We start from the raw sequence: 69,286 nt of genomic DNA, 5'->3' as shown, positions 1-69,286 counted from the left end.
TCCCATTGCCACGGCTACAGGAGTCTTTTGTCTCAAACAGGGATTCATATACAAATATGCACACAGTCTCACTTCAGCATGCCTCCTGGTCGTCCTGGGTCACAGCACCGGTCCGTATCGTATCCATGGCGATCCACGCTTTTTTCTGAAGTGTTTTATGTTTTTTTCCTTTTTTTTGCAGTTTTTTTTTTTCTTTCGTTTTTTTTACATTTTGTCAACAAGGTGCTTGTTTACATAAACATGTAGCACAACAGAGCACATAGCCACAAGAGAGAGACGCTGTGCCTGTGGTACTAGTATTACCCGCATCAATTTTATAGAGAAAGAGAGAAAAAGAGAGAGAGAAACCGTGGAAGGAAAGCGGGGGAAGGGAGGGTAAGACAGTAGAGGGATGGGAGGGTAAGACAGAGGGAGAAAGAAGGGGACAAGATTGAGAAAGAGCTATATACACTTTAGTTTTCAGTATCTCTCCTCACAAGCACTGATTCATATCAACGAGATCATTCTTCTGAGGTATGACATGGCCCCCCCCCACCTTCACCTCCTCTGGGGTAAACATTATGATTCGCTTGCTGCTATGGCACTGGCCGACCACTAGGGGGCCCTGGCGAGGGGAGAAGGCTGCAACTCGTTCTCTCTGATTATCACCGAGAGGCTTAACATCATTGGCACTCGGAATAATATATTGTGATGTTAAACCTCTGTGTTTTGGCCACTAGAACGAAGAGGCCTACTCCCTGCGCTTACAACATTGACATTACACACTGACAATAGCATTACCGTTATTATTATCATTATTATTATCATTCATATTATTAGTCCAGTAACTTCCCAGTTTGATTGTTTCTCTTTGTAACCTGAAAATACCCGCTCAGTTGGCTACAGTCTCCAGCTCTGTGGAGATGGGATTAGACTTTGTCCAAATAAAGATTTAAGAGACCACAGAGGATAAACTGTTTCGTACCAGTCCTGTCCTTCTCAGATTAGGAGTGTGTGTGTGTGTGTGTGTGTGTGTGTGTGTGTGTGTGCAGGGGGATCTGTGATAGATGAAGCTACAGGGGCTCCTGCCATCCCTCAGTGGTGTGCTATCATAAACGACCACCAGAGAGCACTCTTGCTCTTGCATAGAAGCTACCAGAACACTGCAGAGAAATCACACCCTTGGGGAGATGTGTCAGATCACACACACACACACATGCTCGCACAGACAAACAAACACATTCAGGGAAAGGTTTGTATTGTGTTTGAAGGTGACTGTTCTGGGACGGAGAGGACTGAGTCAACAGGAATGGTCTTGTTACACACACTAGGTCTGTGTAGTCAGCTCCATCACCATTGTCTTATCTTGGGGTGTATGTATGTTACCAGCTGGTAAAATACTTGAGCTTCTGGACCCATCCGAAGCAATTTTATGCCTTTAGGCTACTGTAGCTGTTACAAATTGACCCAGAAAGGGATCTTTTCTCTTAGAAGGACCATCGTGAACTGACGTTCTCATTGTCACTTTCTGGATTTTCTTTGGTTTGCAGCCAAATGATTTTAGGTGAAGGTTTACAGTCACCTATAATCCTACACCAATCTCAAACCTGTTAGATATTCTTTGGTTTTAACATAAAGGTGGCAGGGAAATACACGTAAAGGATCATGGGATCATATTCGTCACAAAAACGAAAAACATTTTTGTGTCAGAACAGTGGATGGGCAAACCTGATTCAGACAACCAACTTCCGGCCTGTTTCCAGACCAGAACGAGGTGAATCAGGAGTGTTGGGCGCTGGGCTCGAGTAAAAAAAAAAATCTCCCCAAAAAACGTCGCGATATATACCTCCGGGTTTGAAGCCTCTAGTTTAGGCCCAAACAGTCCCGCGCTTAGGCCTTGGAGAAGATGGTTGACGAGGATGAGGTGCCCGGTTGTGCAGGGGAAGAGGAATTTGCGTTGTTGTTGTTATTGTTGTTGCTATTTCCATGACCGTGCGCGTGATTATGGCCGTGCACACTCCCGTGCCCGTGCTCACTCCCTGCACCCTCGGGGCCCCAGCGGTCGTGGCAGCGGCGGCGCGCGTTCATGAAGAAGTTGGAGACCGTGGAGAGCTCGAGACCCAGCTGCTGGGAGATGGTGATCTGCATCTCTTTGGAGGGTCGCCGGTTTTCCCGGAAGATTGCGGCCAGTGTGCGGCGCTGCAGGTCGGTAAAGACCAATCGCTGTTTCTTGGGAAGCATGTTTCTCTCCCGTCCCTGGTCCTGTTCCTTTCGTTTACATGCTAGAAAAAGAAAGAGACGGAGAGAGAGAGAGAGAGAGAGAGAGAGATGGAGGGGGGGGGAGGGAGAGAGAAATACATCAGTTCACTGTACTAGTATCCGTCCTGACTGTGTCCGAAAGAGTAAAAAATGCGTGGATTGGTGCGTGTGAGTGAGACAGTGGGGCCTACAGTCTAAAAAAAGACAACTTCGCTTTATCAGAAGAGCATTACGTTTAGAGAACTGATAAGTGAGTGTTACTTGATGCATGATTTATCTAGAGCCAGTGCACGCCTGTGCGTTACGATACTGGTTTAAACGGTCAAGCAGATTTGAGGTGGAGCCGGCTCGCTAAAACACGGGTCGCGAGGTGCCGTGATTCTGTGCTCTACATCGAGGCCTAGGTAGAGTTGGTGGAGAGAGTGTGCAGTTCTGCTGCCCTAAAAGCTGCAATGATCGATTTTCCGCGGTTTTCTCCTGAACACGTGGTCCAGTAATCAGGGCTCCCTTCCCCACCCAATCGATCCTCATCGATCCGCGAGCCCGCGGTGTGTGAGTGTGTATGCGAGAGAAAGAGAGAGTGTGTATCTGTCTGTGTGTGTGTGTGTGTGTGTGTATATATACGGTGTGTGTATGTGTGTGGAATTGCTGGAGCGCGCGCTTGTGTGTCACGGTAGGGAGTATCACACAAGCGCGAGCACCTGACAGACAGCTGGAGAAGAAATTGTTTATCCGCGGGAACAAAAGAGGTGTATTGAGATAGACTGTCAGAGCGCTGTGGATGTGGACATGGAAAGAGACAAAGGAATGCCTCTCTTACAACACGGCTCTAGTGCATTCTAACAACCTTACTTGTGTGTATGTATGTGTGCGTGCGTGCGTGTGTGTGTGTGTGTGTGTGTGGTGTTTGTGTGTGAGAGGGAGGGAGGGGGTTGGTCTGATGATTGAAGGATAGGGTCTGGCTGTGATGTGAAGGTGGTATATGGAAATGATTGATGACTTTACAGCTGGTTTAGACAACAGCAGTAAACAGATTTGACTGAGTGAGGAAGATCGATAGAAGTATGTGTGTGTGTGCATGTGTGTGTGTGTGTGTGTGCATGTGTGCATGTGTGTGTGTGTGTGTGTGTGCATGTGTGTGTGTGTGTGTGTGTGCGTGTGTGTATGTGCAGGAGGGGGCAGGGGTGTGTGTAATGTTTGACTGTGTTTTGTAAGATAATAACCTCAAAAGAGAGAGAGAGTGTGTGTGTGTGTGTGTGCGGGCCAGAGGGTAGACCAGTGTCTCTGTGTGTGGTTCCAGCCAAGCACCGCCTCCCTCCGGGGTTCCTTGAAACAGTCTCTGTATCTAAACCACAGATACACCTGAATCACATCTCATGTGTTACACTTTATCCCTACTAGGCTTTTGCCACTCATCTAATGAAGTGATGGCTTAACCTATTGACCTCTCACGTCTCCTTCTTACCCTTCTCTTCTCTGTCTCTCTGTCACACACACACACTATGTCTCTCACATACATTTAGAAGCACACTTTCTCACACACTCCCACATACTTTACCCACACTCTCACACACACATTTTCACACAGTGTTTCTTTATCTCTCCCTCTCTCTCTCCCCCTTCTCCCTGCCTCTCCCTCCTCCCTCTCTCTCTCTCTCTCTCTCTCTCTCCCTCTCTCCCTCTCTCTCTCAGTGCTTCTCCATCCTTTCCAGTCTTCTTCATCCATTCTCCCTCCTTGTTGTTCTCCATTGTTTTAATTTGCCCTCAGATTGATAGTCCCCATATCGATTGATCCGCGCTTCAGAACCATTTCATGGAACGTTTATTCAATTGGTCGTGGCCGGGCCATGCCAGGGCCCCTAAGTGACGCCCACGGACCAAACTCAATACTCTCTAATGTAATGACTAAATGCTAGCGCTAATATAGTGATAATTTAATACGTAATGCTTGTTTTGAAACAACTCATGCCAACGGCCATTTTACAACGCCAACACCATTCTGGTTCTCCTCCATCAGCTGAGATGCAACGCGGAACGCGGAACGTGGAACGTGGAACTCTGCTCAGCTGGACTGGGATGCTCTGCACGGCTGCAGGAACGCCAGGATGTGTTCTCACACAGAGTTGGTTGGAAGGTAGGTGATAGATAGATAGATAGATAGATAGATAGATAGATAGATAGATAGATAGATAGATAGATAGATAGATAGATAGACTGATGGATGGATGGATATGTAGAGGAGAAACAAGCATTTCTGTGATCATACTCCACTGACACTTTATTCCCCCTCAGGATCAGCAGTTTCCTCTCACATCTCCACCAACGCCTCGAGACGAAGACTGAAGGCCCCCTGATCCCAGACCAGCACCACTGCACCACGGCGTCCTCCACAAGCACGGCCCCCGGCCCAAACCAGACGCGGCATCGCAACCGAGACCCTAGCTCTATCCAGGATCAATACACATCTACAGATAATCAATACAGGTCCATTCTGTTTCCCCACAGTCTCCTGTTAAGACCTCCTCCAAGTGAGAGGCCTCTGGGGAGAGAGAGGAGGGCCCTTCTTGTTAAAGCACCCTCTGTTGACCTGAGGGCTGGGGCCTAAGCCAGCCCGCTGACACCTCTCTGGTCCCTAACAGGTCAGCTTCGAGGACGAGGACAAGAGGGGACAAAATCGCGGAGGAGGCGTTCGAATGCTGATCAGCCTTTCACGGGCCCGTGTGAAAGGCCTGTTTTTTTGTTGTCTTGAAGCCATGTTTGATGTTAGAAGTAGCCGGTGTTCTGTGATGTGTGGTAAACATCCTGACCTGAGCTGTGTCGAAAAGAGTTCCCTCCCTAATTCCATTTGTTTGATAAGTCTCTATTACAATGTAATTACAAATCAATTATCACCATATTACAGAGTAATTACATGTCAAGACAATGTCATTAACGCAGTAATCACAGCCGGATTACACACGTGGAGAGAGTTTGGTATTTACACTTAAATATTTGGACTGTGTGTCTGTGTGTGTCTGTGTGTTTGTGCAAGTGTGTGTGTGTGTGTGTGTGTGTGAGTGTGCATTTTTGCATGCCTGTGTCGCGTGTGTGTGTGTGTTCGACAGGGTGGCAGGTGCACTGGCTTAGCGATTGCACGGTTTCTTAGCTGTGGTGTGTTTGCATGACAGGACCGAGCCAGGTCACTAAGACTAGGTGGGCTGGCCCAGGACTCTGCACAGCCTGGAGCATGCAGCCGTCCTCTCCCAAGTAGAGTTCAGAACCATCAGATAGCTAGAGGGTTTAGCTTAGAGAAGGTTATATTCTGTAATAGAAAATATATATTATTTTTTATATCTCGACACATATGGTAACATCAAATATGACTGATACAGTTGGAGGATATCAGTCTGTGATTTAGATCACAAAACATGTGGAACTTCAAACTGTATATTTCAACATATGCAGTATGTTGACATGAGGTGTTTAACTAAAAGCCAAATGGAATGACAGTTATTCAGGGAGAGAAGACTCAATTCTTCCATTCCAGCGTGATGTAGCTCAGCGTTCACCAGCACAGATTCAAATGAAAACACGGATGCAACAGAACGCGAGCGTCTCTGTCATTATGGACGTGGATTTATGTAAACGTTATATTATATTTATATTTTGTCCTGTTGTCGGATTTGTAGCCTATACACTGTAGTAGCTTTTAAATGTATAAATAACTAAACTTATTTTGTTTTTTTGATTTGGGAGTTGCGCCTTAGTCTGTAGATTTTTGTTTCCTAGTAGGCTAAGGACATTTTGTGTGTGGCAGGGAGGTGATTTTAACAGCATTGAGAGCAGTTCTGTTGTGAGTCCTGTCAAGGTACATTCAAGCATGCAAAGTGCATGCTGTGATACAGGTGAACTTCTGCGTGGTGGGAGGGATGAGGAGAAGGAGGGGGGGGGCTGCATGTGAGATTGATAACTAACCGCACCGTGCTGCTAGCCGGTGGGCCGGAGACCGACGCCGGGACCGACGGACGTGATCGCGCTTTGCGTGCGGTGAGACGGGCCTTCTCCCGCACCGGCCGGACTACTGCAGGCGAGAAACAGGCACGTCAATCACTCTGTCTGGGATGCACGGTCATTGATTATATTGATCATAGTCTTTTCATTGCTGTGAAATCAACGCTCAGGTTCCCACAAAGACAAGGCAAAGCTGTGGCGGAACCGCTCCTTCAATGTACAATAAACTGCAAAAATTGACTGCAGATTGATTATTTGATGACATTTCGTTTATTTGCCGACGCAAATCCAGTGCTTTCTTATCTAGGACAAGCATGCAAGCGGCAATTATCTGGTCGCTTGTTAAACACATTGAGGTTGGCTTATGCGTCAGGCTTTGTGTTTATGCTTTGTGTCTTGTCTGAAGAACGACCTTCATACTTTATATATAATGACAATGGTGTTTTTTTTTCTTTAGTCTAAGAGCTTATACTGTAAATGTAAACGTTAAATTCGTATGAGTTTTCTGTCCTTCAAGTAGGCTAAATACGTGGGACAGCGGAGGAGGCTGTAAAATACAACATCAAATAGGGCCTGTACATAGCCTAGGCCTTTATGAAATATGAAAGACGATCATCTGCATTTGATTTTTTTAGATAATAATTATAAGGATCAAATAAATGAAAATAGGTATTATGTAGCCTATTCAGCATACTGAAAATGCAATTGATAGGTTATTTTCATTCGACCGGCTGAAAGCTAGCTTTGAACAAATCTTGCTCATTTGATTGCTCATTGAAGATTTAGTAGGCCTAAATGTTTGTTATTTGATACTGAAAACGTTTGTCGAATTATTCTAAATTAAAGGGTAACGAATTCCATACAATTTAGTAACATTGCTAAGTAAATAGAGAAAAACAATTAATTAATTCGTCTTTGCATTTACAAATAAAAAAAGAAGCATTCAGACGATTTGTCTAGACAAATATTCGAATTATCAACCACAAGCCTTTAATGGATTGTATGGAATAAGACGATCGAGACAGAAAGAAAGAACACGGGCGTGCACACACAAACACATAGCCCAACACTCACGCTAAATGGGCCATTGCAGTTCATGGTTACAAAGAGCTGACAGAGTAAGGGAACCTGTAAGTTCATTCTGATTGTAACCGTTGACATAAAAACCCACAGACGTTCCCCAGTGGTAACGTTATCCGCAGTCTCTGTGAACCACAGACAGCGACTCGTGGTCTGCACGTGTTGTGGGGCATCTGTGAAGTCCTTTGTGACAGTGCTTCTAAGACATGCAGGCCCACACTAACAGAGTTTGATTTGATTTCAGGTAGACTATACACCCACACTGTACAGACGATTTTCGTAGCAACGTGAAGGATTCTTGTCTGCATTGTAATTTCACTTGTTTTTCAGTAATTTCAGTAAATTCACTCAATTTTTTGAATTATGTGTGTGAATTTAAGAAATATGCCGGTTATTTCTTCACAACATTTTATCGAAACAACTTGACTTTGACTTGAGATGTTTAGAACAAACGTTTAGTGCATATGTTTTCCCATGCATCTAACTTGCTGTTCTATGCTATGCCATGGTCAACAAGCAGCTTTTTTTATTATTATTATACGGTTAAAATATGCTGCGCTTGAACTTAATGAGTGATTTAATTTGTTTTTACAAATGTTGTGTTATGTAGCCTATGCGGCATGATGTGATGGTTGACTGTGTTGCTCAGCACTGAGGAAACTCCTGACGACCACATGTTTGCACTGTAGTAAGAAGAGACTATCATTGATGAGGAGAGGTAAGGAAAGGAGGAGGATGGAGACGAAGAGGGGGAGGAGGTGAGGATAAGAGGGAGGAGAGAGAGAAGGATTTGCTTTGCTGGTTGGTGCAGAGCCAAAGCTGAAGGGAGGGAGGGAGGGAGGGAGGGAGGGAGGGAGGGAGGGAGGGAGGGAGGGAGGGAGGGAGGGAGGGAGGGAGGGAGGGAGGGAGGGAGGGAGGGAGGGAGGGAGGGAGGGAGGGAGGGAGAGCAGAGGAGAGGAAATCGATACCGATTCAGAGCGAGTCAGATAAGCCTGAACAATGTATAGTGCAGACACACTCTATAACCCAATCACACAAGCACGCATACACACATACTCTCTCTCGCTCTCCTTTTCTCTCTCACACACACGTATGCAAAACCACACACTCTCTTTTTTACACACATCAGCATGCATGTATTCAAACACACTCAATTTCACATACACAGACACACACACTCTTACTCTAATTCTCTCGCTCGCTCTCTCTCTCACACACACACACACACATACACACTATCTCACTCTCTTTCTCACACACACAACAGCATCCATTCATCCAAACATACAAGCACTCTCACTCCATTTCTCACACTCACCCACACACAAACACACACACAGGCAGTGAAATGTGCTTGCGTGCCACCATAAAGATGCATTACATAGACCATAAACCATAGCAACCTTTAAAATCCAATGACATCACAAGCCCGGACTGCTTTGAGGTTTTGCTGACATGGGCAGAAAGGGGAACATTACCAGCTAGCTCCCAGGCCCACACAGTCAACACACTCACATAACCAGCCTCTAAAAAGGTCTTTGTCTGCAGATCGCTTCGTGAATACAGCAGATTCCTGTTATACTCTGCTGCCTCTTGGAGGAAGAAAAAAAAAAAAGATCGTAAAAATCTCACAAGCTTCCAGGTTTTCTGAGGCGTCCATTGTTGAGGGCTACATTATCCCTGCCGCGTATTATCACCTGTTCCATCACGCCTCGCCCAATCATTGATCTGGTTAATGGCAGCTCCTGCCATCTATGAGTTTCTGGTGTCAGTCTTGTGGTGTGGATGTTGTCCCTACAGAGTGTTACCGGCTGACGATTGTGTTGAGGGTTGTGATATCTGTGCTGTTTCTGTTAACCACACATCTGGCTCTGGTTACCACAGTACAGGGGCTCACACACCCCCTGGCCTCCCTCCAGCCTCCCCCATCTCTCTCTCTCCTGTATACAGGTCCTCTCAGCCTACCTCCAGCCTCCCCTATCTCTCTCTCTTCCTCTGCCCTACCCATCTGTCCCTTCTTCCTCACACAAACCTCCTCTCAGCCTCCTTCCTACAGCCTCCCCCTCATCTCCCTCTACCTCTCGTACTTATCAATTATTAAAGTCCCTATCGATCCTCACACCCGCCTGCTCTATCTAGCTGTTCACACAAAGCCCAAACTCGCCGACACGCGATCAATAGCACCTCCCTACCTCTGGGTTCTCTCCTCGCTATTTCTACACCACCCAAGTTTGTGGGTTTGTTTACATTCAGTTGTGGTGGTGTCATTTCCTTATTTACCCTTCCGGAAGTTCCTAATGAAATTCTGCCGTGAGAACGGAATGATGTAGGTTTAGACTTAATCCAATGAATGAAGTGATGCTCCTCTAAATCATTCAATGCATCTGTCGATGGTGCAGCTGTAGGTGTGTATGACAGATCCCGCATGACACACAGCGTACAGTAAACCAACACAAGGATCCGCAAGAAGTGAGGAAACACAGGGGTGGTATGACAGATAAACAAGGCCTGTATATAACGCACACAGTCGCTCCCTCAAAACACTGGGCTGCATGTCTTGTGTTTAGGAAGCAATATGAAAACACAATGTGTGCCTTCGTGTTCCTGATGGTGTCCTTGCTGGTCACCAGTAGGACCATGGAGGTTCTGTTCCCGTGTGACTCTAGACTTTGTGGCAGCTGTTATGTCAGAGGGTGAAGGAGCTGTGAATAGATCTCTCTTCGCCCTAAGAACAGATCACTGGTCAGTTAATCCACATCCTCTTTGACCACACGCATCACAGACTCACCATCTGCACTGATCTGAGACCTGCCCTCACGTCAGCACAGATTCTTTACAGTGCATATACTTACAGCAGGACCAAAGCACATTTAGATAGATACAAACAGACAGATATATCGAAAGCATTCGAAAACACGTTTTACGTCGTTCAACTCTCTGGGTCTTCTATTCTTTAACGGAACAAAAGCAAAAATCAAGTTTGCTATTTGCTGATTGCAAATACTTTGCCCATACTCGAACCAGGGATATTAATACTCCGAACTACCAGCCTGTACTCTAAAACCCAGCATATTCACATTGACAAACAACCAGTATTGATGGATTGATCATTAAATCACGGGCAGAATGAGAATCCCGTCTCCATGTTAACCTTCAGCCCTGCTGGGGGGGGGGGGGGGGGGGTTGGAACTCTGACTTCATAAAGCTGGAATCCCTAAATGCCTTTGTCCTTTCCTTTGTTTTCCCCCTGATCCTCAGCCAATCAACAGCCAGCGGCCAGAGGGCCGTCACAATGCATGATGGGTGATATTTTGGTGATGTGCCACAAAGATGAAGGAGGAGAAAAAAGGAGTTGGGAGGGAGGGAGGGAGAATGAAAGGAGGGAGATGGAAAGAGAAGGGTGAGGGTGGAAGGAAGAGAGAAAGAGAGAGAGAGAGAGAGAGAGAGAGAGGGAGAGATGGAGGAAGAGAGAAACAGGGAGAGAGGGAGAGATGGAGGAAGAGAGAGACAGGGAGAGAGGGAGAGATGGAGGGAGAAAGAGAAGAATCCGAGAGGGAGAAAGAGAGGAAAGAGAGTGGGGGTTGGGTAAAGGAAGCAGCATTATTGATCTCTGATGTGCAAAGCCAGGCAAACAGAAAAAGGACAGAGCTACACCATTAATGACACTCACGAATTGACTCCAATGGGGTTCTACTATCTATCTTTTTATCTTAAAACATTTATATTTGTCTACCTTCACATTTTTCTATCTATAAATGTTTCTTTGTCAATCTATCTCTTCATCCATCTATCTTTCTATCCATCTTCATTTTCTACATCTATCTATCTTTCTATCATATGCCCATACATCACATAACACCATTCCATCAAAAGAAGCAATAATGATGCAGAAATGTTGATGAAAGCAGAATGGTGATACTCATACACAACAGTAAGATGCAGAAACCATCAGTCTGGCAGTAGGGGTCACAACCTTTAAACACAATGACCTTGTATGGTGACAATACAAGCTGTCCCTAAAGTCATGTTAGCATGTCAGTGTTTAGAGAAAACTGTATGTGTGGTGTGAGCATGTGTGTGTTTGTGTGCTTGTGTGTGTGTGTGTATGGGTGTGTGTAAGTGTGTGTGTGTGTGTGTGTGTGTGTGTATGGGTGTATGTGTGTGTGTATGTGTGTGTGTATGGGTGTATGTGTGTGTGTATGGGTGTGTGTATGGGTGTGTGTATGGGTGTGTGTGTGTGTGTGTGTGTGTGTGTGTGTGTGTGTGTGTGTGTGTGTGTGTGTGTGTGTGTGTGTGTGTGTGTGTAAGTGTGTGTAAGTGTGTGTGTGTGTGTGTGTGTGTATGTAAAAGGGAGAGCATGTATTGTCCTTGAGTCTTTAAAGGAAAATGATTTATAGTTTGAGGGAGTCCTCCACCTTGGCAACCTTAACGCTGGGATTTCGTTAATGGCTTTGATTACACTTATGGGCCTGTATTTGGTCAAGGACATACACGCGTTTCGCTTTTCATAACCAATATTGGACTAAATCAAACTTACATTTCAACAAATGTAATGAGAACGTCAGGCTTTTCAATAAGTCTAACGAATCAGAGAAATCACTGCTCTGTCTAAATTTAGCGCTCTCACTACAAAGCGGGCTAAATGAAAAGGCGAAGCGGCCGTGTGGTTATAGCGTCTTTCAGCTCCAATACGGGCATCGATCCGTGTGCCACATTTAAAAGGGAGAGTGGGAACTGGCCTATTGATCAGTTAGCCAGGGGTCACGCGCCCCGCTGACGCGCTCCTCTCCCCTCCCCTCCGGTGCAACTAGTTGTCCAAAGCTAGTAGGCTAAACACGTCTGCACGAGCTTGGCAGGGCCTAGGGTTCGCTGCATGTGTAGGTTGCTTTTTACAGCTTTCGTGTCCTACCGTAATTTCGTGACGGAAGCACAAATCACTATGAGGTACCTGCTTCAATTATGGACGCTTGATTATAAGAGGCTGGCACGACTAGAAACTATACCAGTTTGTGATTGTTTGTGATTATCTGATGTGTCGTGGATGTATCACCAGTCTACGGGGTGGGCCCGTGAAGCCTGCGCACGGTCCTTGATTCTAGAACCTTCACCTCACACCCCCTGTGTGAGAGACAGTGATCTCTCGCGCCCACCGCTCAGTCTCTCACGCAGTCACGTTTCTGGCGATAGCTAGACAATGCGTCATGTAACAGATTGTGGAAACACGGAAGAAAACTATAGCTTTAACCGTTGGCTGAAAGCTCAGGCGGTTGATGCTATACGCTTCCCGTTGTGTGCGGTTACATGCGCTCTCCGTGGTGCTGAATGTCAGCCCATAATCTCTGGGGATCTGAATGTTCTCTGCGCAACTTTTTTGAGATTCGTTTTAAGATATAGACTACATTTTATGTCAAATGTAAAGCCTAGAGTTAACGCCTTCGTTTATGTGAAGGAGCACGTCAATTTTCCAAAGTTTTGATTTAATCAATATCAACCCCGCATCAACAAAACGTTAGTTTGTGAGTTTGTACCACAGGTTACTGTGATAGCCCACGTCACGTAGGAAAGTGAGGGGAGCAAGTGGATCTTACCCGCCAGGCGGAGAGCGGACATCCGTTGAAACTCCGGTTCTTGAAGCCACTTCCACATTCTCCGGAAGGTTTCCCGGCCGGACTTCAGTTTACTCCAGGGCTTGGGGTTCCGTAGCAGGTCCGAGAGGGTTCCTTGGGACCGGCACAAGATTCTCTGGGCAAATATCGCCTGGGGAATCGAGTAGCGCTTCAGTTCAGCCGTTATCCTCTGAGCTACTTCCTTCGTGTTGATCTCCTCCGCCTGGACCCCAGCTCCCCCTCCTTGACCGGCCCCGTGGCCGTGCCTCTCCCGGTCTCCCAGCATCACCGCTCCGTTGGACTGGGAGTGCAGGTGGCTGTGCGGGTGGTGATGCATCCCGTTGAGGTTGGTGATCATGCCGTGGCCATGGCCTCCCAAACTCCTGGCCAGGTGTTCCTGGTCGCTTCTAGACAACATGGAGGCGTGGGACTCGAACCCGGACACCGGAGAGAGCATCTTGGCGTCGCTGGAGAGGTGAGGGTTGGGACCGTACGCTGACAGCGACTGCTGGGAGTTGTGCAAAGAACCGAGGCCGTTGGAGAGCGGGGAGAGGGAGCCATGGCCCATCCCGGACACGGACATCTCTTTGGGGTAATGACTGTAGAGATTTCCCATGGACGCAAGCCCACGGTGGTCGTCCCTCATCAACGTGAAGCTGCCGCTGACGTTCCCCGCAGATAGCCGCTGGTGGGCGGCTGCATGGTGGTGGGAGTGTGGGTGTGGGTGATGGAACTTGTCGGAGACCGTGGATATAGGAGGTAAGTGTTGGAGAGGAGTGAGTGTAGTATACGTGTTGCTCAGACCCATACCGGACTCACACATACTGATAGCCGGGTGCAGGTGACCGGACAGCGAAGGGTCTGTTCGGTAGTCCCCTCCCGAGCCCTCTAAGATCGAAGCCATGCTGGAAACCATCGCTGACCGCGCGCCGTGGCCGTGCGGGACCAGGTTCCGGTGAGAAGAGGACGGCGGTGGTCGCGCGTGCGAGGAGCTCATGAGATCTCCCGCCTGTGAGTGCGAAGAGACACCGTGAAGGTTGCCAAGATTTTCCATTGTGAGTTCCATTGCTGAAAGAATATATCTTCCCCCTTAGCCCACCCTCCCCGCCCGCTCCCTCCTGTTCTCTCTCTCTCCTTTCTCTCTCTTCTCTCTCTCTTTCTCTCTCGACTTTCACCCACTCTCTCTCACACACACTGAGGCGCGCACTCACTCTTCTTTCCTCGCGCCCACCTGGAGCAATAATATTACCAAACGATTTCAAAACCAATCCATTGATTAGAGTTCTGCTCAGTCAATCCAGCATGGGTTTTGCAGATCATTTCTGAGGGTCCGGTTGTAGGTAAACAACGTGTATCTCCTCGCCCACGCGCGGCAGCATGCAACCAGCCTGAGTGTCCAGCAGTGTATAAGAGCTCTTGGGCTATATCTCATCCCTTGTCCAACAGCGCTTCCACTGAAAACTGGCCGAGCCGCGAGTCAGTGTAGCTTCACGTGCCCGCGCATCCGTGTATTTAAAAAGCTGTACCGCGGGCACGAGCTCGGGTTCCTTGTTGGATTTACTTTCGTCACCACATTTACTTGGTCCTATATTCTACCATGCTGTGTGCACGCGCGCGCGTGCATAGACAACAGACAGACAGACAGACAGACAGACAGACAGACAGACAGACAGACAGACAGATAGACAGATAGATAGATAGACAGATAAATAGATAGATAAATAGATGAATAGATAGATAGATGGATAGATAGAGACGTATGGAAAAAGACAGTGTTTTGAAATGTAATTTTAACTATATTTTCTTACACTGCAATTTTTTTAATTTTTTTTACTTGGCCTGTCCATAATTTAAAGAATGATGTATTTTATTAACATTCTTGATGCTCGTGCTACTCATTTAGATAAAAAATGTGTTTTCCCACGCAGTGAATGGTTTAGCATTTATGCGCTTAGTGATAAACCTGGTCGATGTATTGATTGACAGAGATTAATGACGAGACCCGACCTGGTTAGGGAGTGGGGGTGAAGGAGTTCAGGAAGTTAGGATCCTTACGTTCCTTCTGGGAGGAAAAGAAAGATCTCCACTTTCAGGCGTTTCGTCTTGGAACGTACCTCAAAAAGGACACCAAGCATCAAGTAAAAAAGTTCCACCCAGTTAATTCCGCGTGAGTCTGTACTGCCTGTGAATGGTAAATACTTCACGTACAAAATAAAGAGAAAAATCTCTAGGCCTCAATTCACACATCCGTAGGATGCAGGATGGGCTTATTGATTATCGAAAGACGTTACATTTCCAGTACTGAGGCGTAAAATACAGTCTACTAGGCTGTTTGTTGTTTATACTGCTTGAATGGGTTAAATAATACAAATAAGTAATGGAGCGTGTTGGACAATAATAACAAAATTCTATAGGTCAAATATTCGTTGTCACTCTATGCAAAAATAAAGTTTAATCATCAGTTTGGTAATCGTTGATGGTATAAACATTTTGTGTATTTATAAAGTCGGTTTAGAACAATGACAGGCCTGTTTATGACACCAAAGGCCCTATATGTGGGTCTAGGCTATATCCGGAATATGTGGGCCTGTAGAGTATAGTAAACCTGACTTATTGGTTAGACTCGGAGAGGATATATATAACGTTAGACTACTGTCCATCTATTGATGCCCATCGCTAATTGAAATGCATTAGTCTACAGTTGGGCTGCGGAAAAACAGTGAGCTCGCCAGCTGCTGCAGTGAGCCACACATGCAATTGGCTTCTTATAGCGGCATTGTGATGGATGTTACCAACCCTTCGTCTATTTCAGCTTAGGTTTGTTTGCAGTGTGTGTGTGTGTGTGTGTGTGTGTGTGTGTGTGTGTGGATCCTTTTTGGATAAAAAAAAACTACCAAACTTTAATCTGAAACAGAATGATGGCATCAAAGTTTTAATTCTTGAGATTTGGTTTTGTGGATCAATCAAGTATCGAACTCAGCGAAAGGACACAAAATGAACGAGGTTAAATAGTTTGTCTCGTATTGACCAGTCCACGGAGAACTACGAAAGGTTAGAACTAAGGCTAACCTTGGTTTTCAGACCTTTGGGACTTCTCGAACAGACATTTGGGCTGCTCTGCGCGTTGGAAAACTCCTTCCAGCTTTGGATTTGTATTCCAAACGGTCTGTCCAAACCTAAACGTATCGGTCCTTCTTGGGTCTCTTCAAAAACGAAATCACAAGTTTCAGAAATTAAATGCTGTATGTTTAGTCATCAATTTAGCCTTTGTTGCCTACATTTAGCCTATCCCAACTGTTCAGAATTACGTAAATTAATCACCTGACAAATTCAAATTTTTGGGTATACCCCCCCAAAATTCTTGTATACAGGAAATATGTATAGGCAATTTTTTATCTGACCAAATGAAATTAAAATGATGGCTTACTCAAATGAAAAAGCAGTTCAATTAAATACATTTTTTAAAGCTGCAGTTTTGACAGATAACATGCACCTGTTGTCAGGCGTGCCCGCGTGAATTATGTCGTATAGGCCTATTACCACGATACTTCTAATATTTTTGTTAAGACTATTAGGTCTATACATAGCATATTCAAAAAGAGAAATATTATGATGAAAGTATGATAAACTGTTTATTGAAAGTTTCTCTAAAAAATTACCAATAGCCTGGCTACTTATTTGTTCAACAATGATAGATTCACCCTGTCGATTTATAGACGTGTGACTTAGCCTATTCACTTCCGTATCCGTCCATTTCCCATGTCTCACTATGCCTGAAAATTATTCTAAAGCAAGCTTCAGCACGGATACACGTAATACGGACTTGTAGAGTTTTAATTCGGCTTTCACGCAGTGAATTACATAATGTCCATATATAGGCCTATAAGTAGGCCTAAGTTTCTTTGGTTATGTTTTGTTGTGGAGAGACTTCAACAAATTGTTATTTTTCCACAAGGATGGAGTCACGCACAAGTGGAGCGTTGAGCTGAGGGCGTATGTCAATCTGCTTTCGATAGAATCGCCAATCAATAGCCTATCCTGTGAACAGAAATCCAAAGGCTGATAAATTGATCTTTTTTAGGTAAACAAGTAATGACGTATCTGAATAATTGCTGATATCCTGAAAAACATTTATATTAAACCTTTAGTCCTAAAGGAACTCGGGAGTTGTGCAATAGGTCTACTTACAGTAATAGAAACTTCTAAATGAAGGGTAACTGTTTTTAACACAGTCAAATTCACGTATGTAACAATTCATTCTTAAATAAAGAAAATGATATTTATCTAGTCACATAAAAAAAAACTGAATTAATAAACCATATCATTTTTAAATGCTTGCCGATGACTCTGCACAGAGTCTGTCTATAATCACAGGCTAAGTTATTTCCATACATTTCGACATGACTTTTTGATTTGAGGTATTACACTCAAGCCTATTTTTTTTTCAATTTGCATATATAGGTTAGGCCGATATATTGTAGGCAATATATATTTTTTGATTTTAAATTCACTGTGTTGAAATCGTAATGTATTTGACCAGTATACAGTATTAAAGCCTATACATCATTCGTTTGATTTCATAATAAATGTTCTTATTTTTATTTATTTTTAATCCAAAAGGCTACCGACAAATACCATAATGTTCCGATTTAGTCTGAATCAGCAAGGTCACCCGTATAGGCCGCAATGCTGATCGCCTCTACATATATGCTAAATGCATAAATAATAGCTTTCCACAAAATAATGACAAAGTCCAAGGAACATTTAGGTGGAAATAACTAATATGAGTTTGTAGTTATAATTAAATAAACCGACAGTATTTCGTTGAATGCTGTGTCGATGGTTCTTCTAATAGACAGTTCCCTTTAGTGACAAATCTCATGTTCTCACCGCGATATTCACTTTTGTTGTCTTTTTACTTCGTCAGCAGTTCAGACCATTCTGCTGCCTCTCTATATAATTAGATGTCAGCTGATAATCATAGAATATAATATATAATATAATTACTATTATGATTGCCTACTTTTTTATTGGTGTTTTCTATTTTACTGTTCTATAGTATACTCATATTTGTGTATATTCTTAACATTTTGATCAATCCCCAAAATAGATGAAAACATGCAGATAATTGTGCATTAACAACCAGACAATTTTCGGAGATTTTTTTAAATCTACATGTTTTCACAGTTCCAAGTTGAAGGGTGTTTTAGCGACATGGTCCTGTGTGTTTTCCGGCTGCAGCATGTACCCTACACATGTTTTAACCATCTGCTATGACGTTAGACATACCACGACATGTCATCCATTCCCTGCATCCGTGTATTAACTCTCTATTGATTTATTGATCCACAGAATTGTATAGGAGGATTCATCTTCTGCAAGTAAGGGCGTGACTGAGCAGCAAAATATTTTACCGGAAATTGTTCTAATAGCTTGCTTGACTTAGTAATGTGGGTATTTATGTTTTTTACAGCATTTTGTTTGTACTCTAGATTTGTGGGCCTTTTGGACATTCACTGGTGTCAGTTCCTTAAAGCTTAGTTTCAACACAACCTCTTCGCTCCTCTCAGTTGCAGCGTAAGGAAAACTCACTGTGTGTGTGTGGTTGTGTGTGTGTGGTTGTGGCTAAAGCACTTTACCATGACTTTCTTAGTAGTTACTTAGTAGTAACTATTTGTCTTGATGCCTTATGAATCTGCAACACTGTGATGTCTTGTTTTTAATAACAAATTGCAGAATCTTTTATTCACACCCCTGGGTACTCAAAGAAACCTTGACCTTTACTTATTTACATTATTTGTCTTCAACCACAACCGGACAACTAATTTTGTAAAAACAATATATTAGTAGTCTTGTCTTTACTTACAGATTATTTATTACAGATATTATATAACATATGATAATTATTTTTATAATAATTTTTCCCAAGAAGAGGCCAATAATTGAGCATAGCAACAGTTTAAAAAACACATTAGGGGCCAATTTTGTATTTCCAGTGTGAACATTCCAGAACAAACCCATTTGGCTCCATTGGAACCTGAAAAGGTTGTTGATCTAGAACCTACTGATACAAACAGTTCTATAAGGCACGTATCATTTAAGTGTATGAACACAGTTTACAATACCTGTTACACGCCTCCTTATAGAGGACATTATTTCTACTCACGCCGTCCGAGGCCTGATGTGAATTCGCAGAGATCAAACTCACACGGCGTTGCATAGCCAACCACTGGAGCCTGGTTGCTTAGTAACAGAGGAGCAATGTATTGAGACAGAATAGGCGATCAATTCTGCAGGGGTGGTGTGTGTGTCTGAGTGTGTGTGTGTGTGTGTGTATATACACTTGTTCTTATGTGGATATTCGCTTCGTTGTGTGATATTTATGCATGTTTGCATTTGAAGCTCATGTAATGTGTATTATTAATTATCAAGGGAGGGAAAGGGATGTGTATGTGTGTATGTGTGTATGTGTGTATGTGTGTATGTGTGTATGTGTGTATGTGTATATGACACAAGAGAGACACACAGAGTTGATGATGAACGATAAATACTACATTCTTTACAACATAAACATTTGTATAAATTCAAATATTGTAAATATAAAGTGACAGATTCAAGATGTACACTTGACAAATGTTTAACTTTTCAACATATCTCAAAAGGCCAAATCAGACATGGCCCTGACAGCATGGACTGGACCTGCAGAAGACTCTAATCGGGATGAAGGAATGGAAATTCTGACTTTCAAATACTTTCTAACTCATCTATATCTACAACCTCATCTTACTTCCTGTCTATCTATTCTAAATCTCCGACCTTGTCTTCCTGTTTCTTCTACATGTACAACCTCGTCTTCCTGTCTAACCATTCTAAATCTACAAACTCATATCACTTCCTGTCTTACTATTCTACATATACAACCTCACATTACTTCCTGTCTTACTATTCTACATCTACAACCTCACATTACTTCCTGTCTTACTATTCTACATCTACAACCTCACATTACTTCCTGTCTAACTATTCTACATCTACTAACTCATATTACTTCCTGTCTAACTATTATACATCTACAACCACACATTACTTCCTGTCTAACTATTATACATCTACAACCACACATTACTTCCTGTCTAACTATTATACATCTACAAACTCATCTGTACTTTGTCTCTGCAGGCCACAGGTTCCCGTTCCTGTCCTTGTTTCCTGTGGGGTTGGCCATGCCTGTCTGGTACAAGGGGGAGGTGGGAGAGCTTTGTCTCCTCCATACAGAAGCTCCTTCCCAGGCAGTGGAACACCTGCTTCTCCCAGGCACTCAGGGTCCCAAAGGGGGTTGGATTCGTGGAGCACCACGACGCACCACCCTCAAGCTGTTTATAAACACCTCCCCCCCCCCCCCCCCCCCCCACAGTTGTTTATATCCAAATGTAATATGAATTTAAAGGGCTAATCAATCGTGCAAACAAACAAAACTAAAATGTCAGTTGGGACGTTTGTATGGGTGTTTACAGTTCTGGCAGTTTGCCTCTGGTTTCAACGCAAGGCGACTGTTCCTGGCTGTGTTCTCACCCCTCTCCCTCAACCAGAGCCTGAGAAATATGCCTGTTTCATACACTCTATTGATTCAGCCTGGGAACAAAGACTGACAGAGAGGAATGGATGGAGGGAGGGAGGGAGGGAGGGAGGGAAGGAGGGAGGGAGGGAGGGAGGGAGGGAGGGAGGGAGGGAGGGAGGGAGGGAGGGAGGGAGGGAGGGAGGGAGGGAGGGAGGGAGGGAGGGAGGGAGGGAGGGAGGGAGGGAGGGAGGGAGGGAGGGAGGGAGGGAGGGAGGGAGGGAGGGAGGGAGGGAGGGATGATGAAGAGATATGAAGAATGTTCTCCATTTGTACGATTTTCTTTTTTGGGGGGTGGGGGGCACAATTTATGGGGATGATCCATGAGGATTGTCCATGCGCTGGAATATTCAACATGCCGTAAATCAAACGGAGTGTTATGCAGATGCTGGGCCCCAGTTGGCTGGAGCTTTTAGCAATATAATAAACACCAACCCAAGGCAAGAAGTGACATTTGTAAACATTTTACATAAAAAAATCTCAAGCCCTGAAGTTGTCATATTTTTGTTTGGAATGTCGAAATAAAGGTTGATGGATAACGATAGAGAGAAATTGAAGAGAAAGAGAGAGAGAGAGAGGGGGGGGGTAGAAGGGACAGCGAGAAAGAGATGGGGTGACAACAGGGGGGATGGAGAGAGATGGAGCCACAGAGCGATGGAAGAGAGAGAGAAATGGAAGATGGATCAGAGAGAGAGATAGAAGATGGAAGAGAGAGATGGAAGAGAGAGAAAGAGAGAAGGCTGGAGGGGAAAGAGAGTTGGGCTGGTGTTAAGGTGATTAGTCTGGTGGGCTGGCGATAGAGAGAGTTGATCAATAAGCTATCGACCCCTTCAGGGGAGTGTCAGGGGGATAGTGGGAAAGAAAGAGAGGAGGGGGCCATGGGTTGACTTTTAAAAATCCTTTACTCTGCAGATGACAAATAACATGCTGGATGGGAAGGGACCAGGAAAACACCTCTATTTCTATTCATTCTGGAGCTTAATTGCCTACAAACCTCTCTGACACACATGCATACATGCAGATACACACACACACACACACAGTCTACCCACACATACAACACAGAGGTACACACAAGCACGCCCACACAATCCCTCACACCCATAACACACACACACACACACACACACAGAGAAACACACACTCTATGGTCCATGTTCCCAGAAGTGACAGCTGAGCAGGCCAGTGAAGGGAGCTTGTATTGAGCTTCATGCAGTGCAGCTGCTTAACAGACCACAGCCTCACAGAATTTCTGTAGACTCCAATACCAAGTCCAATATCTCTCAGCCCTCACAAAGGACTCACTTTATAACACAGGTGGTGCCCGATCCGTCTTTGCATTAGTGTGTGGCTGACTTAAACTGAAGAAAGGTGCATTTAGTGAACAGGAAAGTTATCGAATGTAACCTAACCGCACATTTGAGCTGAGGTAAGGAGGAAAGCACGTTTTCTCTAACGATCCAGTCTCCTTCAAGTGCTAAAGTTATTAAAACTACCTTGCACTTTATTAATTATGGTAGATGGTGAAATAGAGCAGTGATGATACATAGAATGATGATCTGTCCTGTGCCAATATGTGCACACAAACACACACACACACACACACAGATACACACACAGTGAGACACCACACACACACACACACACACACACACAAGAGGGTCATTAGTATTCCAAAAAGGCAGATGAGTGAAAACTATTAATAAACATTCAATACAGCAGAGCTAATGAAATAAGTCTATCCACGTAACCAAAGATGACAGACAGAGAGGGACAGAGAGAGAGAGAGAGAGAGAGAGAGAGAGAGAGAGAGAGAGGGGAAGGTAGAGAGACAGAAGGAAACAGTGAGAGAAAGATAGAATGTGTGTGCATGTGTGCGTATGGGCATGTGTGTGTTCGTGTGTGTGAGTCTGTGTGTGTGTGGGTGTGTGTGTGTGTGAGTCTGTGTGTGTGTGTGTGTGTGTGTGTGTGTATGGGTGTGTGTGTGCAAACGATGATGACTGGTGTCAGTGTTACCACGTTGGTTGCTCCCCAGAGTGACGTGAACCATGCGGTCAGGGGTCAGGGGTCAGAGTTCAAGGTTCAGGGGTCAGCGTTCTCAGGATGGATGTCAGGGTGAGAGTGGAGGGGACGGTTATTGAACAACACATCATGTTTATCGTCAGCCCTCAAAACCGGAAGTGTGTTTTACGAGCAAGCGTGTCTAAACCGGGGTTAGCGGGGAGCAGGACGGCCCCCCTGCTGTGGACCAAGACACTTGGGGGGGGGGGTTTTGAACCTGTGAATCACCACGGTCCGACACACTCCCCCTCAGGAAGCTGGAAGAGGTGGAGGCCAGGAGGGATGGCTTCTACAGGTATGCCAAGCGCTCAAATCTCCATCCTGAGAGCAGCTCACTCTCCCAGTTACACCACGAAAGACGCCATCGCTTCCCACCCTCCCTTCCCACCCTCCCTTCCCACCCTCCCTTCCCACCCTCCCTTCCCACCCTCCCTTCCCACCCTCCCTTCCCACCCTCCCTTCCCACCCTCCCTTCCCACCAGAGAGGTGGATGGGATGGAGGAGAGGAGTTCATGGGAATGACACATCGTCCACACCCTGAGAACTATGAAGACTACTTCTCTCTCTATCTCTGTCTCTCTATCTCTGTCTTTGTCTGTCTGTCTGTCTGTCTTGCATGCCTTATTTTCCTCCTGCTCTTCTCCTCTCGTCTCTCTCTCTTATACACCTTTCTCTCCTTGCTATGTCCTTGTCGGATGCCAGCCCCTCCCTCCATCCCGCCCGCTTTCTCTATCCATCCATTCCTCCGCCCAGCCCCCCCCCAACCCCCCTCCCCCCCCATGCAGCCCCTCAGATTAATGTACAGATATTGACGAGCCAGCTGCTGGAGAGAGGAAGGGGTGAGGGAGGGGGATAAATCAAGAGGAGGAAGCAAGGAAGGGAGGAAGGGATGTGAAAGGAGGGCAAGGGTGTGATCAGTCCTCAAAGAGAAAACAGGGACTCCTGATAGTGACGTTGGTCATCTGAGCCAAGCTCCCTCTGATGCACACACACACACACACAGACACACACACACACAGACACACACAGACACACACAGACACACACACACACACACACAGACACACACAGACACACACTCACATACGCACGCACAGACACGCACCACGTCATTTTGTTTGACCACTTCATTCAGACACGTTTAACACACTGTTCGTACCTGAATGTGGTTAAACTGACGTCCACCTCAGACCTGCAACAGGAAGGCAAAGTGACAGATCCTTTAAACATCTCATATAACGCCTCGGCCGATAAGACTTCAGCCCTGTAAAGTGGATAAGATGCTTTAAAAGGACAGGCTACGAAGGGCCAAATTGGTCAATACACCAATTATATAGATGAGGGTATGGAAAGGGCAGATGATGGCCAATCAGTGGAGTGCTTTACCCGGCCTCTGCCTGCAGCTGACCCCACAACCACCGTCGATGACCTCAGAGGTCAAAGGTCACCACTCCAGGGGTCAGAGGAAATTAGCATAGCACTGGACAGAAGGCCGTCACCATGGCAACGCCGGCACTGTCCATAGACCTGGGCGAGTGTGTGAGCAACGCGCATGCGTGTCTGTGTGTGTCTGTGTGTGTCTGTGTGTGTCTGTGTGTGTCTGTGTAGTCAGTACTTCAACTTTTACCAGAGTCTTTTTTCAAATGAGTATCTATACTTCTACTTGAGTGAAGGATGTGTGTACTTTAGTACTTTTGTGTGTATGAGAGGGAGAGGTGATGATATAACCTCAAGTCCGTCTCTTCCAGTAACTAGGCTACAGCTCTCTCTAGTGGACAACATACGTAAGGTTGCAAGTGCACGTGGACGATTTAAAATCCTCTCTTTGGAAAATAAAATAACTTTTCAAGGAGATCTTATCCTCTGAGTAAGACATCACGTGATGAGCAATTAAAACATCTAAACGCCAAGAGAGAAGATGTTGAAGACTGCTCGTGAGCTGCGGAGAAACGTAGAGCGCTGGCTCAGTAGAGCCCTCGCGAGCAGAAGAAATCTGCCCAGACCTCGGTTTGGTGACCTATGTAGATCAGGGCTGCACAGGCACGTTCCTGGAGAGTTCCTGCATAGATTACACACGTGCACGTGCACACACACACACACACACTTACAGGGTTGGAGTGTAGTGTACCAGTGGCAGTTCTACACGGGGGCCTACAGGGGCCAGGGCCCCCTCTGTGGGCCCCCTGAACTGACTGAATAACAAAATGTTTGTTCGTTTTTTAATGTTGTTTTTCTTCTTCTCGTCATCATGAAACGAGGAAGGGACATTGCAGCCTTTTTTGCCCCAGTAAATTAAAAAAGAGTGAGAATCATATCAAGGTATTGAGAGAGCTGAGGAGCTGGAAGGGGGAGAGCCAGAGCCTTTTGTATGATTTTACAGTTTTTCACGATTGCTAAAATAATTTAATTTCTTGAAACAGTCAACCGTTTACTCAAAACTATAAACACAAAACCAAATATAGCTGCAAGCAGCAATGGCGGATTCCTCCTTCAAAATGGCAAAATGTTGTAAAATTGACATAATAGATAGTTACACTGGGATTAACCAGAATACTTGACACTTTAATTTCTGATCATCAGAACATCATCTTCTCCTGTGAGGAACCAGACACGATCACAATCCTTGGCTCCTCCTTTTCCCCATCCAGATAACATGTGTTTAAAAGTATTGCACTTGGGAATGCTGCCACCCAGTGGTAGGACTGTAGTACTACCAGCACTGGGTTTCTAGACAAGGGGTTCTCAAACTTTTTGGGACCAAGGACCCCTTACAGGGGTCATGTTTTTGAGGTTCATGTTGTTTAATTGTAACTTGTTTAACTACATGCTCTTATGGTTCTTCCCTTTGGCACTTATTTGCGTTTCACAATGTATGCTTCATGTTTTGGCTGCCCGCAATGTTTTGGGGCTATCTCGTTGTTATGATCAGTGACCTATGCACTTTAGTAAAGCTCTCTGTTGGAAGTCGCTTTGGATAAAAGCATCTGCTAAATGAATACATGTCATGTAAATGTACAGGGGAGAACATTTTCCAAGGACCACCCCCCCCCATAATGGTAACACCCATTCATACCCTTTGTGCTCTTAAATGGACACAATATTCTTGTTTTATTGGTGCAAATGATCCCCATCTGTAGATTATAATTTATGTTTCACTTTTTAATAATACAGCACAATTTTCCAATGTTATAATTTATGGCAAATAATTTCACAGAACCCACTGTCTAGAACTACTGTTGCAGACAGCACGTTGCAGACAGCACGTTGCAGACAGAAATGTCTTGTGTTTTAAAACCACAGGAACAGGAGAGAACAGAAAGAAAATCCTGGTTTTATTTCAAATTTTGTACAAATTATAATTTCAACAGAATCAGACATTTAAGGACTCATAAAACAAAGTCTGTACAGTTGACAACCTGCAGTGTTGAAAGATTTGGGGAAAAACTAAAAAATACATCCAAAACAAGTTTTTATATATTTATTCTTTGGCTAAATAAGAAGCCATCCCACAGCCAATACGAAACAGGAGTCTAACTAACACAATGACATACAGGAAAGAAAAAACAGCTTCGAATAGACTATATTTCAACTTTTAAATAAAGAGGTATCGATGTCGAGAACAAAACACCACACCAACTGTGTTCCAGTGACTTCATGCAGCTCCAGGTCCTCAGAACACAGTCACTGGCATCATCCTGAACAGATTGGATAACTGATTATTTTTGTTTTGTTTTTCTTACTAAACCTCTGAAGAGTAGGTTAAAGCTGATTATTTATAACTGCTAGCGTGTAAGTAGAGAGCTACTCCACCGGAATACTGAGACAAATGATCACAGTGTAAAGTTCCATTGTGACACGGCAATGAAAACCACGTTCTACACATCCTGGCTTGGATTCTAGAACATACTGCCTGGTTCCAATCTCCCCCCCCCCCCCCACCCCCATGAAAAAAACTAAACGTTCCTTCACCCCTGGATTATCTTCTGGTGAGACGCGACTAAGTGAGTGGCGGCTAATCTATCCAATCGCGTTTGATCGAAGATGACAACAAGGATGGGGGGGGGAGGAAGTGCCTTTAGAGAACTGATAATGCTGATAGGCTGGATTTGTAGTTTTGACCTGAGTGTGGCAGGGGGTGACAGACATCCTGATGACTGAGTGAGCTGAGTTACAGAGGAAATGGTCTTTATAGCACCGATAAGGAAACCCTAAATAAAAGCCTGAGTTGTGAGACCTACAGAAGGTGTACAGAGTTGTAGTCATGCACAGAAGGGAAACAAATTGAAAACCTCCAGACAGCTGAAAAATAAAAGATGAAGAATTGCATAGGCAGCTAAAAGACCAAAATAACTCATTGCTGAGTTATCCTTTATCCTTAAAAGTAAAAAAGGTCTGTTTGAGAATCTGTTAAGAGTAAATGGCCCAAAGCATAAAGAACATGGAGTTGTGATTGCATACCATAATTGCAGCGGAAATATATAGTCATATATATATATAAAACATACAAACTAAAAGTTAGAAGTATAAACTTGTCAGACACTTTCACTGGCAATGGAATAACACTAGTACTTAGTCGACATGTACACAAATTAGGTATACACAACAGTATACACAATATTGGCCAACAACACACTTTCTCAGAAGCAGAAACCCATCACGTAAAAAAAAGAAATCACACTTCTTGCTCCTCTTCCCCTCACAGTTAATAACAAAAACACAAAAGTTAAAAATAAAATGACTAAATCAAGAAAGGTGACCCTCTAGTGTGGAGTTAGATGATCTCTGGAAGAAGACTTGCTGAAGATACAAAGACCAGGCGCTAAGAAGCTGGTCTTTGCCTCCTACAGACTCCAAGAGCTTTAAGAAGGTCTCACAGATTTGAGTCGTTGAGTGCTGGCCACTAATCTGGAGGGTCATCATAAAGGTTCTGTCAGGATGTGACATCACATCTCACACCAACACTTCCTGTCTGGGGACAACCTCCTAGCTTGAAGGCATATTGGTTAAGAATACATGTAGTAGCAAGGAGTTTATGTTAATGCCCACGTAAAGTAATCAAAAGGTTTGCAGCATTGACCCTCAGCCTTGTTTCCCCCCTCCTTCCCTCTCTCACCATTCTAGAATCCAGAAGATCTCACAAACACACGGTTCTAGAATCCAGATCTCACAAACACATTGTTCTAGAATCCAGAAGATCTCACAAACACACTGTTCTAGAATGTGTAAATCACAGAAGCACCATTCATAGAACTTGACAGGTTTCACCGACTGAGGCAACCTTTAACTGAAGGGAGGGGTGGGTGGTGGTGGGAGGGGGGGGGACGTCAATGGAAGACTTGAACTCTGACGCTGACAGGGGACATGCGATGCTACGCTTCGGCCCATCTGAGGCGCCCACAGCAAGCATTCCCTGAAACCCCAGCACCCTCCCAGCCTGACGAGCCCCAAGTCTGAGAGGGGAAACCACTGGGTAAGTGTGTGAGTAAACGTTGAATAAGCACTGTTAATAGTCGTGTTATAAGCGCTTGAGATGGGTGTTATAAGCAGTTATAACACACAGGGAGGAGGTTAGGGCCCACCATCAGTCTGAAATACCCAGCATTCCCTCTGAAGCGCAGGGTTCTGGAAGAGTTAACAAGCACAGCCGTTACAAACGTGTTATAACCCTGTCGTAAGGGGCGGTTAGGACGCGGTGACGCCCTCCCACTCCACCAGGTACTGGACGTCCCCCTCCAGGGTGACCCGCCGGGCCAGGACCCGGTACTTCTCCCCGCAGGCCAGCCGGCCGGCCGCCCCGAAGTAGCTGCTGATGGAGGTCTTGAGGTGGGAGAGCTGGCTGTCCGGGTCCATGTCCGGGGAGTGGAGGCCCTGCATGGGGCCAGGGCTGTGGGGGCCCGGGGCGGAGGGGTCCTGGGGGTCTGGGTGGCTGGCAGGGGGGATCTCAAGGGTCCGTCGGGGGCGCCCCCGCTTCCTCTTGACGGGGGTCTGGGGGGCAGGCGGGTAGCGGGTAGCGGGGTGGGGCTTAGTGGAGCTGCAGAAGCTGGCGGAGGATGCGGGTAGAGAAAGGGAACAGTCAAACTGACAGACTAGATAGCCAACTACATATTCTGATGCATTTTGTGTTACAAGTGAAGGATTAGGATGTGTGTGTGTGAGTGAGTGTGTGTGTGTGTGTGTGTGGGGGGGGGGGTACCTGGACTGCCTTGACAGGCTGCTTGAGGTAGTTTCGGTGTTGCTGAGAGACTCCACATCTGAGGTACTGGAGGATGGCAGATACCTGTCACTCCTGCTGGGGGGGGGGGGGGGGGGGGGGGAGTAGAAGATGTAAACAGTTGGAATAACCAGTAACCAATCAGGCAGAGATAGGACAAAAAGGAGGAGAGGAGGGAAGGAAGGAGGAGAGAAGAGAGAGAAGGAGAGAAAGAGAAGCCAGTAGGAGAGTGTAGGCTGGTGTCCTGGTCCAGAAGCAGAGCAGAGGAGCAGTAGGACTCACCTCCTGGAGGACAGCAGGTCCAGGGAGGGAGGCTCTGACAGCTGCTTCTTCACTTCCTGTTGGGGGGGAACAAGACAGTAGAAACTAGTTAGTGGGTGACTTGCATGTGTCAACAAAGCATGTGTTGTATTGTTTCAGAAGGATTTCTTTTTTCTCCCATTCTCATTTATTTCAGGGACAAGGCACCAATCAACAGCAAAGCTGTAAGTGAGCCAGAAAGGCAAATTTTCATCTGCTGTCCCAGGCCAGATGTTTAAAGGCTGCCTAAAATGACAAAATGTCAAATAACATACTGAGATTAAAATGAATCAATAAACAGACATTAACGTATAGACACAACCAATTTACATATAAGCAAAAGAAAAGTGTACCTGCAATACAAGCACATACATACCACTGAAGCATTTAACATACATCAACACTGAACAAGACAAACGCACGTATAGGCAGTCCATCAATGCTTGCAAATCTGATTGGCAATGTTTTGTACATGCCTTTTGTGCCTTTATACACCTACACAAGGAGCAAGCAGATGCGCGCGCACACACACCTTCACACACACCTTCACACACACCTTCACACACACCTTCACACACTCCAGTTTCCTCAAAACAGAACCCCACGAGAGAGAGAGACACACAACCACACACACACACACAGCCGCACACACACACACACACCTGGGTGGGTTGGCTGGAGCGTTGGAGCTTGGCCAGAGTGTCCAGGGAACAGTTCTCCTGTTTCCTCTTCCTGTTCTTCAGTGTTCCGTTTGTCGCCTCGCTGGAACCACAACATTCATCCCCTTCAGTTCTGGTTCTGGTTAGGTGGGTCTGTCATGGCAGGGGGTGAGGGGCGGGGCTTGTGTACTGACCTGGCTGGGGGGCGTGGCTTGTGTACTGACCTGGCTTGGGGGCATGGCTTGTGTACTGACCTGGCTGGGGGGCGGGGCTTATGTACTGATCTGGCTGGGGGGCAGGCCTTGTGTACTGGCCTGGCTGGGGGGCGTGGCTTGTGTACTGACCTGGCTGGGGGGCGGTGCTTGTGTACTGACCTGGCTGGGGGGCGGGGCTTGTGCGTCTTGCGTCCCTTGATGGTGATCTCGTTGGAGGCTCTCTCGGGCTTCCGGTGGGACGGGACCTCAGAGCCCTCGGGGCCCGGGGGGAATCGGATCCGCAGACCAAACAGGTGCTTCTTCTTCTTGATCTCCTTACCTGACATGAACCTGGAGCAGGGAGGAAGCAGGGGGAGAGAGCGGGGAGGAGGAAGAGAGCGGGGAGGAGGGAGAGAGCGGGGAGGAGGGAGATGGAGGGAGAGGAGCAAGAAAACAGACAGAATAAGAAAAGAAAGTTTGAAGCACAGCAGGTGATTTTACAAAAGCACAAAGAAAGAAAATGAGAAGGTGCGTTGAGATGACTTAAGAGAGCTTAAGCTAAGACAACCAAGAGATTTAGAAAGTTTATAAAGGAGGATACTGTTTCCATCCGTGCCAATCATAAAGTATTTTTAACTAGACCCACATGTTGTTGTTGCAGTTCAGTGCTTCCAGAACCCGCTCGTAGCGTTCTTCTCTGGGGGTGTGAGCGAGCTGGGAGGAGACAAGAACAGAGAACCACAGTTAGAGAACCACATTTAGAGACCACAGTTAGAGAACCTCAGTTAGAGAACCACATTCAGAGAACCTCAGTTAGAGAACCACATTCAGAGAACCACAGTTAGAGAACCACATTCAGAGAACCACAGTTAGAGAACCACATTTAGAGACCACAGTTAGAGAACCTCAGTTAGAGAACCACATTCAGAGAACCTCAGTTAGAGAACCACATTCAGAGAACCACAGTTAGAGAACCACATTCAGAGAACCACATTCAGAGAACCACAGTTAGAGAACCACAGTTAGAGAACCACAGTTAGAGAACCACATTCAGAGAACCACATTCAGAGAACCACAGTTAGAGAACCACATTCAGAGAACCACAGTTAGAGAATCACAGTTCAGATATTGAGGCATGTGTGTATATCCACAGTGTTGCAGTGAGGTGTGTGTGTGTCAGATGGTCCTATTTAGACGTGTGTATTTCAGGTGAGATGTGTGTATTTCAGGTGAAGTGAGGTGTGTGTTAAGCACCTTGCCCAGCTGCAGCAGGTCCCAGTTGTCGTTGATGTAGGTCATGAGCTTCAGCTCAGAGTCAAAGTACTTCTTCTTATAGATCACACTCAGGTTATACAGGCTCAGGTGAGCTACGTCCACCCTGCACACACACACACACAGTCATTGGGGGGCATGTAAGCATGTGTTGGGAAGTGTGTGAGAGTGAGTGAGTGAGTGAGTGAGAGTGAGTGTGTGTGTGTGTGAGAGTGAGTGAGTGTGTGTGTGAGAGAGGGAGTGAGTGTGTGTGTGAGAGAGGGAGTGTGTGTGTGAGAGTGTGAGAGTGAGTGAGTGAGAGTGGGTGAGTGTGTGTATGAGAGAGGGAGTGTGTGTGTGTGAACGGCAGTGTGTGTCTCACCATCTCAGAGGCAGACGTTTGAGGTACTCTGGTCCACCGTTACAAACCGAACACACAAACAGATAGAACCTGACACAGAGCCACAACAGAACAAGGTTTTAATGAAACATGCAAGACCTTTTAAAATACCATCAGACTGTCTGCGAAGAGTAACACACACTCTACTCTCATCCACACACACAACCAGTCGAACACAGTGGGATAGCCTCAACCAATGGGAATGATGTGAGGGTTATGACCTCACCTGTCTCCGCAGAGCATAGGCATCTGGAAGGCCTGAACGCAGGCTTCATGGAACCACTGCTCACACCTGCTACACTGCAGCATCTTCAGGTACCACCTGGCACACACAGGGACACACCTTAGCCCTCAGAGTGTGTACAGGTGTGTAGGTGTGTGTATACGGGTGTGTGTGTGTGAGAGAGTGTGTATCCAGGTGTGTGTGTCCAGGTGTGAGGGAGGGAGAGACTCACTCCCCAGGCCCCCCACAGTAGCAGTAGCACTGCTGGATGTTGGTCTTGTGTCCCTGGTCCCAGACCAGCTCCTCCAGGGCGTAGGGCAGGCAGGCCTGCTGGCCCTGCAGGGGGCGCTTCTGGGGGCCCTTCTTCAGAGAACTGCCTCTCTGGCAGACCACACACACAGGTACACACACACACACACACACACACACACACAGGTACACACACATGGGGTAGAACCATCACACATACAAAGTTAAAGTTAAACAAGCACATACTAATCAGATTAATCAATTTAGTGTGTGTGTGTGTGTATGTGAAGGTGTGGTGTGTGTGTGTGTGTGTGTATGTACCTTGGGCGTGGTGGCGATCACACACGGCCTGCACAGCCACTTGTCGTCAGAGTCGATCACGCTGGGGTTGATGATGGGGGAGTGGCACAGCTGGTGGTAACCTAGGCAACCACACACACGTGCGCACCGGGGAGTGTGCAGGTGAGACAGTTTGAACATCACACACACAAGCTTTATCCTGTCGGCTTGGAAACTACTGGAAGGTCTGGGACCTGGTGCGGGCTTCGTTAACCAGGTTGTTTTAACACCTTGGTCCCCTGCATCTCCTCCCAGCAGTGGTTTCTATGTTTCCTTGGATAAAAGTGTCGCGAAACTATCTCTATTCGCTGTTCATGTCGTGTTTTTATTCCATAAGTGACTTTACGTGTGGAAGATGTGTTTTTCTACGGTCTCAGATCAATCATACATGTTCCCTGAGCAGGTTGTGTACTGGGGGAGAGCTGTTCCATGGCTGGACATAGTGTTGGGCTGACCGTACCTTGGCCACACCGGTCACAGATGACGATCTCGTTGGGTTCCTCTGAGTTCTCCTCCTGGCAGATGGTGCACACCATCTCATCCCCGTCATCATCATCATCCTCATCCTCTCCTGGAGCGGAGGAGGAGAGAGGAAGTCAGGAGGAGAGATGAGGGGAGAGGAGGAGGAGATGAGGGGAGAGGGGAGGGGAGAGAGGAGGAGGAGGTGAGGGGAGAGGAGAGGAGGAGGAGAGAAGAGAGGAGAAAGGAGGAGGAAATGAGGGGAGAGGAGGAGAGAGGAGGGGAGAGAGGAGATGAGAGGAGAGAAGGCAGAGAGACAAGGGGAGAGGAGAGAGGAGGAGAGATGAGGGGTGTAGTGGAGGAGCAAATAAAGGGGAGGAGAGGAAGGAAGGAGATATAAAAGGAGAGAAATGATGAGTCACATCTGCAGCAAACAGCCTTCTCACAGAACACCTAGGATCACCCCCGACCACCTGACCTGTACTGACCAACCAGCTGTGAGCCCAGTCACCAGGCCCACAAAGACAGGAGCTACTGTTCTGACCCTGGTCTGCAAGGAGGGTCACATGACCACCACCATGAACAGACAAGGTCCCTTTTGGTCAATCTATTTCTGTTCAAAACCAATTTTTATGACCAGAAACCAAATGCTCATCACTTAAACCCATATTTACATAATTTCATAATGTAAACCCAAATCTCATAACTTGGTTTTATTTTGAATTCTTTATAACTTCAGTTTGCATGAACTGAAGACAATTTACCATATACTTGACTTTTATCTTTCTGAAAATGTGCATAAAAGGGGAGGGTGGGGGGGAGAGGCTGTGGGGCAGGCTGGGGGGGGGGCAGGCTGGGGGGGGGGGGCAGGCTGGTGGGGGGGGGGGGGTCTGGGGCTACCTTCCCTCGGCTGCACCCCAGGCTGCTGGGGGGGCTGAGCACGCTCTGGGCTGCTAACTGCTGCCCCTGCTTCTGGGAACCAACTGTCTGTCACAAGATAAACCTGGTCTGAGGGGGAGAGATAGGGTGAGACACACAGGAGCACCGTACACTGGACCACATACAGGACAGCTGGCTGGTTCAATGACTGGCTGGCTGGTTCAATGACTGGCTGACTGGCTGGTTCAATGACTGGCTGTGTTAAGAAGATGGTAGGTAGGTGAGGTGTGTGTTAGTAGGCAGGTGGGTAGGTGGTTAAGGAGAGAGGTGGGTAGGTATCTGGAGTAGGGAGACTATGAACTTGCCTGTTTGGATATCCTTCCACAGGACCCAGGACTTGGAGCGATCCTCGAACACTATGAAACAGCGCTGCCTGTCTCTGTCGATCTGGAAAAGAACAACATGGAACACGCCATCTTTACAGACTCGACGGCGAGGAAGGCTCCTCCCGGGGCCTGCGAGCAACATCAACCCAGTTAGCGCTCGGTTCCCTTTACCTTGGTTACAGTTCCCAGGTAGAAGAGACCGTCGGACCATCGAGCCAGAACATCCTGGCCCTCTGTGAACTTGTCGGCCAACATGGCCGCCTCCGCATACTCCTCCTTGATGCTGAGGGCGGAGAGGGGCGGAGCCAGGGGGGCGGCGCCCTTCTGGCGGGAGAAGGGGGGCGATACTGAGTCTCTGTCAGGGTGGAGGGATGTGGGAGGAGATAGAGAGGGGGAGGAGGAAGAGAGGTGGAGAGATAAAGAGAGGGAGAGACGGAAAGAAAGGAAGGGAGAGAGAGATGGGAGAGACAGATAGAAAGGAAGGGAGAGAGAGGCAGGTTAAAGAAATTACTATGTGACTTTCACAGAAACTATATTACTGTTGCTGGAGGCTAGTCTCACCATAACAACATGAGAGACTAGTCTCACCATAATAACATAAGAGACTAGTCTCACCATAACATAAACCTCCCTTCCAAGAGAGCAACAACAAAAAAACAAGGAGATTGTATCAGACGGGACGTTAAATAGACAAGAGAGCGCATCAAACAATAGGTGGAGGCATTTAAGGGAAAAAACGTCATGTTTGAATATATAAAACAAAGGGGAGACTAGCTTGCGGTTCCGGTGTTTAAACCGACTGGCTAAGCTAGTCCTCACGATGCCCTCCCTGTCAAGTCTTTTGTTCGTGAGCTAGACACTGTGCAGTGCTGAGCAGGGGACAATGCATTCTGAATTCATTACATTGTAAAAACCCCGTCATTTAAGATAGATATTGATATATGTTATATTGGTTACATTTAATGGAAACTATTGGTAAAACAAGTTTCTGACCTAAAACAAAAGTCGCTCACTCGCACAAAAACATGATTATGATAAGATTGCTCGCTACCTCATTCGGTCACTCTGTACGGTCAATAAGCCTCGTATTTGTAAACAGTTGGTCTGAACCGAGAATAAATGAACTGTCCAGTTGTCGTCGAAGTCGCTTGAAGTGTAACTGTATTACATGTGTCACTCTCGTATTCGTGTTTCTTAGAAAATAATAAACGGTTCATTTTCTCCCAACACATTCGCCATTTTGGTTTCCCGCTGATCCTGGAGTGCATTATGGGAAGCGCTCGTATACAAACTGCAGCACTATTTTCATAACTTTCAAAAAGTTGTAGAGAGGGCCCGTTCAAATCCGCTTTTTTTTTTTGCAACACATTGCATTTTGTTTGGGAAGATACGTAATCGGTCATCTAAACAGCGAATGGATAACATAAAATGAACTAAACCCACTCAAAGATAACAAAGATATCTGAATTGGAATTTAATTTGAGTTGTTGTAGAAATCTCAGCACAACCTAGGGAGCTAAACGCAGGGGCAATTCTAGGATCAAACCTTTAGGGGTGCTCAGCCCCCAATGAGAATGTGACATGAATACAGTGCCTTGGAAAAAGTGTTAAACCCCCTTGCTAATAAATCCCTAATTTACTGGCTAAAAATTGGTACATTTATTTATTATGCAAAAAATTGAATGAATGAAAAAACTAAGGATGTCCCTTCATGAACTACCAGCATCAAATGATAATAAACCATAATCATTTTTAAACACTAATTATTATTTTTAGGGGTGCTGAGATGAAATTTTGGGTTAGGGTTAAAAAAAAAAGGGTTTAAAATCGCCACTGGCTGAACGACTGACTAAACACTTTGGCTAAATCAAAGCTTAAGAGTGCTTAACTTAAAGGTACAATATAATTCAGTAAAATAATGGTTTTCTTCCCTATAAACATGTTGTGCTATTAAGCAACACCGACAGCTCCGTGCCACTGGAACGTCAATTTAAAATGTTTGGAGCAGGCCGCTACTTTCCAGCAAATTCAGTTCCTGCATTCCTGTACCTTTGAGGAGGCTGGTCTTCCTCGGTTGTCTTATTTTTGTGATACGACTCTAAATCAAATTTCAAAGCGCTGAAGTTCATGCAAGAATTTGAGCCTCTGTTTCTCATAGGCTATTAGAATTGATTTCGAAAATTACCTAGGGCAGGTTTAAGGCAAATAATAACATTGTATCATTACTATGTATTAGAACAGAGCGAAGTCAGAATAACGTCACAATAAAGAGTTCTTCTTAAAAATACTCAGAATTTATTATAACCCAACCAACATGTCCAGGTAATGAGGAAACAAGTCATGCAGGAGCAGTTGTGTAAGTTTGCTTCTTCGTAAAGCTCCAGAACCCTAACAACATAGCATGCATAACACACTGCTAAATGGCAAACATCCCATATCAATACTTAACAAGTCGTAACAGTGGGCTTTCCAACACAAAAGCAGCCTACTAATAGATTATTACCGTTATTATTTTTCCTTCTACCAGCAAAGTAAAGACACACATGGCAACGTCTTCGAATGAGACTTGACAGAGAAGGACGGCACGAGGTGTACGTCGATCACAAGCACACCGTCGATGACAAAAACACAGTCGATGACAAGAACACCGTCGATGACAAGAACACCGTCAATGACAAGCACACCGCCGCCGAAGAGCACAGAGGGAAAAGAGGAGGACGAGGATGCGTCTCGATAGTCCACCAAGTAATACTGATCATCTGCTCTGATCAAGGAAAGGAGATAAGCCTGGGGAAAGGAAACTGCACAGGACTATTGAGATTGGAGAGGAGAAGCTGCCCTGCAAACACCAGGCCTGGGTACAGGCCGGAGCCTGGGTACAGGCCGGAGCCGAAGCCTGGGGCTTGGGTGGGTGGAGTGGCTGTAAATGGGTGTAGGAGGCGGGGGGTGGTGGGAGGGTTCTTTTAGAAGCGGGCGCGGATCCTCTCCATGGGGTCTGTCTCCCACATCTTTGGGTCCCATGCCTGGAACCAGCCGGTGAAGGTCGGGGGTTCGGTCCCCTGCTTGATGGTGGTGATGGGGAGACCCTTACGTCCAGAGGGGTCAGAGTCCACGTAGTCTTTAGCTGGGGGAGAGAGAGAGAGAGAGAGAGAGAGAGAGAGAGGGGAAGAGGGAAGAGAAAGATGGGGCAGAGAGAGAGGATCAGTCATCCATTATACTGTCACTCCATGTATTTACACAGTCTTAACGCTTAATGCTCTCCCCCCACCCCTCTCCCCCCACCCCTCCTCTCCTTTCTCCTCTCTCCCCTCCTCTCCTCTTTCCCCTCTCCTCTCTCCCCTCCTCTCCTCTTTCCCCTCTCCCACCACCCCTCTCCCCCCACCACACTCCCCTCCTCTCCTCTCTCCCCATCCCTCTCCCCCCTCTCCTCTCTCCCCCGGTCCTCCTGTGTTTCTGGGTACCTATTTTGGGAGCTCCAGTCTTCTCCTCCTCGTTAGCGTCACTGCCGACCCAGAGGAAGAGCTGGAGAGAGAAACACGTGTCAGTGCCTCTGGGACTGCCACGAGGAGCAGGTCATGATGACCGTATTGAAAACAGAATGGTGGTGGTAACAATCACAACAGCAACAATGATGATTGTCAAGTTATCTCATAGTTTGACTTGACGATGATGATTATTAGAAGGAGGAAGAGGAGGAGGATAACTGACCTGATCCCAGGCGTCCAACAGCATGACGTCATCTGTTGCCAGGTCGGTCTGGTTGAAGTCACCAGGCACCTCCTCCACCTGTCCACAGACACAAGACACACAGCATGTCTACACATCTCACCTGTGGACGCTGGCTGTGTCATGGGTGACAACATTTACAAATTGTTTGATTTGAACGTTTGTGAGACTATTTGAGTACAATTTGCTTTTCCATTTCCAGGCATATTTAGGATTTCAACAAGTGGTTCAAGTGGTTGAACAAATGAAATCAATTGTTCCGGCTCCCAGACTCCAATCCTTCCAGCCCCCCTGCCCCCCAGACTCCAATCCCCCCAGCCTCCCAGCCCCCCAGCACCCCAGCACACCAGCCTCCCATCCCCACAACATCCCAGCCCCCCATCTCCCCAACATCCCAGCCTCCCATCCCCCCAACATCCCAGCCCCCCATCTCCCCAACATCCCAGCCCCCCAGCCTCTCCGCTTCCCAGCTCCCTAACTTACGATGAGTCTCCCGGTCTTGTTGGAGCAGCCAAACAGGCGTGGGGGTTTGATGGTCTTCTGCAGACTCTTGGAGGTCTGGTATTCCTTCTTCCCTCCCAGTGCAGACCAGAACCCAGCTGACACCACCAGGACACACCACAGGGTTATTTCTTTATGAAGATATGTGTTTCGGGAGGCAGTTTTCATGCTTTACTGGACAGAGAAATAGAGAGAGGAAAACATACAGAAAGGAAGAGAGAGAAGAAGAAGAGAGAGGAGAGAGAAGACTGAGAGGAAAGAGAGAGAGAGAGGGAGAGAGAGAGAGAGAGGGGGGGGGGGGGGGACGGTTATCCACCTGGCTCTTTGCCCTCTGACACATTGGTTACACTTCCTCCCAGGAAGCTGGCAACATGCTTGGCAGCGGCCATTTCCTCCTCGCTGGCGCCCACGCCCCGCCACACAAACGTGGCGTCCGGAGACTTGAGCACAAACACGTCGTTGGTGTTCAGAGAGGATGCAGAGGCTGTCACCTGTAACGCACAGAGGCAGGAGGGGGAGAAGGGTCAGTAAGGGTCTATTGGGGAACAGGAAGTAAACATAACAAGGCCTGGTTGGCAGTAGTCTCTGTTTCCAACTGTACAATTACTGTATGTACACACACAGACATACACACAGACACACAGACACTCACACAAACAACACTCAACAACCCCCACTCACATCCTCCACTCACAAACCTACATGGGCTACACAATACAAAATTCACACTCACACACATACACACGCATCCTCATGTCCTCTCACCACACACACACACATCCACCCCCTCTTCACACACACACACACACACACATCCGCACACACACACACCTCTACGGCCCGGGTGGCGTTGGAGGAGCTCTGGCGGATGTGGAAGAGGCGCGTGGCTGCGGCCTGCGTCTGGCCCCCCTTCCGAGACGTGCCCCCGCCGTGCACCATCATGGGCTTCCCCTGGAACAGGCTCATCAGGTGGGGAGGCTCCTGGCCCTGGGTCACCCGCACCTGCAGGGGGCGATGGAGGACAGGCCGGCCGCGCGAGCCGGGAGGAGAAGGAACGTCAGGACTGAACTGTACGGTACACTACTACACCGTCCACGTGCAGAATTTGTGTGTTCGTTTAGGAAAACTGCGTCTGCTGATTGTCAGATGTACTTCCTGCTCGACTGGACTAGACACTGGTGGCCATACAGAAAAGAAGAAAGAGGAGGAGGACGAGGAGGAGGAGAAGAGAGAGGAGGAAGTGGAGGAGGAGGAGAAGGCACTCACCTGAACAGGAGATCCTCCCATGGAGTCGTCCATCTTCACAGTCAGGAAGGCAGAGGCTGCCAGCTCATCCTGGGTACACTTCAACCCCTGCCTGTCTCACACACACACACACACATTAGTAGTGAACTTGTGTGTATATATCAACATAGGTCTATACAGTGTGTGCCTGTCTGTGTGTGTGTGTGTGTGTGTGTGTATCTGTCTGTGTATCTGTGTGTGTGTGTGTACCAGGTATAGATGATGTGCTGCTCGCGTCCTCCTTGTCTGTAGCTGTAGAGGATGAGGTAACAGTCCCCTCCGAAGAACTGTCCATAGGAGGAGGGATCCACCGGCACACTGGCCCCGCCCTCCACACGGAAGATCTGCCACACACACCGTCACCGTGACTACCCAGTCTGTGTGTGTGTGTGTGTGTGTGTGTGTGTGCGTAACGTGTGTTTAAACACTGTTTGAAATGGGACTGAGTATCTTGAGTATCTACCTGGACCTTGCCCTTCCCATCATCCACCATGCCGTGTTGGGCCGCCATGGCCTTGTTGTCGTGGAGGGTGGAGGCGTCGAAGGGCACCTTGGCCACCTTGGCGATGCTGCCTATGGTGTAGGCCTGGCCCGGGCCTGTGCTCTGGTCCTTGTCCTTCCAGTCGCTGAAGAACTGCTTGAACAGGGTGGTCTCGCCCCCTGCTGGCAGCACCTGGATCTGCAGGAGGAAGACGGGGAGGGGGGGGGGGTCATCGCAGGGTCGAAGACTACTGGGGGCCGGGGTGAGGTCAGTCGGAGGGTCAGAGGTCAGGGTGTACCTGGGTCTTCTTGGAGTAGCCCTTGTCCTTGATGAACTGCTGAGCAGCAGACATGGCCGCCTTGCGCTCAGACACGTTGGCTTTGGGCCCTGGGAGAGGAACACACACACACACAGAGAGACACACACACACACAGAGAGAGACACATACACACACACAGAGAGACACACACACACACACACAGAGACACAGACAGATGACACACACACAGATGACGAGGGTGAGGTTGCAATGCTGGTGGTTCGGTTTGGGTTGAAGGACGGGGGATGGGATAACGAAACAGACAGATTTAAGGAGTCAGGGAAGAGGAGGAAGTTGGGGTCAAGGTGTGGGGGGGTCAAGGTGTGGGGGGGGCCAAGGTGGGGGGGGGTCAAGGTGGGGGGGGTCAAGGTGGGGGGGGCCGCCAAGGTGGGGAGGGGTCAAGGTGTGGGGGGGTCAAGGTGGGGGGGTCAAGGTGTGGGGCGGTCAAGGTGGTGGGGGGTCAAGGTGTGGGGGGTCAAGGTGTGGGGGGGCCAAGGTGGGGAGGGGTCAAGGTGTGGGGGGGTCAAGGTGGGGGGGTCAAGGCGTGGGGGGGTCAAGGCGTGGGGGGGGGTCAAGGCGTGGGGGGGCTCAAGGTGGGGGGGGGGGTCAAGGTGTGGGGGGGGCCAAGGTGGGGGGGGGTCAAGGTGTGGGGGGGGGTCAAGGTGTGGGGGGGTCAAGGTGGGGGGGGTCAAGGTGTGGGGGGGTCAAGGTGTGGGGGGGGTCAAGGCGTGGGGGGTCAAGGCGTGGGGGGGTCAAGGTGTGGGGGGGGTCAAGGCGTGTCACCTTTCCAGACGAACACGTTGGTGTCGACTCCGTTGTCCAGGATGTAGCACTCCTCTGGGGCCAGCATGGCCTGCTTGAAGGGGCTGGCCTGGGCCACCAAGGATGACTTCATAGAGCCCGACGCGTCAGAGATCTACACACACACACACACCAGACTCCTTTATCATCAATATTTTATAGATATTCACTGATCTATGATATCTATGTGGGGGCATGGTGATCATTGATCTGTATTGATTGAAAAGAAAGAGGCATGTGCTGTCTTCACAGTCTGTCTGAATAGACATGGTGTGGCCTTGGTGAAGCAGGCAGGTGCAGTAACTCTGCTCACCATGTAGAGGGCGCCCTTCTTCTTGTTGGCCGTGTCCACCTTGTCATCGTCTGGGGTGCCGGGGGGAATGCTGGGTTTGGGCCCCAGAGCCTGGAACACAACATGGATGATCAGAGTTTATAAAGAGGAAAGGCTGAGGTCCCACACAAAAAAGGCTTCACGTCATGATCTCTCTCTCTCTCTCTCTCTCTCTCTCTCTCTCTCTCTCTCTCTCTGTCTCTCTCTCTCTCTCTCTCTCTCTCTCTCTCTCTCTCTCTCTCTCTCTCTCTCTCTCTCTCTCTCTCTCTCTCTCTCTCTCTCTCTCTCTCTCTCTCTCTCTCTCTCTCTCTCCCTCCCTCCCCACCGCCTCGTTCTCTCTCTTTATCTCTCTAGAATCTCTTTCTCTTTTGTTCTTACTCTCTTTTGTTCATTGGCATATCTCAGTTCTCTCTCTCTCTACCTCCATCCCATGCCCATCCCTTCCCTTATCAGCTTCTCCCATCTCTCTCTTCCCATTACTTTCTCTCTCTCTTTCTCTCTCTTTCTCCCCATTTCTCTCTCTCTTTCCCTCTCTCCATACCTCTTTCCCCATTCCCTCTCTCCATCTCTCTCACCCCATTCTCTCTCTCCATCTCTCTCACCCCATTCTCTCTCTCCATCTCTCTCACCCCATTCTCTCTCTCTCTCTCTCACCCCATTCTCTCTCTCTCTCTCCCCCTCAAGCATGAGTCTAGCTGTGGCTCGCCCGCCTCATTAGCGTGTCTGAGGTTAGGTTCTGGCACAGCACAAAGACCCAGTCATTCCTCCTCTCACACGGGGTTTAAAGGAGAAGGAAGGGCATGCCATCCATGTTTAGTCATCAAACACAAATGAGAATGCAAACTCTCTGAAACCTTTCTGAGTGTGTTCCTGTGTGTTTCCTGTTTGTGTGTGTGTGTGCGTGCGTGTGTGTGAGTGAGTGCTTGTGTGTATGTGCACAAGTATCTATGCATGTGTGTGTGTGTGTGCATGTATGTGTGCATGTATGTGTGTGTGTGTGTGTGTACCGCGGTGAGGGCGTCTGGCTCCGCCCCGTCCTCCACCATCTGCAGCTTGGCCCGGCCGTTCCTCTCGTTGTCTCTGATGTCGATGGCAACCTGGGAGGCCTTCAGACGCTCAAAACGGTTACACTCACTACCACACCACTGGTAGATATCCTGATGAGGAGGAGAGAAGGAGAGGAGGGGAGGGGAGGAGGAGAGGGGAGGAGAGGAGAGGAGGAGAGGAGAGAGGAGTAGAGGGAAGGAGGGGAGGGGAGGGGGAGAGGGGAGGAGGAGAGGAGGAGAGGAGAGAGGAGGAGAGGGGAGGAGGAGGGGAAGAGGAGGAGGGGAGGGGAGGGGGAGAGGAGAGAGGAGTAGAGGGGAGGAGGAGGAGGGGAAGAGGAGGAGGGGAGGGGAGGGGGAGAGGGGAGGAGGAGAGGAAGAGAGGAGGAGAGGAGGAGAGGGGAGGAGGAGGGGAAGAGGAGGAGGGGAGGGGGAGAGGGGAGGAGGAGAGGAGAGAGGAGGAGAGGGGAGGAGGAGGGGAAGAGGAGGAGGGGAGGGGAGGGGAGGGGGAGAGGATAGAGGAGTAAAGGGGAGGAGGAGGAGGGGAAGAGGAGGAGGGGAGGGGAGGGGGAGAGGGGAGGAGGAGGAGAGGAAGAGAGGAGGAGAGGAGGAGAGGGGAAGAGGAGGGGAAGAGGAGGAGGGGAGGGGGAGAGGGGAGGAGGAGAGGAGGAGAGGGGAGGAGGAGGAGGGAGGGTAGAAAGGGAAGAGGGAGGGTAGGAGGGGAGGGCGGAGGAGGAGGGAGGGTAGGAGGGGAAGAAGGTGCCGGAGGAGGAGCACCATGATGAAGAGGAGGATGAGGAGGAAGAGGGGAATGCACAAGAGATGGTTAGATTAAGTTTCTCCCTGTCAGCTACGTTGTTTAGAACCAGATATGACTGTTTGTTTAATAGACTTAGGGGTCAGTTAGCTCTGTGTTTAAACCTGCTTCAGTAACGTCATCCCGGCTCTTGTTTGCTTCTCGTGTTGCTTAGCTAACCCTACCTAAGGCTTTGCTGCCTCATATCAAATGTAGGATTTACCTGGAAAAGTAAACATCATCATGGTTGTGCAAATACAGTACAGAGATGGAGTGCACATGTAAACGGCCTGATTTACAGCTCAGAGCACTAAGGGAAGCTGTAAGGGAAGCTGTAAGGGAAGCTAGGTGGTTCCTGCAGGTGATGTTGACACAGTGCAGCTGTCTCTGACCTGAACAGGACCTGCAATGAAGATTTGATGGCTTTTTTTTCTAGATGTAGTTGTGTTTAGTCTGGTCAGTTGGTGCAGTCGTGTGTGGTCATGTGTGGTTGTGTGTGGTCATGTGTGGTTGGGTGTGGTCATGTGTGGTTGGGTGTGGCCATGTGTGGTTGGGTGTGGTCATGTGTGGTTGTGTGTGGTCATGTGTGTGGTTGTGTGTGGTCATGTGTGGTTGTGTGTGGTCATGTGTGGTTGGGTGTGGTCATGTGTGGTTGGGTGTGGTCGTGTGTGGTAGTGTTTGGTCAAGTGTGGTCATGTGCAGTTTTGTGTGGTTGTGTGTGGTAGTGTTTGGTCGAGTTACCTTTCCCAGGTCGACGATGAAGCAGTCTCCCTGGTTGAAGCTGGCCCAACTAAGCTCCACCTCCGTGGCCCTGATGGTCCGCCTCCCTTTGATGTGCAGCAGGCGTTTCACGTCCGTGTCATTGGTCACCACGTGCTGGAAGCCAGAGGCCACTCCCCCTTGCTGTGGTAGGGGCGGAGTCATGTGAGGTCACGGTGGGGAGGAAACAAACGGAGGTCAGGTGGGGAGGTGAGGGTGTTACCGTGGTAACGTCTGTCACACGGAACACATGGAACTGATATGATTCTGGGTTCTCTTCTGGGTTCTCCAGAATGTGGAATCATGTCAGTTCCGCCCAGCAGGTTCTACCTGGGTGTCGTGTCTCAAAGAACCGTCCTGCGGCAGCCGTCAAATAAAAAATAGACATGATGGTGTCAAAGCAGCAGTAAAATGTTGACAGAATCACGTTCACTGTGACACATTTCCAAAGCAGGCTGACAACTTTCAGGAATTCCCCTCAGGGATAAATAATAAATAAATAAATAATAATAAAGTTTGTTTTTTATGGAGTGGAAAGGTTTGAACGCGAATACCCAACTGTAGATGTTTCTCATTAAGATTTACTTCTCCTCTGTGGAAAAAACCCCATGTTTCCACGGTTCTATTTTTTTGTAAACCTCAGAATGGGAAACAGATCCTCCCTCTTTCTCATTTCTCTCTGTCTTTGTCTCTCTGTGTCTCTCTCTCTCTCTCTTTGTCTCTCTGTGTCTCTCTCTCTCTCTCTCTTTGTCTTTGTCTCTCTCTCTCTCTCTCTGTCTGTCTGTCTGTCTCTCTCTCTCTCTCTCTCTCTCTCTCTCTCTTTGTCTCTCTGTGTCTCTCTCTCTCTCTCTCTCTCTCTCTCTCTCTCTCTCTCTGTCTCTCTGTGTCTCTCTCTCTCTCTCTCTCTCTCTCTCTCTCTCTCTCTCTCTCTCTCTCTCTCTCTCTCTCTCTCTGTGTGCCACTGAGTTCCTCTTCAGAAAGACAGCAAACTTTCCATGGCAGCAGTTGCAGCAGTGTTTATTTTAATGGGAAGAATGTTTTGACCTTTCTCTCTCTTTCTTCCTCCCTCTCCTTCTCTCTCCTTTCCTCTCTCTTCCTTTCCCTCTCTCCCTCCTCTCCCTCTCTCCCTCCTCCCCTCTCTCCCACCTCCTCTCTTGTCGTGTCTCTCTGTCTGAAGAATAATGTGTGCAACTTTACAGAAACATCAAAAACACTCTCCACGGACCATCATCGTACTAAACAGTAAACAGATCTCTGGCTTCATTATGTCCGTTTTAAACTGAGGAGGGCTTTTATGGAGACTTTAACCAGATGGCAGATGAAAGCAGGAGAGAAGACCGTGGCAGTAGTAGTCTGTGGAGTTTCAAAATGGCCGACTTCCACTGCAGCCACAGTCACACCCTGGGATGGCAACACTGACAGGAGAAGGAGAGCTCTTGTCTGTCATCCCTCTCTGGACTTCAGACTCTTTCACTTCCCACTCAGGCAAAAGGTCGTGTGATGCTAATCATTAAACATGGTTTTCTCGTCTGCGCTAGTTTTGCAGAGACACGGTGGTTTGTGTTTCACGTATGTGTACTGGAATCTCAGAGAAGATGAAACATGCTATCAATGAATAAAAGATAATAATTGACCTAAATATGACTATAACTATTGATCTTTATATATGTACTATGTCCTGTTTATCAACTTTCACAACTGTATCTGTGAATGGTTAACTAACTATGTCGCTACACGTGAGGTGTTTACGTTTTCACTACCAATCCCATAACTACATCCATATCACGTACTGTAAACCAGGCCTGAACTCTCGTTCACAAAAGAGAATCAACATCATGAGAGATTAGTCATCCTGAGATTCTGCCAGTACTGCCGGCCTACTTCGACTTCGACACTGTGAGAGTCAGACCTTGCACTTGATGCCAGGCTTGGAGTATCCCAGGAAGGTGATGGTCTGCTGGACTGTTTCCCTACTCTTTCCAGTAGCTAAAACTTCCCCATAATTCACCTTGTCCATCTGTTATGTCCTGTCTGCAAGGTTCTCACCTTGTACTTGATGCCAGACTTGAAGTATCCCATGAAGGTGATGGATTCGTTGTCCTGGACCTCCCTGAACTGGACCGGCTTGCCGCCCAAGAAGTCATCCAGTTGAGTGGCAAAGATGGCCGCCGCACCACTCTCGTCCTGGGAACAATTGTTTCCTGTGGGGAGAGGAGAGGTGGAGGAGGGAGCAAGGGGGAGAGGGGGAGGGAGGTGGAGAGGGGGAGGGGGAGAGGTGGAAGAGGAGAGGGAATAAAACCACATTATCATTTCCTCACAGAGATTTCCCACCAGCCTGCAGGAACCAAGACGGGTGTGACCCAACAAACTCCCTGTCGTAGGAACAATTAGGTTAATGCGTCTGAATAATCTGTTTGATCAGTCAATTAATATTACTGCCTCTGCGCTCGAAGAACTGGTCTGAATAGTGCAGAACCAGTCTGCAGGTGGTTACCTCGACGGCAGGGCCTGAGGACTGGAGACTGTTTGTGCAAGGTGGAGTTATTGGAGTTACACCTATCTTTAATTCTCGGAACTCACTGATCCTGTGTGTGTGGGTGTGTGTGGGTGTGTGTGTGCATGTGTGTGCGTACGTGCGCGAGAGACCGTGAGAGAAAGAGGGAGACAAAAGGAGGAGATTCAAAGAAAATAAGGTGTAAACTGAAGAAAGTGTAGTAACGTCTTAGAAAGCTGTAGAAAGCCAAGTAATGTAGTAATGTATTTGGGCTGGTTGGCCCTGCTGCAGAAGGGCATGGGAGGACAGGCTGGGATAAGCCCTGTCATTACAGGGTAATGACTACCCTGACGGGTCCCACATGTGTGGGACTGCAGTCTGGGAAATCCAGAGAAGAGAGAAAGGGAGAGAGGGAATGGGAGAGAGAGGGAGGAGGAAAATAGGTAGACAAAGATAGACACAGAGGGAGAGTGAAGGAGTGGGAGAGAGACACAGAGACAGAGAGATAGAGATAGAGAGAGAGAGAGAGAGAGAGAAAGAGAGAGAGAGAGAGAGAGATAGAGATAGAGAGAGAGAGAGAGAGAGAGAGAGAGAGAGAGAGAGAGAGAGAGAGAGAGAGAGAGAGAGAGAGAGAGAGAGAGAGAGAGAGAGAGAGAGAGAGAATGATGATGATGATGGGGAAAAGAAAGAAGTAGCGTTTGTAGACACAGAATCTCGTGCAGTGTTGTGCACAACTCGTATTCGTTGTGGGCTCTGAGACAATAACAAGCCAGCGTTGCCCTGACGATGAAGCAGAGAGACAGAAATGAGGAAACAGCGATGAAACTCCCAGCTCTGTGTGAACACCAGGAAGGAGAGTTACAACTGCATCCTCTGACAACACACCACCACGGGTCCCCATAGTTACGTGAGCCTGCTAGCTCACGCTGACCTGTCCTGGTGTGTGTGTGGGTGTCATTTCATTTATCATTTAGTAGACGCTCTTATCCAGAGCGACTTACAGTAAGTACAGGGACATTCAAGTAGGGTGAATGACACAACATCATTTCGCTCGGCCGGGAATCGATCTGGCAACCTTCAGATTACTAGCCCAATTCCCTCACCGTTCAGCCACCTAACTCCCGGATGTGTGTGTGTGTGTGTGTGTCTCACCCATCCACATGTGCAGACAGTAGGAGGGTGCAGAGGTGGTGTGGAGAAGCAGGTAGGCGTCTCCGGTGTAGAAGTTTCCGTGGAGGCCCTTGGGGACAGGCTTCAGGTCCATGTTCTCGATGCGCCACACCTGCAGACCAGCCTGCTTCCCTGCGGTCTCAAACTCCTTATGGGACACCATGATGCCTCTGAGAGGGAGGGGAGGGGAGGGGAGGGGAGGGGAGGGGAGGGGAGGGGAGGGGAGGGGAGGGGAGGGGAGGGGAGGGGAGGGGAGGGGAGGGGAGGGGAGGGGAGGGGAGGGGAGGGGAGGGGAGGGGAGGGGAGGGGAGGGGAGGGGAGGGGAGGGGAGGGAGGGGAGGGGAGGGGAGGGGAGGGGAGATTGGGGGGGAGAGTGTAAAATAGAGGGGGAGAGAGCCAGAGATAAAAGGGGAGACAGATAGAGGTGGAGAAGTCAAGACAGATAGAGAGGGGAAGTGAGAGAGAGACAGAAACACACAGATGAGTACGTGAACAAGGAAGTTGTGTGTATACCTCTTCAAGTTATAAATACCTCTGTTATCTTGTGCATGGGCCTCACACCCATCATCATTGTGAATGGATCCTGTTAGCTACATGACAGGAGTTTGCTCCTTGTAGTGTGCTCTGATTGGGCCTGGGGTTCTAAACTTCCCTTTGTACTACATTTACATTAATTTATTTGTAGCCGATTTCCGTTTACTGAAGCGACTTAGAATTGATACAACCCATGAATGTCATGCTGCGTATAAAGGCGCACAGAGAGTTCTCGAACAGGATGTTAAACATTATTTTTTATATATTCGTGACATCCTGTCTCTCTCAAAGTAGCAACTTGTGGAAATACCATCTAATAAAAACTGTCGCTTTTAACACACAAATAAAACCCCAGCAGGTATTGTTGTCTGGTGTCTGCCCACTCGTCCACCTGTCTGGGTGTGAGATGTGGAGTGCTTGTTGATTATAAGGGTGAGGTTTGATTACACAGTGAACACATTACTCTTTGATGTCACTGTCAATACCCTTACTTAGAATAACTGTGGGGTTTTAGGTTGTGTGTATTTATTTGTGTTTGTCGATATGTGTGTATTTGTTTGTGTGTTTGCATGTGTGTGTGTTTGCATGTGTGTGTGTTTGCGTGTGTGTGCGTGCACATCAGTTCCCTTAACATCTGCGACGGTTGATCTAAGCAAAGGGAAAGACGTCATAGCAAACATGACTGAGGCCTACTGCTATACAGATCATAAACAACCAACAGTAGCTCATTTATGGATAAAATGCAAAAGCATCTGTTGATAAAACCAGCTTCAGAAAAATATTTGACACAATGCATCTGTGTAGGAACATTGTGATCAGGGAAACGGAATAATTAGGACCAAGAGATTTTGCAGATTACGCTGAGATTACGCAGGCTACAGATTATGTGTCTTTACTTACGGAAGCAGGGTTTAGTATCACAGAGACAGACCGTACGTGACACAACATTCACTTCCTGACATGACATGCAGCTTCACAGACATGTTATGATGCATCACAGCGGGCAGTGCTTGCAGTACTTAGCCACCCCTGAGCCTGCTACCATCCCACTGTCCTCCGGCATCCTGGAACACAGCCCTCACTGCAGGGCTCTGTCACCTAACCTAACTCATCTGGTTAAAAACTGTTCGTTTACTGGCTCTCACCCTCTATGTGTTTCTTAATATCTGTCTGTCTTTCTCTCCCTGTCTTTCTTTCCAACAGTCTCTCTCTCTTTTTCTCTCCGTCAGTCTCCCGATCTCTCTCTGTCTCTAAGTACATTAAATTCGTGCTCTCTCACGCTTTCTCTTTCTCTGTGTACGAGGCAGAAAGGGAGATGGAGGCTTGTTCTGATCTGTTAGTCCAGAGGATTCAGAGATTGCAGACATGCGAGAACAAGTTTATGTCAACATCCTGCACTCGACAGCAAACTGAACCAACATAGATTATTCATATTTACGTTCAGAACAAATAAAAGACCCCTTAAGTAAATTTTCCCTAACGGGGAAATGCTTCCAGGTGTTATGTAACGAATCGAACTCTTTAACTTGGACCGTAATATCTGCTGGTCTCTTTACCACAAACGAAAAACGAAACATATGTAGCCTAAGTAAAGGTTATTTACCTCGTGACGTGAATAATTAAAATTAAAGAGTTTTGATTAGTTTTAATTAGCTTAACAAACTAAAAAAGTAACCGCGAGAGATTGAATGCATGTCACATCTAGAAGTAAAATCTGAGATGTGCACAAAATCAAAAAATGCACAAGGAAACGAAGGCTCCAGTATTCCAGATGTGAAATATATCCTACTTAGCCTCCCCCATAAGTACCTAAATCAATCGAGAAACGGCCAAAATATATTTCAATCAAAAGTTACTTACGGTTACAGAGGTTCTACGGAAGATTTGCTGTGAGTCGGGAGTTAATGAGAGAGCAACAGCAGATGTGAATTGAGGCAGACTGTTTTAAAGCTCCTAGTTGTAGTGGGAGTGTTCAGACTGTCTGTAAACCAGTCTGTATGTAAGACATTGCGCGAGCGCATAACGACTGTTCCGTGTATGGAAGTTTAGGCTTTAGCCCTAAGCGTAATATCCTATTTACTGTTTTGATTAACAAAACAGTAAACAGATACATCGTATGACACACTCACATTTCTACAGTATATTCATCGGTAGCTACTTGGTGACTGTCAAAGCGAAGTATTCGGTATCAGTCCTGAGACGATATCCCATTCGCTTGTATAAAAGGGAAACATGTCACTCTTTGTTTAGGCTACTCTCATTCATACATTTACATGGATAGTTTGGACTAATATACTTGGGCACTGTGGAGTGCTCCTCACACACACACCCTTACACACCCTTACACACCCTTACACACCCTTACACACACACAGTGTTTCAAGTCCATATGCGAGGAAGTCCGCAGCGACACACCTTCTCATTACAATAACACTCACAATTCCCTGTAGAATGAACAAGGTATGTTCATACCACTTAGGACACACCTGCATACAGAACTGTCTCCTGTTTACACACTCACACACACACACACACACACACACCGGGGTGTCTAATGTAGGCTAAAGATAAAGTCCCTGGTCATGGAAAGAGCCACACTCACTAAGGGGCCCAGTGGGGCAGGGCTCTATATGTATACAGTCCACAAAAACGACCCCCATACAAAGGCATATTTGACTGAAGCACAAACCCTGGCCTCCATGACAGTTAACTATCAGACTGGTTCCAGGGCTGTTTCTGGGGAGCGCAGCAAAGCTGGTTTATTGCCCTCTGATGTCATCTTTCACAGAAGCTCTAAGAGTATGACTCATCATATTCCATCTACATTCCACTTCCCCTTTAATGTATGTATCAGTTTGTGTGAGAGCGTGTGCATTCAACAGTGTATCTGAGTGTGTGTGTGTTTATGAGACAGAGAGACAGAGAGACAGAGAGAGAGAGAGAGAGAATGATGATGATGGAAAAAAGAAAAGAAGAAGTAGCGTTTGAATACACAAGATCTCGTGCAGTGTTGTGAATGACTCGTATACGTTGTGGGCTCTGAGAGAATAACAAGCCAGCGTTGCCCTGACGATGAAGCAGAGAGACAGAAATGAGAAGAGGAAACAGAGAGCGATGAAACTCACAGCTCTGTGTGAACACCAGGAAGGAGAGTTACAACTGCATCCTCTGACAACACACCACCACGGGTCCCCATGGTGACGTGAGCCTGCTAGCTCACGCTGACCTGTCCTGGTGTGTTCTCAACTATGTTCAAGCTGAAGAAGTTGAACTCGACAAAGCTGAAGCAGGGATGCGCTCATTTCTTCTTCTTCTCTTTTCCCTGGAGCCTCTGGAGTCGGTCAGGAAGTGCAGCAGCAGCAGTTCATCTGTCTCAGCAGGGTGAAAGGGTGGATGATGAGAGGCCAGGCTGGCCAGCCATCCTCTCTTGCTCAGCGCCAGTTGTGGGAGGGTCTCTGATCGGAAACCACTTCCCTCCATTAAGACCTAGAGGGAAGCCAAGCATGGATAGACTGATGACGTCCACAAATCCACACTGCATTGTTTTGACAAGGCAGAGGTTTCATACAGCTTTGATCCCATTTGTATTTAGATGTGTTTATTTGTACATGCGTGATAGGCCAAGAACATTGTTCTTCCTTATATGACTTGTGACACTCTGTCTTAGAATAAGTATAATATACAGTACCAGTCAAAATTAAATGGGAAAATGTGTCCAAACTTTTGACTGGTACTGTACTGTCTTTGTATGGTTTTAGTTTATCCGACACAAACAGTTAATTTCCCTTTCCACTGGAAACATTGACGTGACCTTTGATCTTTACAGTTTTTACATTTCACACACTGCCCGAGTGTGGCGTTGCCATGGTAACCGCACGCCAATCGGACACAGAAGCCGTGAGATCTGGAGACCAGGTCATGTTTTGGTGATCACATCCAGAATCCCTGCAGACAGCTGTGTTGATCTGTGCTGTGATAGACTATCATGTGCCTCAGTTGGTTGTCTCCACTGGTGTGTGTGTGTAAGTCATGTCTTTGTATTTGACACGCACTGTGGTCTCTCAGTAAGTACAAATATGTGGAGCACAATAAACCACCAGCGCATCCTGTCAGAGCAAAGACGTGTGTTTGTGGCTGCAGTCATATGTGAATGTAAGTGTCAGATCTCTATGTCTCTGTTGCTGTTTAATTGTAACTTGTCTAACTACGTTGTCTTATTGTTCTTCCCTTTGGGACTTATTTGGTTTGACAATGTATGCTTCATGTTTGGCTAACCGCAATTTTTGGGGCTATCTCGTTGTTATGATGAGTGACCTATGCACTTTTGTAAAACTCTCTCTTAGAAGTTGCTCTGGATAAAAGTGTCAGCTAAATGCATAATGTAATGTAAATGTAATGTTCTCTAGAGAAGGAGAGAGGGTTAGGGTTAGCCAAACAGACAATGTTCTCCATCTTTATTGTGTGTGTGTGTATGTTTGTATGTATATACATACGTGTGTATCTATATGTCTGTGTGTGTATGTGTTAGTCCCTGGTGCATGAAGTAAGGATGATGTCACTGTAGGACCCCGAGGCGTGCGTCCGTCCGTCTGCCTGATTGGGTGCCTGCAGAGTGCCCTGTGCGTGCAGCCAATAGCAGGCAGGAAGGAAGGACAATAGAGTCTCCACTCAGGGATTACAAGATCTGCCTGCACAACGTTTCCTGTCTGACTGAACAATATGCTGAGTAACAGTCCAGACCTGGTTTATAACACAAATATGTGGATAACACATTTGATTGTTGAAAGTGACATTTAATTTGATTGAAAATCGCAAAGCGAGCAATTTGGTAATCCTGGACATTGTTTAAAGTGAACGCTTCTTCGTTCTGGAAGAAAAAATAAATTTTTGTTTTAATTCAGTTTCATTCAGACTACAGGTGGCTCCTCTCATCATATATTATGAGGGCTAAACGTGTTTGTTTCTGTTTAATTCAAGGTTGTTCTGGTGTTGAAAGAGCATGTCCAAACACTACAGAGTTTTCTTGAGGCAAATCTAATTTGTTCGTCATCCACCCCCAACATTACAAGCAGCCTCCCCCGGCAACCAGCCCCTCCTTCCTGGCAACCGCCACTAGAAGTCTGTTTGGGATACGGAAGGCTAAGACGGTCAGAGATTGCCTTGACAGGACATTGCGCTGGTATGCCAAACTCCGTCTCCCCCTCCCCAGCCCCAGCCCAATATCTTCTGGCCCCTTATCCCTCTCCACGCCCAGAGACTACAGTCCCGTGTGGATAACAAATCGTTTTTTGTGGCGACCGTCGTCAAAGTACCCGCTGACGACCTTTCCGTTAGAAAGGTCAGTTTAACTGAGGCGGTGTGTTTTGAGACCAGTGTACTGCAGCTGGAGATAAAACACAAACCTTTTGTCCCAGCTCCGTTCACAACACGCCATCAAGACGTTGAGAGAACCGTGAACCGAACGTTAGGAGAACATTGGAAGTTTTATAGACGCTGGGAGGTTGTGTAGCTAGCTTCTGAGATAAAGTTGTCAGGCAGACGGATGCTTGACCATGTCGCCTCAGCTGTCAGGGACAGATAGGCTGGCTCCTTCAGTCAGCCTCACTGCCTACTGCTCTTGTTCCCCTAACTGTTCCCATGGCCATGTCAAATACTCTGACATTTACACCCAACATCATGACTCAGACTAGGGGAATCCGGCTTAACAAGGCAGCCCAGACGATCGCATTGTGCCTGCGACGATGTCAAACTGCGGTTTCAAAGCGATGAAAGCGTTAAAATCTGATCGGGCGCCGAATTCTTGGTGTACGGACGATCACTTCCTGTGAGTCGATGACCGGCAGCCAACCACACACGTTTCTGTTCAGGTTTCAATCCGAGACCATACCTGACATAAAATTGGGCTTGGTTTTAAGGTTACGTTTTCTCTGTTTTGCAAAAGAGCGCGTGGGATGTTCCGTTGTTCAAGCGTGCGTGATGCTAGAGTGCGTGTGAAACCAGCCTGCGTGTGATCCTAGCGTGCGTGTGAAATTCACGTGTGCCAATATCCTACCGTCTATTTAAACCACACGAAGTGCAGATACGCAAACCACACACATGCACAAATAGGGAGGGGTTTAGCTCACTGTTTAGAGAACCTGACTGCCTTCCCTGTACTGCACATCGCGTTGAATAAAAGCGTCTGCTACACGGAAACAAATATTGGCAACTACACCAAACATACAACGCAAATCACGCCTTACTCATATTAACATTGGCTGAAAAAGAACAGTTAAAAGCGATAAAAACATGATGCGAAACATTCCAAATAATTACGTTTCCTCATTTACGTTCTGTGAACACACAACCTAATATCAAGAGGTATAACAATAGGGAAAAGTTTAAACAAAGTAAATATTCTCCCTTTCTCTCTCCCTTCTCCTGTAGAACACAAAGGTTCCAGGCGCATCAATAAATATTGTCTGCTGCCAATTATGTTCTCTACCAAGAAGCAGTTTGAATGATTCACTATAATGACTCACACCTGGAGGCAGTTTCCAAACTGAGCTCTTTCAGCTGCTTTGTGGTTTAACCAGACACACAAGGTTCACAGACAGGCAGACAGACAGACAGGCAGACAGACAGGCAGACAAGGACATTTCCCATCCACCTACACAGGACAGCTGGGGCCAGCCTGGTTGCTGCTGGCGATGTTGACTCAGTCATTGTCTCAGGTTTCAAAATAAACACGCACGCACACACACAGAGTTAAAACCTCTGTGTTGAATGATGCTGGGTCTTACAATAGAGACACACAGACACACACTCTCTCCGCTCACAAAGTTATCTCATTTGAAATGCAGCTGCTCTGCTAGTGAGTGCGCTATGCTGTGTAGATTCCTCCCCTCAGATCACTGGTTCTGGAAGTGTGACTGAGGGCCAAGTGGATCCTCGTGGGTTAGATGAGCTTGTAAGGACCTAACACAATACCCCCACCACACACACACACACACACACACACAACCCCCTTCAAACCTCACATTCCAAGCCCCAGTCTGGCAACTAACTACGTTACCCTGGTAACATGACCATAAAAAATAAAAAAAAATAAAAAAAAGGTTTAACAGGCCACCCTAGGCGTCCCTTACAGGCACGGTTGGTTAGGTACGACCCGTAAACACCAAGGCTACATACCAAAATAGTTTATTCTAGTAATAAAAATCATTCAGAATATTCACAGAGAAAATATTCAACGTAACACAATCTTAAGTTTGTACAAAACATTGAATCAACTGTACATTTCTACACAAAACAAATATGTTAAGAGCAACGGCCAATCACAGCCAGTCTAGGGGGTGAAGAGCACCAATCCCTGACTGTCAGCCATGTAAGACCCACAGCTTCATTTAAATACACTTCAAAGGCGCTCATTTGATATGGAAACTTTAAAAGGTCCAGGGCCAAACATCATCACACACACACACACACACACACACTAAAGAACAAATGCACACTGAGACTAAAAACACACAACCACAGACACACACACACACACACTCTTGTAACCACCATTCCACTGTGCTTAACACATCCTGAGGGGGCGGGGCTTGTTATTCACCGGTAGCCGAGGTTCCGCCCTCCTCCCTCAACCCTCCCTGGAAACAAAACACACCATCAGTCTTATCATCAGTCATAACACTAATAAAACAGCATCATTAAGAAGCAGCATAACCAGTTATGTTATAATGATACTGACAACAGATGTGTATTAGTTGGAACAGTTTTCCCCTCTTCAAACATTCTCATATGATTGGCTGATCGGTTTGAGAAGGCGGGACTAACCTGTATGGTGAGGGAGTGCTCTGCCTCTGATTGGCTGCTGGAGCTCCAGAGGGAGGTGTCTTCCTGCATGGCAAGGGTCTGGTTGACGAAGTGCAGCATGCCGGTCAGAGAGCTCATGTCCAGCCCCTCCTGCTCATCCTCCCTACTCTGCCCCAGGAGGGTCTCCCTGCCTGGGTCGACATCCTGCACCCTGTCCCCCTCCTGGTCCTGATCCTGGTCCCCAGGCTTGTCCACCATGTAAGTGAGGGGGTTGAAGGACATGTCTGTGGCCGTGGAGGCCTCAAGATGACTGAAGCCCTGCCAACTGTGGTCTGGGTCAGGCTGGAAGTCAGGGGCAGGGTGGGGGAGATGGTCTGGCGGGAGATGGGTGTGGTGGAGCTCTGGGAGGAGGTGGGTGGGGGGGTCAGGGGGAAGCTGGGTGTGGAGGTCAGGGTAGAGGTAGGGGCTAGGCGAGGGGGAAAGGGAGGAGTCGTCCCAGGGTCTCTGCCCCAGCGCCTCCCTCAGGGTGGCCCTCAGGCTACTGGATAGTTCCAGGGAGGAGTCCACGCTGCTACCCCAGTCTGGGGCCCGGTCCTGGGGGTGGGGAGGGAGGGCATGGAGGGTGGAGAGGATCCGCGTGGGGGCGTGTGATGGGGAGGAGCGGAGCTGCGTTTGACCGGGGGGCGAGGAGTGATGGTGCGTGAGGACGAGGGGAGGGGAGGGAGGGCGTGCGAGGACCCGTGAGGGTGAGGCGAGGTGTTTGTGGGGGGGGGGAGAGGAGGAGGCTGTGAGGAGATGGGGGGAGCGAAGGAGCGTATGTTTGGGTGGAGGGGAGGAGGGCAGGGTGGAGGAGGAGTGGAGCTCTGACGCTCTCTCCAGCGACGACATCCTGGCCTGCAGGCGGGTCATCTCCGACTCCTGGAGGAGAGATGGAAGGAGGGAGGGAGAATGAGAGGATGAGAAGGAGGAAGAATGAGAGAGGGAGGAGGGAGGGATAATGTGGGAGAGAGGAAGAATGAGAGGAAGGGAGAATGAGAGAGGGAGGGAGGATGAGAGGGAGAGAGAATGAGGGAGAGAGGGAGGGAGAATAAAAGGGAGGGAGAATGAGAGGGAGGGAGGGCGAGAGAGAAGGAAGAATCTTCTTACCTTGATGAGCAGGGCCTCGCTAGCCGTCTGAAGGGCCTTCTCCCTGGCATGGACCTGGGCCTGGAGGTTAGAGGCCTGGCCTCTGGCCTGGTCGAGCTGGGCCTGGAGGTTAGAGGCCTGGCCTCTGGCCTGGTCGAGCTGGGCCTGGAGGTTAGAGGCCTGGTCTCTGGCCTGGTCGAGCTGGGCCTGGAGGTTAGAGGCCTGGTCTCTGGCCTGCTCGAGCTGGGCCTGGAGGTTAGAGGCCTGGTCTCTGGCCTGGTCGAGCTGGGCCTGGAGGCTGAAGGTTTGGGTCCTGGTCAGGTCAAGCTGGGCCTGGGTGTGCTGCAGTCTTGCATCCAGCTGCTCATGAGACATCCTCATGCTGCAGGAGATGTGCTCCGACACCTTGAGCAGCTGGCCTCGCGTCTGCTGCAGAGACCACAGCTGGGGGGGGGGGGGGGGGCAGGCAAGAAACTGATCAATGTTCACGCTCATGTTTCATCGTTAATATGATGTCCGGGGAGTGGGGCGGGGGAGGAGAGAGACACACGAGAGGGGAAGTAGAAATAGGAGAGAGGGGAAGAACGTGAGATGGAGAAGGATAAAAGACAAGACTTGGATTGTGTGTGTGAGAGAGAAGAGGAAGTGGAGATTAAATAAAAAGGAAGTGAAAATAAGAGAAGGACTTGTGAGGAGACAGAAAGTGGAGGAATACAAACAGAATTGTGCGTTTGTGTGGGTTGTGTTACAAACAGAGAACATGGAACGAACACACACACAGCTCGTTCCTCCGTGCTGTAAACACACACGCACACACACACACACACACACACACAGGTGGTCACCTCCTTGTTGTGCTGCTCCCTCTCCTCCTCCAGCTCCTGCTGCAGGGAGGAGACGGCCTGGCGGAGTCCTGCCTCCTCCTGAGCCCAGCGCGCCTCCCTGCCGGCCTGCTCCTCCTCCACACGCCTCAGCTGCACCTCCTGCAGGAGGCGCAGACACTACACTCAGGCCTCCTCCGACTGGGTTCTCCTCTCCTGCTCTCCTCCTCTAGGCTGACCTGGCCTCCTCCTCTCTAGCTCCCCACCTCCCCGCCCTCCCCCCACCTCACCTTATCCCTGGCGTGCTGTGTGATGACCTCCAGTTCCCTCGACAGACGGTCAAAGCGAGAGCGTGTGTCCTGCAGATCCTGGGTCGTTCTCTGCAACACACACACACACACACAGCAGTGTTACGAAGCATAGCTGAACTCTGGGTCTAATTGAACCAATCAACACAGGAATCATAGAAACATAGACTATTCTACTCGTCCCTCCCCCCCCTCCCCCCCCCATACCTTCTCTAGCTCCTCCCCCTCCTGGAGCTGGGTGTTCAGCAGCTGGACCTGAGGACACACAAGCATGGAGAGCTTCAACGACTAGGACACCATGTTTTATTTAGTTGAACCTTTATTTGTAGCCTTTATTTTTGTGCATGTGTGTGTGTGTGTGTGTGTGTGTGCATGTGTGTATTTCAGACCTGTTGGTTCCTGTCCTCCAGAGCCTGCTGCAGAGACACAACCTTCCTCTCCATCTCCAGCTTGTGATCCCTGATGGCCACATCCAACTGACCCAGCTGAGATGGGGGGAGGTGGGGGAGGAGGAGGAGGGGAGAGGGAGGAGGAGGAGGGGAGAGGGAGGAGGAGGAGGGGAGAGGGAGGAGGAGGAGGAGGAGGAGGGGAGAGGGAGGAGGAGGAGGAGGAGGAGGGGAGAGGGAGGAGGAGGAGGGGAGAGGGAGGAGGAGGAGGAGGAGGAGGGGAGAGGGAGGAGGAGGAGGGGAGAGGGAGGAGGAGGAGGGGAGAGGGAGGAGGAGGAGGAGGAGGAGGGGAGAGGGAGGAGGAGGAGGGGAGAGGGAGGAGGAGGAGGAGGAGGAGGGGAGAGGGAGGAGGAGGAGGGGAGAGGGAGGAGGAGGAGGAGGAGGAGGGGAGAGGGAGGAGGAGGAGGAGGGGAGAGGGAGGAGGGGAGGTGGAGGGGAGGAGGTAGAGGTAGAGGGGAGAGGGAGGAGGAGGAGGAGGGGAGAGGGAGGAGGAGGAGGAGGGGAGGTGGAGGGGAGGAGGTAGAGGTAGAGGGGAGGTGGAGGAGGGGGAGGTAGAGGGGAGGAGGGGGAGGTGGAGGAGAAAGAGAAGGTTGAAGAAGAGGAGGTCACTATGAAGACTAAACAAAAAGAGTTAATCAAATTCAGTTCTACCACACGACATGCAAACAAGTCCTCAGTCAGGTCAGTCATTTACATAACCAGAGTGACAAGAAAAGTCTGTGTACTGCATGCGTGCGTGAGTGAGTATATATTTGTGAGTGTGTATTTACAGTGTGTGAGTGTGTGTGTGTGTGTGTAGTGTGTGAGTGTGTGTGTGTGCAGTGTGTGAGTGTGTGTGTACCAGCTGGGCTCTCTGTTGTAGCTCCCCCTGCCTCTCCTTCAGAGCAGTGTCCATGTCTAACACCTCGTGGTTTCTGTCCTCTAACTCTCTCTGGCTCTCTCTGTAGACGCACACACATGAAATGGAGTTTCATAAACACGTTCAATACGCATTTGTGACATGTAGTAAATCAAACAGTTGTGTAAGCTCTCAAGCACACAGACACACACACAGCGTAATTTAGTATGAAGTGGTGGGCGTTGGTGTTGTCACGGTAGCATCTACTGCTCTTGTGACACCACTGACCTTTGACCCTGTGTGAACTTCAACGCCTAACTCTGTGTGGTGGTGTGTCAGATCACCGTGTCACGCTGTCATTTAGGATGATGTTAGGAGTCATCTTTAAGTGTTGTTTTATGCTGTTTCACCAGTCAGTAGCTCTGTGTCTCTTATATATGTGTGTATGTGCCACACCATGTCTTTATTTATCTTTATAAATCCTGAGGGGGGGGGGGGGGGGGTAGAGTTGGACAAACACTGATGCGTCTGTGTAAATAAAAAAAATACAAAAAAAAGAAAAAAATCTATATAATCTTACAGCATTAAAGACATATTATGAATGATACAGTGAATACAATACAAAAGATACAGCACAGATAGTTCTCATCCTGTAGCAAAGTTCTAGATCAGCAACATTTAGTCTGCTCAGACACGTGCTTCCTGTTGACAAGGCCCTTCCTCCCCCTGCAGGGAGGATCAAACAGCAGTGAGGAGACGCTGGAGGCTCCAGCTCCTCCCGGCTGCGGCCACGTGGCAGCGCTCACCCAGTCACTCGGGTGTCTGCGGCCATCGGCGTTAGTTAGCGGGGTAACGTCGACCTCCGAGCCACGGAGAGAGAGTGATGTTTCACGAGGGTGGGGCCCGAGAGCAGAGTGGTCAGTGCCGGGGTTGGAGAACCAGTGTGTGTGTGTGTGTGTGACGGCAGAGAGAGAGAGAGAGACAGAGTTTGTGTATGCGCGTCGGAAGAGAGTGAGAGAGAGTGTGTGTGTGTGCGTCGTCAAAGAGAGAGAGAGCGAGGGAGTGTGTGCGTCGTCAAAGAGAGCGAGAGCGAGGGAGTGTGTGCCGCGGCAGACCGAGAGAGCGAGAGAGCGAGAGAGAGAGAGCCGGTGGGGGCGTGGTCTCATCCCAGCTCACCTGAGCTCTGAGGCCAGCTTCTCCAGAGAGGCCTGCCTCTCGTCACAGGTGACCTGAGTCTTCAGCAGCAGGTCTCTCAGCTCCTGCAGGTGACCCAGGGTGTCTGTCAGCTCCCCACGCACCCCCTGCAGCTGCCCCTCCAGCAGCTGGGCCAGCTGGGACGAGTTCCTCCTGTCCTCCTCTGACCGCTGCAGCTTCTCCTCCAGGTCCACCACTGACGAGGGGGAGGGAGGGGATCAGTATAACATCACCATACCCAGATCTTTCTCCTCTCTCACCAGCCTCCCTCCCTCCTCTCCCTCCCTCACCCAGACTGCTCTTGGTGTCCAGCAGGGTCTGGGTGTGCTGCAGGCTCTGCTGGGCCAGGCTGAGCTGTGAAGCTCTGCTGGTGCTCTCCCTGCGTAGGCTGAGCACCTCCTGCTCCAGGGACGACAGCTCCCCGCCACACGCACTCATCTCTGACGTCAGCTGGCTGCGGAGGAGAGAGGGGGACACACACGTCAACACACACACACGTCAACACACACACACACGGAGGCACACACACACACACACGGAGGCACACACACACACACACGGAGGCACACACACACACACACGGAGGCACACACACACACACACGGAGGCACACACACACACACACACACACGGAGGCACACACACACACACGGAGGCACACACACACGGAGGCACACACACACACGTCAACACACACACACGGACGCTCACACTGTGGTCCTAAAGGAGGAGCCAGAACAGGACCAGCCCTCCACACACCGTGGGAGGGACAACCTCCCCACCTGACTGTACACACGGCCCCCATCGTCCTCCACACGCACCGCCTGGCCAGGCAGACAGCGCCCCCGCCTGGAGGGAGGGTGGAAGTGCAGGCTGGGGCGGGGCAGCTGGGTAAGAGCCCAACCACAGTCCCACCCTGGAGAGAAACAGTCTTCTGGATGTATCGCAGAGGAGAGAGCGTCTCTGAAGAAGACGTGTCGCAGAGGAGAGAGCGTCTCTGAAGAAGACGTGTCGCAGAGGAGAGAGCGTCTCTGAAGAAGACGTGTCGCAGAGGAGAGAGCGTCTCTGAAGAAGACGTGTCGCAGAGGAGAGAGCGTGTCTGAAGAAGACGTGTCGCAGAGGAGAGAGTGTGTCTGAAGAGTATCGCTGAGGAGAAGGTGTCTTTGATGAAGAAGTATCTTGAATGGATATCTTCGCAGAGTATGTTTGGAGAGGGAGTTCCTTTGAAGAAGTATCTCGGAAGAGTATCGTTGAGGAGACAGAGTATGTTTGAAGAGAGTATCTTCAGGAAGAGAGAGTATCTTTCATAACTAAGAGTTTGTTGGAGAGTCTGGAGATGGGATGAGATGTCCCAGACGCCCTCCCAACCAAGAATACTGTGGAGCTGTGGAGTATATATACCCTGTCTGACACACACACACACACACACACACACACACACACACACACACACACACACACACACACACACACACACAGCAGTCATGGGACGACTCGAGCCCCTTGGGGGAGAGCTGGTCTTTGTGTGTGTGCTGGAGGCTGGGAATGAACTGGAATGACTCCAATCCCTTCCAGCAGTATGGGTTATTAGACAGTTACACGTAGGACAGGAATCCAATGTAACCCGGTGAGGGAGGATGTGGACAGTATTAGTCTCCTCACCTGACTGAGCCTGACAGGTGGACAATCTGGCTCCTCCTCTCCTGCGCCTCCTTCTCGTTCTCCTGCGCCTCCTCCTCTCTCCTCCTCCTCTCCTCCAGCAGGGAGGCGCGCGCCCGCTCCAACTCCTGCTCCAGCTGGGACACCTGGGGGAGACTCACAAGGTCATCACCTGGTGACCGTCTCCACATGCCTCCCTCCCTCCCTCCCTCCCGAGAACAATAGTGAAAAAGAACAATAGTGATACTTATATACTGCTACTCATATGGCTTCCAATTATAATAATAATAATAATTCATTTAGCAGAAGCTTTAATCCAAAGCAAGAAACAGGGAGGGGGGGATTTGAACCCGTGAACTCCAGATCTGCAGGCAAACACCTTACCACTGAGCTGTGCCTGTCCCATCGTGAAGAAGCCTGTTATCTAAGAGGACCACTAACCGGCAGACGTGTAAGACCCTCTGAAAGGAGCCATGCTGACAGGCCAGTAGACAGCCTGGAGGGCCCAGACCCCAACCCTGTCAAAGCTGGCCTTTGTAGGCCAGAAACAGCCAGTACCCTAGATTCCAGATCCTGATGCCTGATCATCAAAGGCAGTCTTTGTTCTGTGTTCTGGTTGTGACAGCAGCTCCAGAGAAAGTACACAGCGATGGAGACACCACATGTCACGCAACAAACTTTGTTTTGTTTTGTTTTTCTTTTCATGAAACCACTTAAAGGAAGGATCGGTGATGTGACGAATGGTTGAAGGGTGACAGTACGAGCCCTGGTTTCTGTCATCAGCACTGAGATCCAGCTTACGTCTGCTCTGAGAGCTGGAGTGAAGAACTGCTCTGCTGAGAGCTGGAGTCAGGGGGGTGTTTGAGGGCATTGTACCGCACTCCTCTCAGAGAAGGGCTGGTTTGTTTCTCAGACATCTTGAGTTATCACGTTTACCTCCCTCTCTGCTCCCCCCCCCCACCTCCCATCATGTTTACCTCCCTCTCTGCTCCCCCCCCCCACCTCCCATCATGTTTACCTCCCTCTCTGCTCACCCCCCCCCACCTCCCATCATGTTTACCTCCCTCTCTGCTCCCCCCACCTCTCCTCCCATCATGTTTACCTCCCTCTCTGCTCCCCCCCCTCTCCTCCCATCATGTTTACCTCCCTCTCTGCTCCCCCCACCTCTCCTCCCATCATGTTTACCTCCCTCTCTGCTCCCCCCCCCCCCACCTCCCATCATGTTTACCTCCCTCTCTGCTTTCCCCCCCCCACCTCCCATCATGTTTACCTCCCTCTCTGCTCCCCCCACCTCCCATCATGTTTACCTCCCTCTCTGCTCCCCCCACCTCCCATCATGTTTACCTCCCTCTCTGCTCCCCCCCCCTCTCCCACCTCTCCTTCCCTCAGTTACTGTAGAACACTCTGTACCAGCTTTCATAGCAGGCTCCAGTCCTCTACTCCTCCTCTCCCCCCTCCCCCCCCCCAGTACCTGGCCCAGCAGCTGGCCCTGGCTGTCCTCCAGCTGGGCGTTGTGGCTGCAGCTCTCCTGCAGCATGGAGCTGCTCTCCTGCAGGCTGACCTGCAGCTGCAGGTTCTGCTGGCTGCAGCTCTGCAGCTGCTCCCGCAGCCCTCGCAGCTCCACCTGCGCCGACGCCAGCTGGACACACACACACAGTTACACACCCACACAGTTACACACACCCACACAGTTCTACACGCACACAGTTACACACACACACACACACATAGTTACACACACACACACACAGTTACACACCCACACACACAGTTACACACACACACACACACACACACAGTTACACACCCACACAGTTACACACCCACACAGTTCTACCGGCACACACCTCAGAGCTGTGGGTCTGCAGCTGGGTGTGGTACTGCTCTCTGGTGTCCTTCATCTGCTGCAGGAGGGAGCTGAGCTCCTCTCTACAGCTGAACAGAGCCTCCTCCAGCTGCCTCACCTGACACACACACACACACACAGAGGCACACACACACGGTTAGGAAGCCACTTCCACAGCAGACTAACCTAGGTAGCAGCCTGTCTGGCCTGCTCCCATGCACGCAGACCCCCCCCCCCCCCCACCCTGGAGGCCGGACAGTGTGCTGAGCCGTGCTGAGACTGACCTGGCTGGCTGACTCCTTGGCCTGCTGTCTGAAACTGTGGAGGGCCTCCTCATTCTGCCTGGCCCTGCTCTCACTCTCCTGCACAACACACACGTCCACACACGTACACACACTTCCATTAGTTTAGAGTATGAGAGGGTGTTTCTCTGTGTTAGGCAGCAGTGAGTATGAGAGGGTGTTTCTCTGTGTTAGGCAGCAGTGAGTATGAGAGGGTGTTTCTCTGTGTTAGGCAGCAGTGAGTGTGAGAGGGTGTTTCTCTGTGTTAGGCAGCAGTGAGTATGAGAGGGTGTTTCTCTGTTAGGCAGCAGTGAGTATGAGAGGGTGTTTCTCTGTGTTAGGCAGCAGTGAGTATGAGAGGGTGTTTCTCTGTGTTAGGCAGCAGTGAGTATGAGAGGGTGTTTCTCTGTGTTAGGCAGCAGTGAGTATGAGAGGGTGTTTCTCTGTGTTAGGCAGCAGTGAGTATGAGAGGGTGTTTCTCTGTGTTAGGCAGCAGTGAGTATGAGAGGGTGTTTCTCTGTGTTAGGCAGCAGTGAGTATGAGAGGGTGTTTCTCTGTGTTAGGCAGCAGTGAGTATGAGAGGGTGTTTCTCTGTTAGGCAGCAGTGAGTATGAGAGGGTGTTTCTCTGTGTTAGGCAGCAGTGAGTATGAGAGGGTGTTTCTCTGTGTTAGGCAGCAGTGAGTGTGAGAGGGTGTTTCTCTGTGTTAGGCAGCAGTGAGTATGAGAGGGTGTTTCTCTGTGTTAGGCAGCAGTGAGTGTGAGAGGGTGTTTCTCTGTGTTAGGCAGCAGTGAGTATGAGAGGGTGTTTCTCTGTGTTAGGCAGCAGTGAGTATGAGAGGGTGTTTCTCTGTGTTAGGCAGCAGTGAGTATGAGAGGGTGTTTCTCTGTGTTAGGCAGCAGTGAGTATGAGAGGGTGTTTCTCTGTGTTAGGCAGCAGTGAGTATGAGAGGGTGTTTCTCTGTGTTAGGCAGCAGTGAGTATGAGAGGGTGTTTCTCTGTGTTAGGCAGCAGTGAGTGTGAGAGGGTGTTTCTCTGTGTTAGGCAGCAGTGAGTATGAGAGGGTGTTTCTCTGTGTTAGGCAGCAGTGAGTATGAGAGGGTGTTTCTCTGTGTTAGGCAGCAGTGAGTATGAGAGGGTGTTTCTCTGTGTTAGGCAGCAGTGAGTATGAGAGGGTGTTTCTCTGTGTTAGGCAGCAGTGAGTATGAGAGGGTGTTTCTCTGTGTTAGGCAGCAGTGAGTATGAGAGGGTGTTTCTCTGTGTTAGGCAGCAGTGAGTATGAGAGGGTGTTTCTCTGTGTTAGGCAGCAGTGAGTGGGACCTGAGTGAGCTGCTCCAGGGAGGTCTGCAGGAGCAGGGCTGAGCTCTGGGCCTCCTCCCTCTCCCTCTGGAGCACCTCCACCTGGGCCTGGGCCTGGGACACAGCCTGCTGCAGCTGGAGGAGGGAGGGAGGGAGGGAGGGAGGGAGGGAGGGAGGGAGGGAGGGAGGGAGGGAGGGAGGGAGGGAGGGAGGGAGGGAGGGAGGGAGGGAGGGAGGGAGGGAGGGAGGGAGGGAGGGAGGGAGGGAGGGAGGGAGGGAGGGAGGGAGGGAGGGAGGGAGGGAGGGAGGGAGGGAGGGACACAAAAACAAAAGGTGATTTATTGAGAGGTATAATTAAGCTCAGTATCTCGGTCTCTCTCGCACACTCACACCCCTACCTGTTGCACTGTGCCCTGGAGCTCCCTGCTGTGCTGGGAGTGAGTGTTCCTGCTCTGCTCCAAGGCCTGCTGGAACTCCTTCTGCTTCTTACTCATCACTGACTGGTAGTGCTGCACACTGCGGGTCTTCTCCTGAGACAGGAGGGAAGGAGATGGACACAAATGTGCCATTTTTGGGGGTTAAAAACATTTGAGCCAAACAAATTCAAGCCCAAAAAATTAGAGCAGAAAATCTTTGCCCCAGGATTTTGAGCCAACAAATTTGAGGCAAAAAGAATTTGAGCCTGAATGCAATCGAACCATCTCACTTTCTTTCTCACATTCTGTGGGAAACACTGATCTGTGTGTGTGTGTGTGTGTGTGTTTGTAGACATACGAGCAGCTCCTGGTCCAGCTGGGTGTTCCTCAGGGCAGCCTGGGTGTAGGCTGAGCTCTTCTCCTGCAGCTGTTTCTCCAGCGCTGCAACACGAGCTGCCTTCCTCTTCAGCTGCAAGTTCCCACCGCCGCCACCAGGGGGAGACACAGCACAGGCCACAGATTCAGACAGAGCATACCAGATCTGCCTGATGAGTTTCCATCCATGAGATTTAACACAACTGGTAGGACCTCGCCTCATAGCACCAACATCTACCAGAGGGTCTCCACAGTTGGAACCGCAAAACCATAAATATTCTCCTTTCCCTCCTCCCCTCTCTCTCTCTCTCTCTCTCTACCACCAGTCTCCTCACCTCTCGGTCGTTGTCGCTGGCGTGGCCCACCTTGCCCAGCAGGTCCCTGTGGAGCTGCTGGTAGTGGGAGTCCCGCTGCTCCATGGAGCCCTGCAGGGAGGAGAGCTCCTCCTGGGCCCGGGACAGACGCTCCTGCAGGCGGGCCGCAGTGGAGCGCTGCCTGGCCCGGTCCACCTCCAGGGCCCGGAGCACCGGGAGGAGCTGCTGGTAGCCCTCACCTGGGGGGGGGGGGAAGAGAGAAGTAGGGAGGGGGGATGATGGGAGAGAAGTAGGGAGGGGGGAGGAAAGGAGAGAAGTAGGGAGGGGGGAGGAAAGGAGAGAAGTAGGGAGGGGGGAGGATGGGAGGAAAGGAGAGAAGTAGAAAAGAAAGGGGAAGAGGAGAGACCAGGCAAGAGTGATGACAGGAGAGGAGGGACCTTTTAATAACCGTTGTTATAGCAACAGTAAATCAATCGAGTCGTTTGATCAGAGGGGTTGTTGAGCTCACCAGGTTTGGGTTTGAGAAGGTCCGCAGTACCAGTGTAGTCCACCGGGGGCAGCATGCAGGGCCTCACACACAGCTCATCACCCTGCTGTACGCACACAAAACAAGTCACCTCAGTCATTAGCACCTCATGTACAATAACATTGGAAAGTGAGTGTAAGTGTGTGTGATGGTGTGTGTGTCTGTGTGTATGTGTATGTGTGTGTCTGACAGTGTGTGTCTGAAGGTGTGTGAGCCTGTGTGTGTCTCCCATACCTCTCTGAGATGCAGCAGTGTCAGTATAGCCTCCAGGCTGGCCAGCTCAGCCCGGCTCTGCTGAGCCTCCCTCTGGCCCTGACCCAGCATGTGTTCCTGACACTGAGACAGCGCCCGGAGATCCTCCACCTCCCTGCGGAGGGAGGCCAGCTCCGTCCCCCCCGCGGCCCGCTCACAGAGCTCCTTCTCCAGCCGCGAGGCCTGCCGCTCAGCCTCCTCAAGCCGAGCCTGGAGCTGGGCTCGCTCCGAGGCCAGACACCTGGCCTGGCCGGCCTCCTCCTTCAGCTGGCTGGAGGGACGGAGGAGGGGAGGGGTGAGAGGATGAGGAGGAGGGGTGAGAGGATGAGGAGGAGGGGTGAGAGGATGAGAAGGAGGAGGAGGGGACGGGTGAGAGGATGAGGAGGAGGGGTGAGAGGATGAGGAGGAGGGGTGAGAGGATGAGGAGGAGGGGTGAGAGGATGAGAAGGAGGAGGAGGGGAGGGGTGAGAGGATGAGGAGGAGGGGTGAGAGGATGAGGAGGAGGGGGAGGAGGGGTGAGAGGATGAGGAGGAGGAGGAGGGGTGAGAGGAGGAGGAGGAGGAGGGGTGAGAGGATGAAGAGTGAGAGGATGAAGGGGTGAGAGGATGAGGAAGAGGGGTGAGAGGATGAGGAGGAGGGAGGGGGGGGTGAGAGGATGAAGATGAGGAGGGGTGAGAGGATGAAGATGAGGAGGAGGGGAGGGTTGAGAGGATGAAGATGAGGAGGAGGGGAGGGTGCTGGTAAAGAGGAGTTCCCTCTAGGATCATCCCTCATTCCCCCATCCTAGACGATGACCTCTGACCTGATGGTCTGAGCCTGCTCGTTCCTCTCTCGCTCAAGACTCTCCCTCTCTCGGTCACACTGGATCAGGCTCTCCTTCAGCTTGCTCTCACTGTCCAGCACCTGAGGACCACAAGCAGGCCTCACATGAAGGTCCCTCGCCCTCACCTGAGGACCACAAGCAGGCCTCACATGAAGGTCCCTCACACTCACCTGAGGACCACAAGCAGGCCTCACATGAAGGTCCCTCGCCCTCACCTGAGGACCACAAGCAGGCCTCACATGAAGGTCCCTCACACTCACCTGAGGACCACAAGCAGGCCTCACATGAAGGTCCCTTGCCCTCACCTGAGGACCACAAGCAGGCCTCACATGAAGGTCCCTTGCCCTCACCTGAGGACCACAAGCAGGCCTCACATGAAGGTCCCTCACCGGAGGACCACAAGCAGGCCTCACATGAAGGTCCCTCACCTAGGACCACAAGCAGGCCTCACATGAAGGTCCCTTGCCCTCACCTCAGGACCACAAGCAGGCCTCACATGAAGGTCCCTTGCCCTCACCTCAGGACCACAAGCAGGCCTCACATGAAGGTCCCTCACCTGAGGACCACAAGCAGGCCTCACATGAAG

At 48.9% G+C, this 69,286-nt stretch overlaps 4 protein-coding genes across 6 annotated transcripts in view; all 4 read right to left on the bottom strand.

Moving 5' to 3' along the window:
* Positions 1-1,869: 1,869 nt before the first annotated feature.
* LOC146271988 (one cut domain family member 2-like) lies at positions 1,870-13,980 on the bottom strand. Of its 2 annotated transcripts, XM_084707807.1 has the most exons (3): positions 12,897-13,980; positions 2,035-2,261; positions 1,870-1,941 (listed from the first exon to the last, which is right to left on the bottom strand). In XM_084707807.1, the coding sequence occupies exons 1-3, from the start codon at positions 13,978-13,980 to the stop codon at positions 1,870-1,872; spliced, it is 1,383 nt and encodes a 460-aa protein (XP_084563933.1). The 2 variants fall into 2 exon arrangements, with proteins under 2 accessions (XP_084563933.1, XP_084563932.1); XM_084707806.1 differs by having other exon boundaries at positions 1,870-2,261.
* Positions 13,981-25,905: 11,925 nt separating this feature from the next.
* Positions 25,906-35,388, bottom strand: mtf2 (metal response element binding transcription factor 2). 2 transcript variants are annotated; one of them, XM_084708339.1, is made up of 16 exons: positions 35,192-35,388; positions 34,312-34,495; positions 34,120-34,201; positions 33,776-33,883; positions 32,877-32,987; positions 32,399-32,499; positions 32,061-32,209; positions 31,832-31,927; positions 31,588-31,656; positions 31,209-31,332; positions 30,601-30,668; positions 30,135-30,305; positions 29,764-29,863; positions 29,084-29,139; positions 28,784-28,876; positions 25,906-28,630 (listed from the first exon to the last, which is right to left on the bottom strand). In XM_084708339.1, exons 1-16 carry the CDS (start codon positions 35,194-35,196, stop codon positions 28,273-28,275), a joined length of 1,875 nt encoding a protein of 624 aa, XP_084564465.1. In that variant the 5' UTR covers positions 35,197-35,388; the 3' UTR covers positions 25,906-28,272. The 2 variants fall into 2 exon arrangements, with proteins under 2 accessions (XP_084564465.1, XP_084564466.1); XM_084708340.1 differs by lacking the exon at positions 33,776-33,883.
* A 1,024-nt stretch (positions 35,389-36,412) lies between these two features.
* Positions 36,413-50,390, bottom strand: LOC146271986 (gelsolin-like). The gene is made up of 17 exons (XM_084707397.1): positions 50,240-50,390; positions 47,828-48,015; positions 46,228-46,382; positions 44,164-44,325; positions 42,591-42,740; positions 41,566-41,655; positions 41,235-41,367; positions 40,431-40,519; positions 40,115-40,330; positions 39,862-39,995; positions 39,634-39,724; positions 39,199-39,369; positions 38,684-38,858; positions 38,350-38,465; positions 37,849-37,926; positions 37,602-37,662; positions 36,413-37,264 (listed from the first exon to the last, which is right to left on the bottom strand). The coding sequence occupies exons 2-17, from the start codon at positions 48,006-48,008 to the stop codon at positions 37,104-37,106; spliced, it is 2,163 nt and encodes a 720-aa protein (XP_084563523.1). The 5' UTR covers positions 48,009-48,015; positions 50,240-50,390; the 3' UTR covers positions 36,413-37,103.
* A 5,155-nt stretch (positions 50,391-55,545) lies between these two features.
* The window catches only part of ccdc18 (coiled-coil domain containing 18), a 16,724-nt gene continuing 2,983 nt past the window's right edge, over positions 55,546-69,286 (bottom strand). The window contains exons 7-27 of the mRNA XM_084708187.1: positions 68,680-68,780; positions 67,860-68,148; positions 67,608-67,692; positions 67,121-67,338; positions 66,769-66,879; positions 66,393-66,524; positions 66,016-66,129; positions 64,701-64,778; positions 64,418-64,534; positions 64,042-64,209; positions 62,574-62,716; positions 61,202-61,365; positions 60,894-61,107; positions 59,721-59,820; positions 58,823-58,918; positions 58,641-58,688; positions 58,416-58,505; positions 58,150-58,287; positions 57,326-57,748; positions 56,201-57,097; positions 55,546-56,013 (exon numbers count right to left, since the gene is read on the bottom strand). Coding sequence (XP_084564313.1) covers positions 55,969-56,013; positions 56,201-57,097; positions 57,326-57,748; positions 58,150-58,287; positions 58,416-58,505; positions 58,641-58,688; positions 58,823-58,918; positions 59,721-59,820; positions 60,894-61,107; positions 61,202-61,365; positions 62,574-62,716; positions 64,042-64,209; positions 64,418-64,534; positions 64,701-64,778; positions 66,016-66,129; positions 66,393-66,524; positions 66,769-66,879; positions 67,121-67,338; positions 67,608-67,692; positions 67,860-68,148; positions 68,680-68,780 — 3,771 coding nt within the window. The 3' untranslated portion in view covers positions 55,546-55,968. The remainder of the gene's footprint in view (positions 56,014-56,200; positions 57,098-57,325; positions 57,749-58,149; positions 58,288-58,415; positions 58,506-58,640; positions 58,689-58,822; positions 58,919-59,720; positions 59,821-60,893; positions 61,108-61,201; positions 61,366-62,573; positions 62,717-64,041; positions 64,210-64,417; positions 64,535-64,700; positions 64,779-66,015; positions 66,130-66,392; positions 66,525-66,768; positions 66,880-67,120; positions 67,339-67,607; positions 67,693-67,859; positions 68,149-68,679; positions 68,781-69,286) is intronic.

The sequence above is a fragment of the Hypomesus nipponensis genome, chromosome 10, assembly GCF_054491055.1.
Source record: "Hypomesus nipponensis isolate SF chromosome 10, ASM5449105v1, whole genome shotgun sequence".
Lineage (NCBI taxonomy): Eukaryota > Metazoa > Chordata > Actinopteri > Osmeriformes > Osmeridae > Hypomesus > Hypomesus nipponensis.
The sequence above is the reverse complement of the archived record's forward strand: the minus strand, read 5'-3'. Positions and strand labels throughout refer to the sequence as shown.

What these genes read in the sequence shown, in the direction of transcription:
- mtf2 (XM_084708339.1), bottom strand. An exon ending in ACCTGGGAACTGTAACCAAG is followed by an intron (nt 34,202 to 34,311) that starts GTAAAGGGAACC and finishes GTTCTTTTCCAG; the next exon opens with ATCGACAGAGACAGGCAGCG. An exon ending in GACCTGCTGTCCTCCAGGAG is followed by an intron (nt 28,877 to 29,083) that starts GTGAGTCCTACT and finishes CCCCCCCAGCAG; the next exon opens with GAGTGACAGGTATCTGCCAT.
- LOC146271988 (XM_084707806.1), bottom strand. Translation starts at nt 13,980, where the DNA reads ATGGAACTCACAATGGAAAATCTTGGCAACCTTCACGGTGTCTCTTCG. An exon ending in GTCCGCTCTCCGCCTGGCGG is followed by an intron (nt 2,262 to 12,896) that starts GTAAGATCCACT and finishes TTCTTTTTCTAG; the next exon opens with CATGTAAACGAAAGGAACAG.
- LOC146271986 (XM_084707397.1), bottom strand. Translation starts at nt 48,008, where the DNA reads ATGGTGTCCCATAAGGAGTTTGAGACCGCAGGGAAGCAGGCTGGTCTG. An exon ending in TCATCGTCGACCTGGGAAAG is followed by an intron (nt 42,741 to 44,163) that starts GTAACTCGACCA and finishes CCTCCTCATCAG; the next exon opens with GATATCTACCAGTGGTGTGG. An exon ending in GTCAGAGGGCAAAGAGCCAG is followed by an intron (nt 38,466 to 38,683) that starts GTGGATAACCGT and finishes TGGTGGTGTCAG; the next exon opens with CTGGGTTCTGGTCTGCACTG.